This window comes from Pleurodeles waltl, chromosome 3_1 (genome assembly GCF_031143425.1).
Source record: "Pleurodeles waltl isolate 20211129_DDA chromosome 3_1, aPleWal1.hap1.20221129, whole genome shotgun sequence".
Lineage (NCBI taxonomy): Eukaryota > Metazoa > Chordata > Amphibia > Caudata > Salamandridae > Pleurodeles > Pleurodeles waltl.
Genome location: NC_090440.1, coordinates 1,173,577,183 through 1,173,649,271, shown reverse-complemented (window position 1 = coordinate 1,173,649,271; position 72,089 = coordinate 1,173,577,183).

Below are 72,089 nucleotides of genomic sequence, written 5' to 3'. Positions count from 1 at the left end.
GGTTCTCCAGTGAAAAATGGTGAAAGAATTAAGGAGTTGTTGCATGCGATTCAGTTACCTCTTGAAATTGCCGTGGTGAAATGCAATGCTCATGTGAAATCACAAGATTTTGTGTCAATGGGGAACAGGTATGCAGACCAAGTCGCAAGGTTTTGTGCATTGAACTGTATGTCGTTCATAGATCAGTGGGAATTGTTACCTGAAACCGAAAATGAGACATGCACAGGTTATGCATTAAGGGTGGCTGACACAATGGAAGAACTAAAATTATTACAGGGACGTGCCAGCAGAGAAGAGAAACGTTCTTGGCTTAAAATGCAATGTGTCCAAAGACCTGATGATTTGTGGGTTTCAGATGAGGGGAAAATGGTTTTGCCAAACAGTCTCTTGTCACAGTTTGCAAGGTTTTACCATGGTCAAGCACATGTTGGGAGAGATGCCATGATTAGGTTGTTCAAAATCGATTGGTTCAATCCGAAATTCCGACAAGCTGCAGAAGTAATCTGTCACAGGAGCATCATCTGACAGCAGATGAATGCGGGGAAAGGGACCATTTAGCAGAATGCAGATGGATTTTATTGAGATGCCTGTGTGCGGAGGTCTGAGGTATGTGTTGGTGACTGTGTGCATTTTTAGGCACTGGATTGAAGCTTACCCTACACGTGGGAATGACAGTCTCACTGTAGCGAAGTTGCTGCTTAGGGAGTTGATACCACATTTCGGGTTTCCGATCTCTTTAGAATTAGATAGAGGAAGTCACTTCAACAATGAAGTAGTTGAGCTCTTGTGTGCCGCACTGAATATTGAACAGAAGTTGCATTGTAGCTACTGTCCCAAAGCCTCAGGACTGGTAGAACAGATGAATGGCACCTTGAAGTCAATAATGGCGAACATGTGCGCAGCTACAAATTTGAAATGGCCAGATGCATTGCCCTTAGTACTAATGTCAATGAGAAATACACCCAACAAGAAAACAGGACTGTCTCCACAACATGAAATTCTTATGGGCAGAGCTATGAGATTGCCCGCAGTGCCTGCAAATGCTCTTGTGAATATCACGGATGATATGGTGTTGGACTACTGCAAGGGTCTGGCTGACGTGGTCCGCTCTTTCTCTCACCAGGTGGAAGCAACCACACTGCCACCGATAAATGATCCAGGTCACAATCTGAAAGCTGGTGACTGGGTTGTTGTCAAGAAACACGTGAGGAAGTCATGTTTGGAGCCACGTTGAAAGGGGCCGTATCAAGTGATACTGACAACTACTACTGCTGTGAAGTGTGCGGGAGTTCCAAACTGGATACATGCCAGTCACGCAAAGAAGGTGACGTGTCCAACTGATGAGGAACTTGAGTTGTCGAAAAAACCAGCTGCAGAAAAGGAAGTCTCAGGGACGGAGAGTAATCAAAGGGGAACTGAGACTGAAGGAGAGCCCGTTGAGGATGGCTTGGTCACTCAAACAGCAAACGAGACCCAGCAGGGTGACAGTGAGCCTATCTCAACTGAGGCACCAGGGGAACCGACCGAAAGAGAGGTTCTTCCAGAAGCAGACGGATACAGCTTTGATGTTGACCCCTGACAGACCCAGAAGGCGAAGGAGGTGAAACGGAGGAAAATCAAAGTTTTCAGACTCCTCCGGAGCCTCTTGCAGAGCCATCAAGAGAAAACACCATAGCACAAGAGGAGGGCAGTGAACAGCAACCTGAAAAATCAAAAAGTAAAAAGACGCTCAAGGAAGATAAGTGGCCAGAGTCACAAGCTGCAAAAGGGAAGGTGGTCATTGACAAAACAATAGAGGAAGAGGTCAATACCACAAGAAAGGAAGATCTTAGCAAAGAGAATAGCAAATAGAAGGTACGCAGGTCCTGAATGGGCTTATGCAACGACAGCTGAGTGGCAGCAAGAGTTCTTGGCGTTCTGTTTTGATCGTGAAGTTCCAGGTCACTATTATGGTACTTGAAGTTGCCCACAAAGAGAGACTATGTTTAGCTGAAATTGAAGAAAGGGAAACCTGAGAAAAGAGACTAATGAAAATTATCAGATGTGGCACTGTTAACCTGAATTGACTTTGAAAACTGACTTTGACAAGCTGCTAACCTGATTTGACAAGGATCCTGGGAGTGAATGTGAACGCTATAAATATTTGCTGAAGAGAGACTTTGCTTAACTTTGCAGAGAAAAAAGAAAAAAAAGTTATTAACCATCCTCAAATGAATTGTTTATATTTATAGTACTTTGCTTTCTGATTCTTTACCGATCATGATTAACACTAGAGATGATAATAAGGGGAATAGGATTTGTAGATGGTTAGGTATTATTTTGTGTGTTGTGTGTGCGATAATAATCATAGCTGTGATAGTGGGAATGCCATTGGTGGATAAGACTGAGACTAACAATGCTACAATTCCTGAGACTGCTACACTAACACCATGGGAGAGATTTGAGCAGGATACAAAATATTTGCATGAGGGAACTAACACAAGAAGGGAACTATCTACTAATGTTTTCTATTGCTTGTTGAATGAGTATGTTGAAACGATGGATCCGAAGAATTGTTATGTGTGCACAAAAATTCCTTCGTCAGTACAAGAAGGGGTTACCTATCATAGTTTGCCGCTAACATACGGGATAAGTTGTAGTTTGTTACTAACAAGGTTTTATGATCAAGAATATATTCAGTATTTCTATTCTAATCTAGATGTAGTGTTTTCCTTTGTGCCTATAATTGAATATTTGAGTAAGATAGCTAAAAATCATAGTATAAAAATAGTTAGGGGTTTCTTTGAGCCCACACTGACATTTGGTACTGCTTATGCGCATCGCAATAATCTCACATGCTTACTAACGCCTGTAGAGAAGAGCTTCTTAGATCACACTGATGATAGAAGAAAAGCGTTAAAAGAAAAGCTAGAAAAGGGATTAGAGAAACTAACGTTTGCAAATGATTATGCTTATAGCTCAATAAAGACACAAGGCAAATTAGCTTTAGATGCATTACACATAGGAAAGCTTTGTATATATAGGCCAAAATCTGACCATGACACTTTATTTGTGGAAACGAGTGAATGCAGACATGTGTTTTTGTTTCAGAGTAAGTGGACGTTCATGCTAAATGGACAGGATCCAGCGATCCCGGGGATCTACTACATATGTGGACTTAATGCTTATTACCGTCTTCCAAAGGGATGGTATGGGACATGTTATTTGGGAATAGTTTTTCCAAAGATTTACCAATTTGATGACTTAAGGAAGTTTCCTAAAATGTCTGCAAATGATTATGCTTATAGCTCAATAAAGACACAAGGCAAATTAGCTTTAGATGCATTACACATAGGAAAGCTTTGTATATATAGGCCAAAATCTGACCATGACACTTTATTTGTGGAAACGAGTGAATGCAGACATGTGTTTTTGTTTCAGAGTAAGTGGACGTTCATGCTAAATGGACAGGATCCAGCGATCCCGGGGATCTACTACATATGTGGACTTAATGCTTATTACCGTCTTCCAAAGGGATGGTATGGGACATGTTATTTGGGAATAGTTTTTCCAAAGATTTACCAATTTGACGACTTAAGGAAGTTTCCTAAAATTTCTGAATTACATCATACCAGACAGAAAAGAGAATCAGCTGCTGCTGTCGTGGGTGATATATTTGGAGCAATAATTCCTCAGTGGGAGTTATCCTGAATTCCATAAAGATTCGAAAGTTTTCTACTATCGTGGATAACATGCTGACAAATTTCACAGGGGCTATACTCCTGATGGATACTGAACTTGCTGCGGAGAGGGCTATGACTCTTCAAAATAGGCTTGCTTTAGACATTCTTTGAGCGAAAAGTGGGGGAGTCTGCAAGATGCTTAATGAGCGCCACTGTTGTGCCTATATTCCAGAAAATAGTAATGAGATTAGAAGTATGCTTACTAACCTAACAAGAGATAGTGCAGATTTAAAGGAATTGAAGGAACCAGGAGTTTGGGAAAAGGTTGGAAAAGGACTTGCTAAAGTGGGAAGATGGTTTAGTAATATTTGGCATGGGATATTAAGAAAAATAATACAGGGAATAGTAATAATTTTGGCTTGCTTATTCGGACTATGGTTATTGAGTAAATGCAGTGCAAGAATCAAAACAAAATGGACAAAATATTAAGAGAGGAGGGAAGACAAGAAAAGGGAGAAAATGTACTAAACAAGATATGAAAAGACGAAAAGAAAGGAGGAGATTGAGATGAAGGAATTGAACACATGAAAGAAATGTTAAAGAATGGATTTGTGTGATGGCCGTGTCATCAGAGGAGGGATTGTTGGGGTGTAGCTTTTATAATTAAAATGAACATGAAATGTTTGCGTATTAATGTATAATATTGCTGCATAGAAAATGTATTAATGTGCTTTTACTAGACGTGCGTGTTAAATGTGCCCACGGGGAGTGGCCACCAATGTATACGATGATTAATTAAATTGACTAATAATGAAATATTAATGTACTAATGTATGATTTTGTATTAGTATTAAGGATTATGTGTTAAGGTTTTGCTAATTAATCACTAGGCCTTAGTTAGCATGAGTCGGGCCTAGCTTCCCGGTTCCATATTAATGTGTTTTTCTAACGTGCATTGTGCTGACTTGCTGAAGGACATGAAGCCGTACTTTTCCAGAAGCTAGAAGATGTGTGTAACCGTGGTAAATCCTTTCTCATGAGACTCGACTTGCTCAAGGAGACATTTTTGCCGAACGCAACAGTGTAAACTTGCAACAGGTACAAGGTCGACTGACCTGGTATAGACAATGGAGCCTGAGAAACTAAAAGTTTTCACCTGATATTCTACCCTTTGGAGACGTCAATCACAGGAGCCAATAAACTACATGAGAACTGTTATGGGATGACAATCTTAATAAGGCGACAAGTGGACCATTGAATGGAGATAATGATGCACCAAAACTTGTCCAAGTGGAAATTAGGGGACTGTACAACAAGTTTGATATAATCATGAGACACGAGGAGAAATTATCCATTAGAAGCCATTCTTGCCGTTACCTAGACACTTTGTCACTCTGTCTTAAAGACTTTGCTGTTTGATTCTTCGAACTATCCTTATCCTACTTTGTTTAGCCGTTCTATACTTTTCCTCCTTATGAGGGAAGTTTCCCTATTGCCCGTCTTGCTGAACTTTGCTGAGTTTCCTGGCAGATGGTGAATCAACTGATGTCCTGAGGACGAAGACTGACTCTGTATGCTGACCCGTTACGGAGGGTAACTACATGATGATGAAATTGTAATTGTCTGCTTGCCTTTTCTTCTAGCTACCAACTGCTCTTTTGATAGAGACCATAGTTAGATGTTTTCTAAATTTGTGTTGCTAAATTGTTTTGCATGAAGCCCAACATGCCAATGCTAATTTGAGGTTAGTTAAGGAGTTCACTGAACGGACACAAATAGGCAAATGACTGAATCTATGCTTTGTTGAATAATGCGATAATGATACTCTGCTAAGGATTAATCCATGTTGACGTCGTGCTATGTTTTAATGTTTATGTTCTTTGCTTTGATGAAATCTTATTCGAGTTGCCATATTATGACATTGTTGATGAGTTTTCTGGTATTGAGACTAATAAATTTACTGCTAGAATTGTAATCAATAGGGAATAAATATCATAACCTTGCTAAATCTGGTGTGGTTATTCATGACCGAAAGGTCATGGTGTGTTTCAATTCTTCTTAAATGTCATTGATTAATTTGATTGATTTGCTATTGTGATTATTGATGAGGTTATTGGTCTATTGATTGACATGTTGAGTAGTAATCTCGTCCTAAGGAGACTTCAATCAGGGTCAAAAGATTCATTGGCCTAAAACGAGTCCCAGAGTGAATAAATTATCTAGATTGGGACGCGTTATCAGTTCTGGTAGCAGAGGACGGTTTAGGCCCTTTGGGGCCCTAGGACGAGGAACCATTGTTTTAAGATTGTTTTTTAAATAATGCAAATTGAAGATATGATGTGCCCCTAAGTCCCAAATGACTTTCCCGGAATCTCAGAGCTTGCCTAAGGGAGTTGAGTATGTTCTCGGCGTTCTAGTGATAGTATGTGTGACGTAGAATTTGCGCTTGCTCAGCTTATGCATATGCACTACAATGTCAAGGTTGCGGGAGGAATTGGATCAGCTGGGAAGGCAGTAAAAGGGGGAAAAAGGCTGGAAAAGCTGTATGATTGCTGCCTTGAGACAGGTCAAAGTGAGTCAATGCCACATAATTGTGTGAAGATTAAGGGGGTCATTCCGACCCCGGCGGGCGGCGTGCGCCGCCCGCCAGGCGGAAACCGGCAAAAGACCGCACCGCTGTCAAATGACCGCGGCGGTCATTCTAACTTTCCCGCCGGGCCGGCGGGCGATCTCCAAAAGATCGCCCGCCGGCCCAGCGGGAAAGCCCCTGCAAAGAGGAAGCCGGCTCCGAATGGAGCCGGCGGATTTGCAGGGGTGCGACGGGTGCAGTGGCACCGTCGCGATTTTCAGTGTCTGCAAAGCAGACACTGAAAATCTTTGTGGGGCCCTGTTAGGGGGCCCCTGCACTGCCCATGCCAGTGGCATGGGCAGTGCAGGGGCCCCCAGGGGCCCCACGACACCCGTTCCCGCCAGCCTGGTTCTGGCAGTGTAAACCGCCAGAAACAGGCTAGCGGGAAGGGGGTCGATATCCCCATGGCTGAGATTCCCTGGGCCAGGGGTATACCGGCGGGAAACCGCTGGTTCCCCTTTTCTGACCGCGGCTTTACCGCCGCGGTCAGAATGGCCCGAGAAGCACCGCGAGCCTGTTGGCGGTGCTTCCTCTGCCCTCCACCCTGGCGGTTTCAAACCGCCAGGGTCAGAATGAGGGACTAAATCTACAAACAAGCATAGGCTTTGCCAGTAGGTCTGAATTATAAATGAAAGTGCCTTTTTTGTCATTGTATAGTCGCTCAGTAGGTTATCATATGCGTGCCTTTCACTCATCCCTATTCATCCATCAACTCACTCATTCTTGCATTCACCCAGTTACACAACCACAATTAAACACACAAACATTACAACATAGGCAAGAAAAAAGAAAATATGCTGCCACCTAAACAGTTCCAGAATGGCCTCCACGTTTAGAACCATCTTGTTGGCTGTCAGAACCCTTTTCAAAGGGCCACTGGGCAAAATGGAGCTGCTGGGCACACCAGTGGAGATTGAGGTATTTTATTCCTGATGCCTGAGGCCCTACGGCCAATAGGTCCTCATCATTACATACAACAATGCCCTACCGGGGAAAGATCGACAAATTAATTATATATCATAAAACAAAATAGGTTCTGAGCAAATGAGCCAACTACCCCTTCAGAACTTGACTATCAAGAATAGAGTGTATCAATCAGTCCAAGGCTTCTTAGGGGGAGGTAGATGCAGGGGAAATAATCAAAATAGGTTCAATGGCATCAGTAAGTGATTGTCCAGCCAAATACTTGCATTAGGAAACAAGCATTTGCAATGCAATAGGTCTCGCATTTGTGAGAGTTAGAGCTTTTGGCGTTGTAAATTACAATGTCTTTTATTTATGTATTTTGGTTTGGAGTGTAGGGGATGTATGTGGTGGGGAGTGGAAATTAGTGGTTTGTATTTTAATTATTACTTGTGGAATTGTGCAGTGTGGAATTGTGTGGTACAGAGTGTATTTGTGTAGTGGAATTATGTGGCATGGTGAATATATATGTGTGAGAGCTGCATAGAATAGATAGAAATGAAGATAAAGAGGGATAGGTAGCTTATTTAGGAACTAGTGCAAGCATGCCTCATACACGGAGAAGGTACAGTGCCAGCTTCTCTTACAGAGAAGGTACAATGCAAGCTTCTCTCACAAGAAGGTGCAACGCAAGCTTCCCTCATCCAGAAAGTACAATTCAAGTTTCCCTCACACAGAAGGTATAGTGGAAGCTTCCCTCACACAGTAGGCACAATGCAAACTTACCTCACACAGAAAGTACACTGCACGTTTCCCTCACACAGAAGGAACAATTCAAGTTCCCTCATACAGAAGGTATAATGCAAGCTTCCATCACAGCAGATACACCACAGACACAGTGTGAGCTTCCCTCACTCACAGAGCTGATACCGCACATGCAGCAGCAGTACAAGCTTCCCCCACACACAGCAGACACAGAAGCAGCAGTGCAAGCTTCCATCCCCGCTCCGCCTCCGGGCCACCTCCTTTCCCGATTCCTTCTGCCTATTTCCCCGCCGCTGCGTCCCCTGTGGCCCCTCCCGCCTCCCCCCTCCTTCTCGCCGCTCCATTAGCCAGTTTTCCCGCTGCTGCGTCCCCTGCGGCCCCTCCCGCCTCCCCCCTCCTTCTCGCCGTTCCATTAGCCAGTTTCCCACCGCTGTGTCGCCTGCGGCCCCTCCCGCCTTCCCCCCTCCTTCTCCAGCTCCATTAGCCAGTTTTCCCACTGCTGCGTCCCCTGCGGCCCCTCCCGCCTCCCCCCTCCTTCTCACCGCTCCATTAGCCAGTTTTCCCGCCGCTGCGTCCCCTGCGGCCCCTCCCGCCTCCCCCCTCCTTCTCACCGCTCCATTAGCCAGTTTTTCCGCCGCTGCGTCCCCTGCAGCCCCTCCCCCCTCCTTCTCACCGCTCCATTAGCCAGTTTCCCGCCGCTGCGTCCCCTGCGGCCCCGCCCCCAGCCCTCCCAATCGACAGGCCCTCCCGCCTCCCAGCTGCCACTCCCACACTCCCCTCCTCTTATGGCAGCCGTGGCGCGGCCCGTCTGTGCCCGTCCGCACCTGGACCGCGCCCAGCGCCACTCCCCTGGTCCGTGAGATCCCTGCACCTCGCGACGCCGCTACACGGCCGACCAACTCAACGCCCTCAACCCCGGCCGCATCACAGCATGCTCCCAGCCCTCACCAAGGAACACCCACGGACCCTTCGCATGCCGCACCTGCAGATTCACCTGCGACAGAACAACGAAACCAACAAGGACCGAGACTAACCACCTCCACTGCATACTCCTCAACACCCGCACTGCACGCAAGCATGCCATCGAGCTCTGGGACCTGCTCGATTCCACCGCCCCGACGTAGCCTTCCTGACCAAAACCTGGTGGAACGACTCCTCGGCGCCTGACATCACAATAGCCATCCCGGACGGCTACAAGATCATCCGTAGGGACCGCAACAACGGAATCGGAGGAAGCATAGCCATCGCCCACAAATCCTCCCTCAAGGTCGATGCCCACACTGACGACTCCTTAAAGACTGCCAAACACCTACACTTCCACATCCACACCGACCCCAACACCACTCTCCGAGGAACGCTCATCTACAGACCCCCCGGACGATGAGCACCATTCAGCGAATCCCTTGCCGACCTCACCAGCACCCACGCACTCACCTCAATGGATTACATCCTCCTTGGGGACCTAAATTTCCACCTGGAGAACAACAACAACACCAACTCTACTACCCTGATCGACAACCTCACCAACCACGGCCTCAGACAACTCGTCAACACACCAACCCACATCGCCGGCCAAACGCTTGTATCCCATCTTCTCCTCAAGCGCCCATGTCACCTTCAACCATACCACCGTACTCCACTGGACCGACCACCACTGCATCCACCTCACCTACAAGAAACATACAGAGCACCATCACACCCAACAACCACCCCGCCGATGCTGGAGCAAAGTTACGGAAGACCAGCTTACCAACGCCCTCGCCCAGAACCCACCCCCCGACTCCACTGACCCAGACACCGTCGCCAACAACCTCACCCTGTGGATCAACGACTGCGCCAACACTCTCGCGCCACTCAAAAAACCCACCGACAACCAAGCCAGAAGAAAAGCCGCCTGGTTCACCGACGAGCTCCTAAATTCCAAACGCGACTGTCGGAAGCTAAAAAAGGAATGGTTCCTCAAACGCACACCTGACAGCCTCACAGCCCACAAGGACGCCACCCGCAAGCACCACCAACTCATCAGACAAGCCAAACGATCCCCCTTCAAAGACCGCCTGGACAACAACGCACACGACAGCAAAGAGCTCTTCAGCATTGTGAAAGAACTCTCCAACCCCAGCGCCAACATCAACGACATCCCTCCATCCCAAGAACTCTGCAACGCACTGTCCACCTTCTTCGACCGGAAGATCACCGACATCCACAACAGCTTTGATGCCACTCCCACGCCAGACCCCACCCCCGAACACTCCACCTGTGCAAACCACCTGACCTCCTGGACCAACGTGAACGACACAGAGACACGCAAGATCATGAACTCCATCCACTAAGGATCTCCGTCAGACCCCTGCCCCCACCACGTATACAACAAAGCCGACTCCACCATCGCCCCCCAACTACGGAAGGTCATCTACATCTCCTTCGAAACAGCGACATTCCCTGAAAAATTGAAACACGCCGAAATCCACGCCCTCCTCAAGAAGCCCAAAGCAGACGCCAACGACCTCAAGAACTTCTGACCCATCTCCCTGCTCCCTTTCCCAGCAAAGGTGATTGAAAAAATCGTCAATACACATCTAACCAGCCACCTCGAAGACAACGGCATCCTAGACCCCTCCCAGTCCGGCTTCAGACGAAACCACAGCACCGAAACCGGCCTTCTCGCCGCCACAGACGACATCAGACGCCAAATGGACAACGGCGAAACTTCAGCCCTCATCCTCCTGGACCTATCTGCCGCCTTCGACACAGTCTGCGACCGCACCCTGAAATCACGACTCCATGAAACTGGAATTCAAGGAAAAGCCCTTGACTGGATCGTCTCATTCCTCTCCGGCAGAACCCAGAGAGTCCGCCTCCCCCCCTTCCGCTCCAAAGCCACCGACATCATCTGCGGCGTCCACCAAGGCTCATCCCTCAGCCCAACGCTGTTCAACATCTACATGGCCCCCCTCGTTCAAGTGGCCCGACAACACAACCTCAACATTCTCACCTACGACGACGACACCCAGCTCATCCTCTCACTCACCAAAGACCCCCACACCGCCAAAACCAACCTCCACAAGGGAATGAAATCCATCGCCGAATGGATGAGAAACAGCCGTCTGAAACTGAACTCGGACAAGATGGAGGTCCTCATCCTCGGACCCACCCCCTCCGCCTGGGACGACTCCTGGTGGCCCACCGCACTAGGAACCCCGCCGACACCGTCCGACCACGCTCGCAACCTACGCTTCATCCTTGACTCCTCCCTCACCTTGTCTAAACAGGTCAATGCAGTTTCCTCCTCCTGCTACAACACACTCTGCATGCTCCGCAGAATCTACAAGTGGATCCTGACAGAAACAAGAAGAACAGTGACACAGGCCCTCATCAGCAGCAGGCTGGACTACGGCAACGCACTCTACACAGGCATCCCAGCAAAAGACATACTACGCCTCCAACGTATCCAAAACGCCTCCGCCCGGCTGATCCTCAACGTACCCGCCACAGCCACATCTCCCACCACCTGCGAAACCTTCACTGGCTCCCTGTGGACAAAAGGATCACTTTCAAGCTTCTTACCCACGCTCACAAAGCGCTCCATGACACCGGACCAGCCTACCTAAACAACAGACTCGGCTTCTACACCCCCACCAGTCAGCTCCGCTCCACTAACCTCGCCCTCGCCGTCGTCCCCCGCATCCGAAGAAAGACCTCCGGCTGCAGATACTTCTCATACCTCGCTGCCAAAACCTGGAACACCCTCCCCACCAACCTGCAACAGACTCAAGACCTACTCACCTTCAGAAGACTCCTCAACACCTGGCTCTTCGACCAGTAACACCAGCTATCCCCCCCCAGCGCCTTGAAACCCTCACGGGTATGTAGCACGCTTTATAATTTCAATGATTGATTGATCACACAGAGCACAGATACAGCACAGCAGAAGTGAAAGTGTCCCTCACACACAGCAGATACAGCACAGGCAGCAGCAGTACAAGCTTCCCTCACACACAAATACAGCACATCAACAATGCAAGCTTCCCTCAAACACAGAGCAGATACAGCTCAGAAAGCAGCAGTGCATGCTTCCCTCACACACAGCGTATATACAGAACACAAGCAGTGCAAGCTTCCCTCTCAGAGAATGTACAATGCAAGTTTCCCTTACACAAGGAACATATACAATGCAGGCAGCAGTGCAAGCTTTCCTCACACACACAGTAGATACAAATGAAAAAAAGTTGCTTTGATATTAAAATTAGAAGGACATACGTCATTAACAGATTTGCCAACTCACACTTTGCTTTTCACACAGACAGTGAACAAAGGCCGAGCTGGAAACCTTTCCACAGAGTGTGGGTTCTCCAGCTCCTTTGTGAAGGCGCTGCACAGACACGATCCATTATGGCTTCTGATGCAGCCACCCATGTGCTTGGGGTATGCAAGGCTGCCTCGAAAGCGTTTGTTTTTTATGGCAGTGGGTAGGAATAGGTGTTAAGGCAGTGCCTGCCAAAACCTTATTCCCTTCTCTCTGCCCCCATCTGTATAAAGCTGCTTAGGCAGTGACTGGCTTCAGCCTTTCACTAGGGCCTGCTCCTGCATGGCAGCTCACTCTCTCTCACACAGTGGCATCTTTTTAAAGGTTGGCAGGTCTGCATCCAATTGAAATAATGGTAAAGAAGCTATCCCCCAGGGATGGGTCAAAATCACAAAAAGGAGGAAGATCATCAATTCAATCACACTGAACTGAAATAGACATTAAAGCCTCTCGATTATGAGCAAGTGGCTGACAAATCCGACAATATATTGCAGTGTAGCCAATAGATCTTGAACAGCAGACAATTAAAACAGCAATATAAAAAAATACAGCAAAGGGGCTGAATCAGTTCTTAATTTGAACCAGTGGTTTCCGGTGCAGGGCATTGGTACTTACTTTTGAGCGCCGGCACTTATTTTTCTGTCTCAAGCATTTAATGCGAGCAAAAGACACATATGGAAAAGACGGAAGAAGAGAAAACTAAAAAGCGTAACAAATGGAGAAAGCAGAAAGCTGCAGGAGTGAGCTGAAGGGGCAGAGAGTGGCTTTAAATGGATTGAAGAGGCCCGAGATGGCTTCAGGATTATGCTGCCTCAGTATCCTGTGCTCGCAAATTTAATTGCAGCAGCCGCATGTTTCAGATGAGTGATTTGGGCGCCCGCACGTTTTTATTTACCAATTAGGCACTGGGCTGAATGGGCATGGGACTGTGCGGTATCTTTTAAAGAGCAGGATCCAGTGCTAAAAAAAAAAAATGGGGGGCTGCTTTTACAAATAATAATATAAATAACGATAAGTGTTTTGCATACCATTTCAGAATGTACGTCTTGCATCTTTTAGGCCAGTAGGTAAAAGATGGTACTATTACCCTAGCTTAACTAGGAGACACAGGACCCATTTATCCAAAACCATAGAGGGAACCATGAAGTTAGACAGTTTTTCATGCTACTGCCTTCTCGATAGCTTGGATTCTAGCAAAAGGGAGCCTCAAGTTAAATTTTATATTGATATATTTGCAGATCTGGAATGTGCCTTTACATCACGCTTAATACCGACAGGGAGCTGTCTGATGCTGAAAGGGAAGGGGGAGGGGATCCTCAGTATTGGGAAGCGAGAGAAGTGACAGACACCTAGCATTCTGCCACAGGAGTGGCCTGACCTGCCCCCTACTGCTAACACAGCTTTCTATGAAGCCTCTGAAGGAAGGGGGAGTGTGAAGGGCCAGGGTGTGGCCTGGGTGAACGCAGCCTGGCCTTCCTAGGGACAGAACTGAAATGGAACGAGGTGAATGACTGCTAATAATGGGGCCAGTGAATAATTATTCTATAAACATATGCCCATTCTGACCTATTTGGCTAAGAACATGGCGAATACTGAAACGAACATGCATTTTTTTTCAGCCCAGGAAAGCACAATATAGTAAAGACATTATACAGCAAAAATGTCTGCACCCCAACTAGTTTCCTCACTCACAAACCTTCACAATCCACCTGCGATCTGCATGAACTGAGCAAGCGCAAATTCTACGTCACGCATACCTATCACTAGAACGCCGAGAACATACCCAACTCACTTCGGCAAGCTCCGAGATTCCGGGAAAGTCATTTGGGACTCAGGGGTACATCATCTCTCCAATTTGCATTATTTCGAAAACACTTCTAAAACAATGGTCCCTCGTCCTAGGGCCCCAAAGGGCCTAAACCGTCCTCTGCTACCAGAACTGATAACGCGCCCCGTTTTAGGTAATTTACTTAATCTGGGACTCGTTTTAGGCCAATGAATCTTTTGACCCTGATTGGAGACACCTTAAGACGAGATAACTAATCAGCATATCAATCAATGGATCAATAACCTCATCGATATTCACAATAGTAAATCAATCAAATAGGTTATGAAAACCGAAACACCCCATGACCTTTCAGTCATAAATAACCACACAAAATTTGGTAAGATTTATGATATTTATTCCCTATTGATTACACTCTACACCAGAAAACACATCAGCAATGTCACAATATGGCAACTCGAATAAGATTTCATCAAAGCAAAGATCATAAATATTAGAACAAAGAACGACGTCAACATGGATTTAATCTTAGCAGAGTATTATTTGCGCATTATTCAACAAAGCATAGATTCAGTCATTTGTCTATTTGCGTTTGTCTTGGTGAACCCCTCATCTAACCTCGAATTAGCATTGGCATGTTGGGCTTCATGCAAAACAATTTAGCAACGCAAATTTAGAAAACTCCTAACTATGGTCTCTATCAAAGGGAAACAGTTGGTACCTAGAAAGAAAAGGCAAACAGACAATTACAATTTCATCATCATATAGTTACCCTCCGTAATAGGTCAGCATACAGAGTTAGTCTTCGTCCTCAGGACATCAGTTGATTCACCATCAGCCAGGAAATGCAGCAAAGTTCACCAAGACAGGTAATAAGGAACACTTCCCTCATAAGGAGGAAAAGTATAAAGCGGGTAAGGCAAGGGTAAGGATGGTTTGAAGATTCAACAGCAAAGTCTTTAAGACAGAGTGACAAAGTGGATAGGTGCTAGCGAAGAATGGCACGTAATGGCTGATTTCTCCTTGTGACACAGGGTTATAATACTCTTGCTGTACAGTCTCTTAATTTCCAATTGGGTAAATTTTGGTGCATCATTATCTCCAACCAATAATTGACTTGTCGCCTCACTAGGATTTTCACTTCAGTGCAGTTCTCACATAGTTCATTGGCTCCTGTAATTGACATCCCCAACGGGTAGACTGTCAGGTACAAACTTTTATTCTCGCAGGCTCAGCCAGTAGTCCCATTGTCTTTACCAGTTCAGGCGACCTTGTACCTGGTGCAAGTTTACACTGTTGCATTCAGCAAGAATGTCTCTGTGAGCAAGTCGAGTCTCATGAGAAAGAATTTACTAAGGTTAGACACATCTTCTAGCTTCTGGAAAAGTACAGCTACATGTCCTTCAGCAAGTCAGCACATTGCACGTTAGAAAAACACATTTAATATGAGACCGGCAGCTAGGCCCCAACTCATGCTAACTAAGGCCTAGTAATTAATTTTAGCAAAATCTTAACATATAACTCTTAACGCTAATACAAAACCACACATTAGTACATCAATAATTCATTATTAGTCAACTTCATTCATCATCATATACATTGATGGCCACTCCCTGTGGGCACATTTCAAGCGCGTATGTTAAAAGCACATTAATACATTTTCTATGCAACATCATTATACATTAATTTGTAAGCATTTCATGTTAATTTTTGATTATAATAACTACACTCCAACAAATGCACAGGAAAAGAATACACATTTCTGGAACTACACTGAAAAAGTCTAAAACCAAAAAGGAACTCTGTTTAACAAGTGTGGAAACAATGCTAGAGGGAACACTGAGAAGCTGATGCAGTGGGACAAGGGGACCCGCTCTACGACCCAAATTCAATCAATTAGTACAAGTGAGAAGAGGTGCTAGGAATAGGAATACAAATGCCAGAAAATAATGGTCTTATGAACAAACGATTGCAAGAACTCGCCAGTTCGCCAGTTGTAAAGAAAAAAAACGGAGCATGATCGCACTATGTAAAATGCAGCGCGATCGCGCTGCGTGGAAATTAATATGATAAAGTAGTCCGGACACCAGGCTGAAAACATCGAGGGTCGTATGTTTTTAGTAGTTTACTGGTGCTGTGTAGGTGGGCTAAACACCGGAAAAGGCATGACGTATGCATGCTTTTCACAAATGAAAGCAAGCGGATTTTAAAAGGCAAGCCCACGAACCAATGTAAGTGACTGACGTGACATGGGCGTGGTTTGAAGCCCAAAGAGAGATTATATAATGGACGGAGCGCTTTGCACTCGCCCATACAAAGGAGTATATACTGTATATACCACCGCAAAGTAAAATACAGCATACACAAACAACAAACAGTCCCCTATGGTCAGGACTTTAGTGTTCAAAAGGCAGGTCCCTGAGTCCCACTTCCCTCTCACTAACGGTAGTGCTTATTTCCCATTCACTATCGGTGACATTGAGGTTAAGCCCCACTAGTAGCCAAATCTCAGAAGTCTCACTCCAACTCTTTCAGAAGTGTTCCAGCACCAGAAGTGGTGTGCATCAGAACAATTTCCACCAGGCCTTCCAGCCTGGCGTTCAGGCTTACCCTGTACTGCTGGGTTGTGCCACCATACTCCTCACTTGCATTTCACTCTCAGGCATCGCGGAAGGCTACAGCGGTTGCTGATGGTGAGTAGAACTTGTGACACTGCAGCGGCTGAGCATCCTTGGCACTTTCCCCAGTGAGGTGGTAAGTTCCTCTAATTCTTCTCACAGCTGGGGTGATCACTCAGTTTCCAATCCCCAGTCAGAGGTCTGGCACACCCAGGTCACCACAGTGTCCTTCCAATTGATGACGGCTGAACCAGGAAATATTCATTGCTCTTCACTGTGGCCCCCTCTGGCAGACGTGGTCACTGACCTTACACCACACACAGGTGACAGCCTGATCTCCATAGCAGTAACCTCCTCTTCATTGCACCCCCTCTGGCCTTCAGGGTCACCAGCTTCACTCTGCACATGGGCTACGGCCTGATCGGCATGAGAGTAATCTTCAGTTTGGTCCATTCTGGAATACAGAGTAGCCAATTTCACTCCACACATGGGCTATGGCCCGATCGATACAGAAATAATCTTTCTAGATGCCCCCTCTGGTATACAGAGTCTCTGACTTACTTTGCACTTGGGCTGCGCCCCCATTGGTGTTACCATGGCTAACTTCATAGTCCCCCCATCTGGCATAAAGGGTCACATACTTGAACTGGCACACGGGTGACAACCCAATCAGTGCAGCAGCTGTCTCTTCATACTTTGCTACAGGGATCCACTTGCTAGGATCCCATACTTGACTTCACTCCCTCAAAGCGCTCTCCTCTTCTGCACAGGGCACACTGGTCATGGCAAGTAGGCAGGCACTGGGGCTGGTGGTCTTGAATTTTCCTGGCAGGCCTTTGCCCCCAGTCCTGGTCACATGCAGAAGTCTTGCAGAACTTATCCTCGTTGCACAGCCCAACTTGCTTATTGGAAGTTGACAATTTTGGTGTCCATTTCCAGACACCAAATGTGAGTTAGGGTCTGAGTCTTTGAGGTTTGTTATGGGGTCTGCTTCCTTTTGAAGCACCCAGTCCTCTGTCTTGTCTTTCCTCCAAAAAGCAACATGTCACAGGAGGACCATTGCAAATCTGTTAGCCTCACAACACAGGCCATTGGAGTGACTAGAGGTTCACACCTGGATGTCAGCCACAGCCATCTGTGCATCAGAAGATTACCCAAGGACTCCAGCCCCATTCTTTATGATTGTCTTATCAGCCCCATCTCCTTTCATGAAATGTGTCAAGGCCCCTATCAAGTGACCTCTCCGTGAATCAAAGAGCACTCCAAGTTTACTGAAGAGACTTGTTTTTCTTTCTGGAGTGTGTGTCCCACCCAGCTCTCAGGAATGCAGCAATCCATAAATCTGACTGGGGGAGTGGATTCTGCTACCTGCATGTGCTCTTCTAGTCAGCTCTGGGTCTCCCAAAAAGGAAACCCAGAGTCTCTCATGTATTGTAGCATTCACAGGCACACATACACCCAGCACATGCATACAACAACACACAGGCTACGTACTATATTGATATAGGCCAAGAGTAAGTTAAGCACACAATAGTGGAACTTTACATGAGTGAACCTGTAAGCCTCACTCCAGTGACACAGGTAAAAATACATATTCACTTCTAGTAATCACTACATGGTATGCTGGCACCAATGTGCTTGTGCTACCTAACCCCTGACAATGACAGTAGCCTTTCACCACTCTTGAGAATAGCACTTTTGCAACAATACCACAATGCATGTGACAGGCTTGTGGCATGGCGCACAGGCATGATCTGTGTTTGCCCATAACAACAAAAATCAGCACCGAGGATCCAGAAATCGTTGCAGCTGGGGCACCTAGGACAGGTAGGTTGGGTGTCAGTCAAAATACAAGGGACTTGTCCATCCCATCATGGGCCATGTTGGAATGATATAACAATGTTACACTATGGACAACCTTTCCACAATAGTCACCTGCTTTAGGTGAATTGGCTTCTAGGATGTAGTGCACTCCAGATAAAATGAGGAGCAAGAAAGGCTCATTAGCAGTGTCTGGTGACCTGTAGTATTCTCTGGAAATGAAAATAGGAGAAGGGAAGAAAAGAAAGGTGACCCATAAAGAGAAAATGGAAAACTGAAAGTCTGGCCCACAAGCCCTGGAACATAAGCATACTGATTTTCAGGTGGATGTGTATATGTAATCAGACAAATAGACAAATGCTGACACTCACTGGGCAAGAGAGCAAACCGCTGAAGTGGCATGACCCATGGTGTACGGTGTCAAAGATGGAGGCAGAGTGTAAAGAACACACATACAGACCAATAGCAGAAAAAGACAAACCCCTCTATTTGTCAATATATATATATATATATATATATATATATATAAAATTATAATGAATATTGTTTTTTACAAGATCCTAGCAGACAACAAAGCCTACCAGGCCTTTAAAAGAGATTGGAACACAAATTGTTACTTTGCAAATCTTCCACTTCTACAGTTTGTCGAAGTGGGTAATTAATACCAAAATCCTTATCTACCAAGGTAATTTGTGAGGTTCATATATTCATGTCTGCAGGCTTTACCATGGTGCAAAAACAACCAACTCTTAAAGGCTTATTGGTGGTCATTACAACCCTGGCGGACGGTGTTAAAGCGGCAGTAAGACCGCCAACAGGCTGGCGGTAAAAAAATTGGAATTACGACCGTGGCGGAAACCGCCACCAAAGACAGCCACTTTAACACTCCGATCGCCAAGGCGGTACAAACAAACAGCGCAGTGGTCACCGCCAACAGACAAGCAGAAGACAAAGTACCGCCCACAGTATCACAACCTACCAATCCGCCACCTTTTCCAGGGCGGATTCACCGCGGACAAGAACACGGCGGAAACAGGACTTCAAAGTGAAAGCGCTCACCTCTACACACCCCACGAGGAATCCGGACGCCATGGAACCAGAGCTCCCCATCCTGCCAGCCCTTATCTTCTTGCTCCTCTACCAGGAGTACGAACGCCGGCGGCGAAGACAACTCAGGGGAGGAGAGAGGGAAAAAAAAGGGAAACACACACGCAACTTGCAACACCCCCACCCCTCCCCAACCCTCACCCACTACAACACACACACCAATACAGCATGATACATTACAGTTACACCCCCCCAACCCCCCCAGAAGAATGCAAAGACATAAGAAAATGAGTGTAACCATTGTAATATATTAAAATCAAGTACGCAAAAATATATATATACACTATAACACTATAAATAAAATATACACCAAGCTTAGTAGTCCAGGTAGTGCTCTAATGAAGTCCGTGGAACACTGGGCCCACACGGTATGGGCGAGGCCCACACAAGATCCCTGACCATGACGGAGAGAACACTGCAGGGGCATCAGAGAGCAAGAAAACAGGCACCTCAGGGGGAGGGAAAGGGGGTTCACCTCAGCCGGTTGAGTGCACAACGCCAAATCCACGAGAGGGCCACATGCCCACTGTTCCATCCTGGGGAGTGCAAAGCCACAGTCTCTCAAGTCTCTCCAGTGGGTGGGTTGCCCACTGTTCCATCCTGGGGAGTGCAAAGCCACAGTCTCTCAAGTCTCTACAGTGGGTGGGTTGCCCACTGCTATATCCTGGGGAGTGCAAAGCCACAGTCTCTCAAGTCTCTACAGTGGGTGGGATGCCCACTGTTCCATCCTGGGGAGTGCAAAGCCACAGTCTCTCAAGTGGATAACAGTCTCCACTGGTTTTGGAGGGGGCGTTGTGCCCAGAGTGCTTCATCCTGCTAAGGACAGAGGTAGTGGATGACAGTCTCCACTGGTTCTGGAGGGGGCATTGTGCCCCATGAGTGATTCCCCCCTGCTCATGACGGACTCAGTAGCGTCAGTGCCCTTGGCGCTCATGGGCCAGCGGTGCTTGTGGCGGCGGTGCCCTCTTAAACGGTGCTTGTAGCGGCGGTGCCCAGTTCAGTGGTCCTTGTAGCGGCAGTGCCCTGTTCAGCGGTGCTTGAGGTGGCGGTGCCCTGTTCAGCGGTGCTTGAGGCGGCGGTGCCCTGTTAAGCGGTGCTTGTAGTGGCGGTGCCCTGTTCAGCAGTGCTTGAGGCGGCAGTGCCCTGTTCAGCGGTGCTTGTGGCGGCGGGTTCCTCTGCAATGACTCATCTGCTGGCGGTCCTCTCTAGCCCAGCGGGGCTTGTGCTGGCGGTCCTCTCTAGTCCAGCGGGCTTGTGCTGGCGGTCCTCTCTAGCTCAGCGGGGCTTGTGCTGGCGGTCCTCTCTAGTCCAGCGGGCTTGTGCTGGCGGTCCTCTCTAGCTCAGCGGGGCTTGTGCTGGCGCTCCTCGCTAGCCCAGCGGGACTTGTGCTGGGGGTCCTCTCTAGCCCAGCGGGGCTTGTGCTGGCGGTGGCCTCTCTAGCCCAGTGGGGCTTGTGCTGGCGGTGGCCTCTTGGGCAGCGGGGATGATGGCGGTGGCCTCCTGGGCAGCAGGGATGATGACGGTCTTCTCCGCCGTGCTGCTCTTCCCAGTCTTTCCGGGTTTCTTGTGGCCCTTCCCCACCTTGGAAGGTGTCGCAGCTGACTCCACACTCCCACCGGGACCCCTGGGAGCGGCTTTGGTGGCTGGAGTCTTCCCCCTCTCCCGCCGGGCATTGGCCAACTTCTGATGCTTGACAGGTGGGGGACTGTCCGTGCTGTAGCTCCATGCCACACTGGCTGCCCTGGTGGCCGATGCACTCCATATACCGGTGACTACAGGCACCACTGGTCCCGGAGATGTTGTGGCTGAGGTGCTAGGTTGGGACCTGGAGAGTCGGGACCTAGGAGACGGACAGGGTGGGGGAGGTGTGGGAAAGGAAAAGTTTTTTAGAGACACTGGGACAGGTAGCTGGAGGGGGTTTGGGAGTGGAGGAAGAGGTTGTGGTTGTAGGAGGTGTTCGCTTGGTGACTCTGGGTGAAGGTGCATGCGCTGGAGGCTGTCGTGAGGTGGATGGCTGTTGGGTGGGTATGTGCCTGCGTTTGTGTATCTTGGGAGGTGGCGTCACAGACACACTGGGAGAGGCCACAGGGGACGTGTGAATGGTAGTGGGGGTGGTGACTGCACGTGAGCGGGGTGTAGTGGTGTGTGTGCTGGTGATGGCAGTAGTGGCTGTAGATGTAGTGCATGCAGGTGTGAGTGGAGACGATACTGGGAGGGAGGAGGGAGATGAGGAGGAGGGGGAAACAGTGGAGGCAGTGGATGATGGTGTGTCTGCCTGTGTGTGATGCTTGCGTGAGTGCCTGTGGGATGTGTGGTGCTTATGTTTGCCTGAGCTTCCCTTGTATGTTGACGTGTGTGCATGCTGGTCAGGAGGTGTGCTTGGGATAGGCTGGGGTACAGGGGATTGGGTCTGGGTGGAGGAAGTTGGAGGGGGGAGGCTAGAGACGGGGACAATGGCTGCCATCAGTGCTGAGGCCAGAGTCTGAATCGCTGAAAGGGCCGCCTGACCAGAATGAATGCCCTCCAGGAATGCATTTGTTTGTTGCAACTGCCTTTCTACACCCTGGATGGCATTCCAAATGGTAGACTGCCCAACAGTAAGGGACCTGAGGAGGTCAATGGCCTCCACACTGAGGGCACAGGGGTGACTGGGGCAGGGCCTGAGGTGCCTGGGGCGAAGGTGATGCCCACCCTCCTGGTTGAGCGGGCACGGGGCAAAGGCTGAGCGGCTGCTGGGAGGGCGGTGCTGGTACGGGGGTGGGGGCTGTACCTGTAGATGTGGGGGGCACAGATGGTGCCGCCACCACAAGGGAGCTCCCATCAGAGGACAAGTCTGTGTCACTGGTGTCAGCTCCTGTCCCCGCCGTGGAGCTCCCCTCGCCCTCCATCCCACTGGTGAACTCCGTAGTCTCGCCCTCCAGGGCCGTGTGGGATGCAGCTCCCTTCTGCTCCGGTGCCACTGCTCCTCCGCCTGATGATGCTAATGCACACAAGAACAGGGAGACCACAAAAAGGGGGGGGGGGGACAGAAGAAAGACATGTTGAGTGCATGCATTACCGCTACCGTTGGCGGACACGACAGACACAGAAGCCCCCTGCACTACGCCGCGCTCTTGGTCTCCACTGTTCAGTCCCTGGGACATGGCCTACAAGGCTATGGACGACATCTGCACACATGGATGGCACAGGGGCATGACTAGGTGTACTTGGCACTCTACAGAGGTGGGGTGCCACATGGCCTGCCTTACGGAGGGACCTTGCCTACTAAACTCGCCCTGGCCTAGGGAAACCCACCGCCCACCTCCCCCACCCAGACACCTCCACTGCGCGCAAAATCAGCAGGATGAGAGTGTACTCACCCCCTTGTGGCTGCTGTGATGCCCTCAAGCACCCATCCAACTCTGGGTACGCCACCGCCAGGATCCTGAACATCAGGGGGTCATGGTGCGACGGGCACCCCTCCCACATTGGGAGGCCATCCCCAGCTGAGCGTCCGGCGTCTTCTTGCTCCAGCAGCTAATGTCCTGCCATCTTTTCCGGCAGTGGGTGCTCCGTCTGTGGTGGACCCCCAGGGTCCGGACGTCCTTGGCGATGGCACACCAAATATCTTTTTTCTGGTGGGCGCTGACCTACATGAATTGTACAGGGGGAAGAGAAATGTTATTACCAATTGCACCGTCACAGTCATTGGCCCCCATCCCTACCCTTGCCATGTGGCACATGCATTCATCGTCGTTTCATGCACGCCTCAATCTCTCCCCCCCCATCTTTCATCCACCCCACTCCACACAGGCATAGCCCATACAGCATGCTCCCAGTGTACTTACCTGTTTGTCTGGAGGACCGTAGAGTAGCGTGTAGTGGGGGAGGACCTCATCCACGAGTTTCTCCAACTCCTCTGATGTGAAGGAAGGGGCCCTTTCCCCAGACACTCGAGCCATTGTCTCTTCCAGACCGAGGTCACAGCAGCACTTGCAGTGTAGGTCCTCTCCTGTCGAAGATCAGGTATCGAGTGATTGAACAGATAGAAAATGGTGGTCACGTCCGCAGCGGTGCGTACCGTCACCGCCGGCGTACATCGTCATGGGCTCCTGGGACCCATAGGGTCCAATGTTAACCAATGCAGCACTGCGCCGCGGTCTTTGACCGCCTACTGCGACGGTGTACAACGCCAGCGCAGTTACCTCACATCCCATTGTCCCACTTTAGAGGTCAGGCAGCCGCCATTTCAGGGGCCCACATGGCTTAATTTTTAACTGCGTCACACATACCTAGGCCTAGCTTCAACCCACATACAGGCCACTTTTCGGATTAAGATTTGTGTTCTGTGTAAGCTGTGGGTACGTACCTCTAAGTTGGTTGACTCTGTGCTCGCTGTTGTCATTCATAGGCACCCTCCGCTGGGACATGTGAGGAGACGGCGGCATCCTCCGGTATACAGACCGCTGGTGGACCTGTCGACAATGGAGGAAAGACATGTGATCATCACCTACAGGCTTGACCGTGCCACAATCCATAAACTGTGTACACAGCTGGAGCCAGACCTGATGTCAGCTATCCGCCATTCCACAGGAATCCCCTCTCAAGTGCAGGTGCTGTCAGTACTCCATTTCCCTGCAAGTGGGTCATTTCAAACAACAGTGGCCATAGCATCAGGGATGTCCAACGTTTTCCAACGTGTTGTCCAGAGTGTTGTCTGCCCTGCTGAAACACATGCGGAGCTACATCGTTTTCCCTCAGGTGGAGTATTTGCCTACAGTGAAAGGTGATTTCTATGCCCTGGGACATATCCCCAACATCATAGGTGCCATTGATGGGACACATGTGGCTTTGGTCCCCCCCGCAGGAGTGAACAGGTGTACAGAAACCGGAAGAGTTATCATTCCATGAATGTGCAGATGGTGTGTTTGGCAGACCAGTACATCTCCCATGTGAATGCCAAATTCCCTGGCTCAGTGCATGATGCCTACATCCTGTGGAATAGCAACATCCCTTATGTGATGAGTCAACTCCAGAGGCACCGGGTGTGGCTATTAGGTGAGCATCTGGAAGCAAGACAGTGGGAATGATTGCCTGGGTCTCTGGATATCCCTACAGGTTAGTGTGTGTCTAAGAGTTGTCCCTCGCCATTTGCAGGTGACATTGGTTACCCCAACCTGTCATGGCTACTGACCCCAGTGAGGAATCCCAGGACAAGGGCAGAGGAACGCTACAATGAGGCCCATGGGCGAACTCGGCGGATTATAGAACGGACCTTTGGCCTCCTGAAGGCCAGGTTCCGGTGCCTCCATATAACAGGTAGATCCCTATTCTACTCACCAGAGAAGGTGTGCCAGATCATCGTGGCCTGCTGTATGCTTCACAACTTAGCTTTGCGACGACAGGAGCCTTTTCTGCAGGAGGATGGTCCAGATGGCGGTGTTGTTGCAGATGGGAATCCTGTGGACAGTGAAGACGAGGAAGCAGAAGAAGAGGACATGGACAACAGGAACTCTGTGATCCTGCAATATTTCCAGTGAGACACAGATAAGAGTACAGACCTGCCTACTACATGTACTTTAACGCTACTACCTCACTACTGTCTGTCCTTTTCACCCAGTGTATGGTGACTGAGTTGTCAGTTTCCCTTACGATTTCACAGATGTGGGTCCCACTGTGTGACATCTGCTTTGTTTCCTCATGGACTAGAGCTGTGTGACATAGGTATGTTGACATTACAATTGAAAGAGCATTTTGTCACTGTATTTGCTAATACACAATTTCGAAATCACAGACTGACTCCAGATTGTTTTTTACTTCAAGGGTGTTTATTTAAGTGCTCAATATTGGAGGGGGTTGTAAAATGGTGAGGGGGGATGGTGAAGGAATGTCCATGGCAGAGTCCAGTCTATTAGTCTCACAGGTGCATTGCCCAAATGGGCATAGGAAGTGGAGCTGGGGCAGTTTGAGAATGGACAGGGTGACAAAGTGGGACAGAAAGATTACATTCAGGGTGGTCTAATTTCTTGGCGGGGGTCTTGGCATCGTTCTCTGTCTTTGTCCTGGATCTCAGGGACCGTTTGCGGGTTGCTCTCCCTCTGCAGGCGGTGGGGTGCTGGTGTGGTGGTCCTGTGGCGGGGCGTCATGTCCACTAGCGCCGGCGGAGGTGGTGGGCAGTTCATCATCCTTGCTAGTGTCAGGGGACCCTTGTGCCACAGTGTCCCTCCTGGTGTTGAGGACTTCCTTCAGCACCACTACGATGGTGCCCAGGGTGGAATTGATGGTTCTGAGTTCCTCCCTGAAGCCCAAATACTGTTCCTCCAGCAGGCGCAGGGTCTCCTGAAACTTGGCCAATACCATTGCCATCGTCTCCTGGGAGTGGTGGTAGGCTCCCATGATGGAGGAGAGTGCCTTGTGGAGAGTGGGTTCCCTAGGCCTGTCCTCCCCCTGTAGCACAGCAGCCCTCCCAGTTCCCCTGTGTTCCTGGGCCTCCATCCCCTGGACCGTGTGCCCACTACCACTGCCCCAGGTCCCTGTTGTTGTTGGGGTGGTGGGTTAGCCTGGGTTCCCTGTAGTGGTGGACACACTGCTGCTTGACGTGTCCTGGGGACAGAGGTATGGGCCCGCTGGGTGGGTGCTGTGCTGGTGTGTCCAGACGGAGGAAGCTCTGTAGTGGCCTGTGACTGTGTGGCCGGATTCCGTGCTGTGGATCATAATAGCTGTGGCGGATTTCCGCGTCCGCTGCAGTGTGTTGGTGGTCTTCTGCACGGCGGTAAGCGGCTTTTACCGTCAATGTTGTAATGACCGCCATTGTCTTTAACATTTGCATTTTGTAATAAATACATCAGGCCTAATACCTTTGTTGTAACTTTTCAAAACAATTTAAAATTACTCCTATCATAGTGCAAATTTTCTATTCCCATGTTTTTTATTAGGTCACCAGCACCAAAAACCCTTCCTTACAATGATAATCTGTTAGATTCCAAGTAATAAAATACAGGAAAACAGGCCTTAGCACAGTTTAATTACAATCCACCCATAAAAGCCTATTGTGTTTAACACATGCTTCTCACAGTGAGTAAGCTGAGCCTACTGGCTTTTTCATATCTTTTCATAATAAACAGATCAAACCAATGGGTCCTGGTATCTCTTTTCCCTATTAACCAATAAGGATGATCACCTTTACCATTGGCTTGATACCATAACCAAACACACGCCAGCTGAAGTGACATAAACTGGCTACCACCACGCACAAACTTCTAAAGTAACAGATAGGTACAAAACTACAGTTGGAAAAACAATATAGAGCCCCTCTCAAAGGGATAGAAAAAAGGGTACAAAACTACAGTTGGCAAAACAACATGCTTCACTCTCTAAAGGGCCTAGCAAGAACCATCACAGTGAAAATCGTCTACCCCCTGGGTTTGTCAGAGTGGGTGACTAACAGTAAAACTCTTGCCTACTTTGAGTACTATCTGCAATTACATGTAACAAGTACCCATCTACAGCCTGTAACACAGTGTGATAATAATCCTCAATTAAAGGCCTACAGACTTTAACATATGTTTTTCACAATAAATTAGTCTTTTGTCATAACGTGTAATCATAAACAGATCTAGCTATTGAACATAACTTTTACCTGTTGACCAATCAGGCCTATTGCATTTATCACTGGCTTGTCACCGTCACCAATTCAAGCCTACTGTATTGAGTGTACATTTTCCCAAAGGCAACTGGACGATTTAAATTCATAAACTACAAATGTGTTCAAAATTTTAGCTGAGAAAACAAAATACTATCCTTTCTATGAGAACCTACTATTAAAGACACTACTGTCTTTAGCATATGTTTTTCACAATAAATATGGAGGCCTACTGCCTTTTTCCACAATAAACAAATCAGGTCTATAGCCCTAATTAATAGGTTATTTAATTACTGTATTGAGCAGAAGCTTTGAATAAGTCAAAAAGTGTAATACAAGTACTCTTTAAATGGAAGCACACAGCTGCAGCCCTATCAAATGCTGTACTAAATAAAAGCAGCTTTAGGAGGAGCCTAATCCTCTCTCCTAGTAGTAGTTCTGAAAGCTCCTTTTTTTTGTGATCACGTGTTTGGAGACACCTTTTACTGTGAACAGAGTCAGCCCTTGTTATCTAGGTGAGTTTCAATTGTTGATGGGTTTTCAGGTTTTCATGAGTGGGCATGATTGTGAGCTCTGGAGCTGAAGCTGGAGGCAATGTGAGTTTCTCACAATGCCTGTCAGTTGGTCATAAAGTGTTCAAACTATGTGCATATCCAGTCCTTGGCCTCTCTTCCAAGTGCCGAAATTAAAATGCTATGTTTACAGGTGTGAAGGAGAGAGAGAGAGGCATTGTGGCAGGTGATGTAAGGAAGTAAAAAATCCTGAAGAGGAAGATGATGATTTGTGACATATGCAGATAGAAGATTTCAGAAAGATGGGGGGATACAAAAGGGTAAGTGACTTACAGAGTAAGAAACTGCTGAGGAAAGTCGTGTGAATGAAAGACCGGGAGTGACTAAGACACTCCAGTGACCACTGCCCCTCCAATTGGCTTTAGCAATGTTTAGTTCACTGTTTAATTTTCGGAACTGAAACATTCCAGTTCACATCAGAATCATTGTTGTTACTAATTTATCTTAACAATCACTGTCATGGTCAATAGGTATGGCTTGTTTCAGGCACATTTTTGCTGTGTGATATGCCTGGATGTGATAACAAAATTCACAGAGAGGCATCTAAATACCGGTTAGTTGGCATGCTGTGTGAAGAACATGTTGAAGTGTTTTATAAATTAGAAAAATAATGTCTAATGTAGGTTTGCTTAAGTTGGTATGACTAGAGCCAAGACGTCTTGTATAGAGACCGGTTCTTGTTTGCAGAAAGAAATGTGCACTTTTATTTGATGTGAACAAGCTTTCGCCACAAGTATGTGCTTTGGATGTCTTTCCATTTTAGAAAATCAACAAAATGGAAGCCTATTTTACAGTCTCTTTATTATTAGATTATTTTAACTTGTGTTCCTCTCGAGAAAGCCATGTCTAGAATGCTTCTTTATTTATAACTTATAATGTCATTTGTCTTAGTCTTTCCTAGAGTTCTTGCATTAGTTGAACTGTTCATTGTATTTCTGTAATATATAAATGTCATGTCATTACCTTCATTTCTTATGTAATCCTCATTTGTTACTAGGCAGTAGAAGCAGGTGTTTTAGATGTATCCTCTTGAACATATCTTATGCATTACAATATTGATTGGTCATTGTTTTGTTACTCTGCTAGTCCCACTCTAATAGATCATTAGAAGTAACTAAATGTTTGTGGCTTTTCTGACTAGAACCTAAAAACGATGATGTTTTGGGATATGTGCCAAACTTTCCTAAGCTTTTAGATTCAGTAGACTCTGCACTAGTGTGTTCATTCATTTTATACTTGAGACTCTCTCTGTCTTTCTAACTGAGTAGACTGTCATTCTGTTTAGTTGTGTTATATTTGGATCTGGCAATTGATTTGCCTCAAACCTTATGTTAGTCCCTTCGCAGATTATGACTTTAACTATATTATTTGAATTAATTGCTAAATGATTGGCTAATTATTTTTTGCCTTCTGTAATCATCTTAATTGTCAATAAACCTATAAAGTTTACCTCGAATTCTGTCTCGTCTAAGTTTACTTCACTGGCTGGGACTCAGTCTTATGAAGATTCAGCTATTCCTGATCCTATGCATCGATCCTCTTAATTATTTTAATTAGAACGTCAACACGCAGGACTTTAGTTCATGTGTTTTAAGACACACCCTTAATTACACAGGCCACTCCTCTTGGAAAGGATTCCTCATTCCACTTCTTTGGCCACGACTATCTTACAGACGCCACACCTTTTTTGTCTGACTTAAACCACAGAGTGTAAGGAGGCTTGAGTGAACCAAGTGGGGAAACAAGTAGGGTGTAGTGCCTTCTGATACTGAGGAACAGGTATGACATGTTTAATGGTGTATTTAATTTTAACTGAAAAACCAAAATACCTTACGCACCAATGTTGCTTCACAGTGTGCAGACACAAGGGGCACTCAAAGGTGTAGGAGTGTAGGAGCCATAAAACCATAGTGACCATTGACTGTGATAGAAAATTTGGAAAAAAGGTCTCTAAGAAGGGACAGTTCTTATATTTTATGCAGAAGTGTTTAGCAGCGTCTGGTAAATCAAGTATGGCTATGATTGGTGCAGTCGGTGCAGTGGCACAGGGGCCTGAGCCAAGGGGGCATCACTACAATGGCCGTTCCTACCTCTGCTGCGTGAACCACCTCAAACAGACCTGCCGAAAAAATAACTTGAGAAGGAATGGAAGTGGCAACACTGCAGTAGCTGATCAAGTGATGAACACTGTAGCGGCAGGATGGCAATCTATGTTTCCATTAAGGCTTTGTTTCAGTACTTCCAGTGAATGACTCCAGAGATATGTCTAACATAGCATGACTGTGTGCATTAATCCGGAAACCCAACAGTGCCAACATGTAACCTTCTGGAAAAATGCTCTATGCAGGAGCTGTGAATGGCTTTTGTAAGAATTTGGGTTATTGGTTGAGGAGGGTGTCAACCCTTTGCAAACAACAACCACAGTCCTTGTCTGTATGAACCACAAAAGTTACTGAATTAACTTGAGCTTAACCTGCTGGTAGCTTGACATAAAAGCAGTCAAGCTTAAAGTAGAGGCATTGTGTTAAGAATTTATTTGCAGACAAACAGTAATAAAGTGAAGATACAACACAAGAGATATTCCACGCCAATTTAGAAAATAGAAAACGAATTAGTAAATAAAATGAGCCCAAAACAACAAAACACGAATCTGGAGAACCAAAGATATGCAATCGTAAAGGTTTAAATAAAAAAAGCACCAAGAAGCGGAGAGCACTAAGGGCCACATGTACAAATATTTGGATTTGTGATTTCCTAATTGCGATTCCAAGCAAATTGCAATTAGGGAATCGCAATTCCAAATGTAAGAAACTCCATTGAGTTTCTTTTGCGATTCCCGTGGGTCGCAAATAGACCCGCATCATTAATATTAATGAGGTAGGTCGCAATTTGTGACTCACTGGGAATCACAAGATCACAGGGATGGCACCTGTTGGTGTAAGCAGACCATCATGTCTGCAATTGCTTTTAAATAAAGCAATCTTTTTTTTTTAAACGCAGTCCGCTGTCCTTAAAGGAAAACAAGCTGCGTTTCAAAAGAATGAAAATGAAAATGAAACGTTTCAATTTCACTTTTGAAGAGTAGGCAGTGGTCCGTGGGACCACTGCCTGCTCTTCAAAAACGTTCTTGCATGCATTCACAAACGAGAAGGGGTCCCTTTAGGGACCCCTTCCCATTTGCGAATGGGTTAGCACCAATTTGAAATTGTTGCTATTGCCATTGTTTTGTGACCGCATTCACGGTCACAAAACAATCATACATACCATTTAGATTCAGTATTAGGAAGGGACGCCCTGAACACGCCTCTTCCTAATACCGAATCGCAAAGCCCAAATTGCGATTCGGTAACAAGTTACTGAATTGCAGTTTGGGCTTTCTACATCGCAAACAGCATTTTTCTAGTCGAAAATGGGCCAATTCTGCAAATCGAAAAATGCTTTGTACATGTGGCCCTGACTGTGGAACTCTGTGTGTGCTAGACCAGGACAAAGTGACAAGTTCATGCAGACTGTGATGGAGTATAAGCCAGGTACAGGGACCAGGTTGGTCCCACTGAAATAGTTAATTTCTCAAAGTCTGGTGTGCAGAATTCAAAGCTTCAGAATTTGACAGAAGGATCTCAACTGATGCCAGGCAAGGGTCCAGGACCGGTGGAGACACCACTTGGGAATCAGGAACTCATTCCAGCAGAGGCTAAAAGGGCTTAGGCAGATCCAGCTGCAGGATCAGGCAGGTCCAGGCAGGGTAGTTTGCAGCCTTTCAGCTGGGCAGCTGCATGGAGGCCTCAGGAGCTTGTTGTTTTCCTGTAGCTCAGAACAGGAGGCCGGCCAACTGACCCTTAGAATCACTCAGGTTAGTCTGGGATGAAGGGAGCAAGTCCTGTCTTCCTTCTTGACAGCAGGGCAGGCCACAAGCAGCAGGGCAGCTCTGAAGGACAAGGCAGGCCTCAATCATCTGGGCAGTTCTCTGGGCATCAAGCCAGGCCTCAAGCAGCAGGGCAGTGCTCTGGACAATTAGGCAGTCATCCTTCTGTAATGTCCACAGGTGCGGCAGTGTATTGGTGTGTACTGGTGAGTGGCTCAGGAGATCCAATATTTATACCTGATGCCACCCTTTGAAGTGGGAGAAACTTCTAGTCCATCCCCACATCTGGTTCTGGAAAGTTCCTTCCTTCCACTTTCTTCCCTTGACAGAGTCCAAGAGGTCTAGGGTCACAAAACACTGGTGTCAAGTTCCCTTGTGAGTGTGCTGGAGGCAGCCTTGTGAAACGTAGGTGGGGCAGGGAACAACTTTGACCCCTCCCATCCTGGCAGGATGGCCCTCCTCCAGCTACACTCTGGTACTATTGTACACTATCTGGGCCTAATACACATTCCTGAGGGGGGAGAAATGAACAGGCCCAGTCACCTGGAAACTCCAGCTGGAACATCTGTGAATGCCTTAGAACCTTTATGGCAAGAAATGCCAACTTTTAAAAAAGTGGCATTTTCAAAATTGTAATCTGTTTTTTCATTTATATTTTTATTAGGAGAGGATTAACAAAGATGACAAACAAAAAAAACTAGCATTACATAAAACTTCCATATTTAGCCATGCTTCCCATATCCTTGTACAATGCTTGCTTATACAACATTTGATTACTTACAGTTAACTTATTCTCAAATACTGGCATCACCTTCCATTGGGCTCCAAAATGATTTGCTCTAAATTTATCTTGAGCTTTCTTGCTCTTATACTCGGTCAAGGCAGCTTCTAGCTTGTAAAAGTTTCATAGCTTTTCCTACCATTCTCTACCCCGGGTGTTTTTTTTCTCCTTCTAATAGCATGCAATGCAGAGTCAGACAATCCCCACAGTGATATATACAAATTCTGTGTGATATCCGAAATGGTTTTATCTGATCCAAGCATGACACATTGCACAATCAGTTTTATACTGTAATCGAGCATCCTATATAATTCACTTTCAATTTTCAACCAATATTCCCCTAACCTCAGACCGACAGTGACCATATGCATTTCATCTGTATATCATGAATCGCAGCTAGGGCATTTTGAGTGAAATAACGTTTTGTAAGTGTATAACCTATTGAGAATGTAATTCAATCGATTAAAGACCTTACATTGTTGCAACTGCAAAGTTGAGGATTTAAATATCTTATGTCCTCTATTTATGGCCTTCTCAATTTCTCTTACATCCATATTTATGCCCAATTTCACAGACCATTTGCCAGTAATACTGTCTAACTCACCTTCAAATGCAGCTATAAAAAAATTGGTATGTATTTTCCTATGGTCGGTAACCCCTTTGCTGCTCAAAGCTCTTCTAGTAGCTGTACGGAATCAGTCCATGATTCTGATATTCCAACCTTGTAAAAGTAATCTCTGATTTGTAAGTACTTACAGAAACATTGCCTAGCTATAAGGAACGTCTCCCACAACTCGCTAAATGAGCGTATAGAACCACTAGTTATGATATGTCCTACATGCGTGATTCTGCTGCGAACCCATACCATACAGAATTAGCCCACATAAGGGTGTAAGCATTAATTTCAGGGATCAGGAACAGATTCTTAAGAGCTTTCCAGATAGCTTGTGCAGTCAGCGTAATCTTGAATTTAACTTTTTTAAAGTACCCAGGATCAAAGTACCTTAAAAAATGTCATTTGCATCAATACCATAGCACATTTGGTACATATGCCTATAACTAATTTCAGGGTGATCGTGATTCAACAGGGCATTTTTGAAGCATAGCAACCCAGTAATATGATTTGAAATCTGGGAGTGCCCAAACCCACATGGTTGGAAAGCTTCAGGAACTGAACTGCTTTCCCGGGCCTCAGATAGATGATTCCGTGTGAAATGTCTAATTGTGCCATCTAATTTCTTAAAGAATGAGCTTGGGGTCGTTTTCATTATGTTTCACCTCCCAAGCAATGAAAGACAAAGGGAGTCATTCTAAGTTTGGCGGGCGGCAGTCACCGCCCGCTAAACTTACGCCGCCAAATGACCGCTCCGCGGTCAAAAGACCGCGGGGCCATTCAGACTTTCCCGCTGGGCCGGCGGGCGCCCACCAAGAGAGCGCCCGCCGGCCCAGCGGGAAAGGCCCTGAAACACAGAAGCCGGCTCCGAATGGAGCCGGCGGTGTTGCAGGGGTGCGACGGGTGCAGTTGCACCCGTCGCGATTTTCACTGTCTGCTATGCAGACAGTGAAAATCATGCTGGGGCCCTGTTAGGGGGCCCTGCACTGCCCATGCCAGTGGTATGGGCAGTGCAGGGGGCCCCAGGACACCCGTTCCCGCCATCCTGTTTCTGGCAGTGAAAACCGCCAGAAACAGCCTGGCGGGAAGGGGGTCGGCATCCCCATGGCGGCGCTGCTTGCAGCGCCGCCATGGAGGATTCTCCCAGCCGGGGTTAATCCGGCGGGAAACCGCCGGACCTGGCTGGGCCGCGGTCGGAATACCACATGAAGCACCGCCAGCCTGTTGGCAGTGCTTCCGTGGACAGCCAGCCTGGCGGTCTATGACCGCCAGGGTTGGAATGAGGGCCAAAGTGTTTTCCAAAATTGGAAGTGCTGTACATATCCCTCAATAGGTACTCATAATTTTGCAGCTAAGGTTTTCTATACTTCGCTATTTATTTTGATCCTGAATATGTTGCTTCTTCTGTACATGTATAAATGTACATGTATCTTTCTGGTCTTCTTTATAATTGATAATCATTTACGTTTTAGCCCTACTGAATTTATACCCAAACATAAATCCAAAGTGCACTGCAATGACGTGAATCATTTTAATAGTCTCTGATACTGTGGATATGTAAATTGCCACATCACCCACATATGCAGAAATCTTAAATTGTATTCCATTGAGTATAACAGGGTGTAGTTTATCATTCATGTGTATATGTCTTATAAGGTTCCAGATAAATCGCAAACAATAGAGAAATTGGGCAGCCTTGCTGAGTACCCCTAGTGATAAACCCCTTAGCAGTTATTCTAGCCTTTGGTGCATTATATAAAGCTTGTATTTGTTCTGTAAATTTTATTTGGAAATGCATTTTCCTTGAAACTGCTTAGAGTAACTGACAAGAAATCTAATAAGATCATACCAGCAGGAACATGCAGTGTATTGGCCACGTCAAACATGACAATAGCTCAGAAGTATCTCAATCAGAAATAAACCCATGTTGTTTGTTGCTTACGACTTGTTTGATTATCCTTGAAATTCGAATAACTAATGACTAAGAGTAGGTTTTGGCATCAGCATTTATCAAGGACATTGGCCGATATGATCCACACTCATTGGCCACTTTACAGTTCTTTAAAACAAATAGCAATATTAACAAGATTCCATGATGATAGTATCTCACTGCCTTCTTCAATCCCAGTTGCTATGTGCACTAAAAAGAGGTCAATAAACCAGAAAAGGTCTTGTAAAATGTTATGGGTAATCCATCTTCACCAGCTGTTTTGCCAGATGATAATGACTTTATTGCATACAGGATCTCAGCCAAGGTCAACTCGTTATATAATATAGTCTGCATCTCCTCATGTAACCTGGGCAGGTTACCCTCCTGGACATATGCGTCAATAGCATTCTGTCAAATCCTGGCCATACTTAGGGGGTCATTCTGACCTTGGCGGTCTTTTCGCAAGACCGCCGAGTTACCGCCGCGGTGAAGACCGCCGACCGCGGCGGTATGCCGCTGTGCGCATTCTGACCGCTGGGAGCGTTCCGCCGGAAAAACCGCCAGCAGCCACACTGGCGGTCGGCGGGAAAGTGGAGACTGGTCAACCTCCACCGCCACGCCAGCAGAACACCGCCCACAGAATTACGACCCACATTTCTGTGTGGCGGTCTTCTGTTGGCGGTCTTCTGTTGGCGGTCACCTCCCCATGGCTCCTGTCACCTCCCGGAGGACCAACGCACAAGGTAAGTTGATCGTCCGTGAGGGGAGGGGGTGGGGGGGTGTTGTGTGATGTGTGCGTGCATTGGGGTGTGCGTGTGAGTGTGTAGAGGGGGTGTGTGAGTGCGTGCATGCGGGCGGGGAGTGCTGCTGTGCCTATGGGCAATGTGTGTAGTTCGGCGGGTGCGCATGTCGGCATGTATGTGTGCGGGTATGTGTCCCCGTTGTGTATGTGTGTGTGTAGGGGGTGTGTATATGTGCATGTTGGGGGTGTGTGCATGTCGGGGTGGGGAGGGGGTTCGTACCACCTCTGGGGGGTGGCAGGGGGGTGGAGGGTGTGGGGGGAGGACTCGGGGGGGCAGTGGGGGGTGGGGGAGACCCCTATCAGTGCCAGGGAAGGAATTCCCTGGCCCCGATAGTGCCTACCGCCATGGTTCGCATGGCGGTTCCCGAACGCCAGAAACCGCGGCGGTGAGCAGGGTCATGATACCGTTGGCGGTCTTGGGTCGACCGCCGGACCGGAGTGCGCAGACTCCAGCCCGTCGGTCATGACCGCCGTGGCTGTCGGAGTGGGGAAGTGGCGGTCGGTCGCGGCGGTGACCGCCGCGGTCAGAATGCCATTTTTAATACCGCCGGTCTGTTCGCGGTCCGACCGCCGCCTCTCCGCCGACCGCCAAGGTCAGAATGAGGGCCTTAGTCTATAATTTCTCATAAAAAGTACTGAATTGAGCAGTCTCCCTATTTACTCCCCATACTCCATTTCTTTACCTTTACGACACAAGAATTGAGCATCAGCTTTTTCTCTTATCTCATCCCCAATTTTTGCCTTTAAAGCAATCAATTTCTGATATATCTTGCCTTTATTATCTGCAGAGTTCTGTATTGGAGTTGCGTGAGCTCTCTCCATTGGTAATGCTCTATTCAATTTATCTTCCTCACCTTGTTGCACCAAGTGGCCTCTTCTAGCTACATATTGCACCTCCTAATGCTTTAAAAGTGTTCCACATAATATTTAAAGTATGTGGTACCTATGTTGTTATCTGCAAAATCTGATATAGCTTGACTCATGAACTCTTTATACACTAGGGGCCTGATTTAGAGTTTAGTGGAGGGGTTACTCCGTCAAAACGGTAATGGATATACGATCCACCGCAATACGAATCCCATTATATCCTATGGGATTTATATATCGGCGGACAGGACTGCCAAACTCTAAATCAGGCCCTTAGTCTTTCAATAGAGAGCGATCAAACGTCCATGAACGAGACCTCATATTATGGTAAATTATCTATTTTAATCTTAGCAAACATTAAATTATGATCAGAGATAGTCTTTGGGTCTATCTGAACCTGAATGTCAGAAATACATTTTCTGTGTAGTCAAGATCATATCTATATTCAAATTTTGCTTATGAATTCAAGAATAAAACATATACCCAGGCTCTTTAAAATAACCATTCCTTCAAACATCCAGAAGTCCTAGTGTTTCAAGCTTTATTTTAATAAACCTTCTAACTTCCACCATTCCTTAAGATGCCTTACTCTCTGTTGGTTTTACGTTAGAGTCTACTATGCAATTAAAATCACCCAGTAATATTATTATTATTGAGTTCTCTCAAAAGGGTCTTCCCAAACACAAATTATCTTTATTAGGCCCACACATGCCACACGTGTATAATTGTTTGTTGTAAATACATCCATACTATAACAAACCGTTGGTATGCATCTGCTTTTGTCTTACATAAAACGGTGACAACCTTTTTAGAAGCTTGTTTCGTTGTACATGCCAGAGGAACATACCCCAGTTGCTTTAGCCAGGCCCTATCGTTGTACAAAATATATGTTTCTGCAAGACATATAACATCAGCTTTATAAACCTATAGATATTGTTGGCTTGTGCTGCACTCTTCCTATATAGCCTTGCAATCTGTCACTGGAGGCCATATCATCATTTTTCTTCCCGTCTGTGGATCAGGGAACAAACACTGATGGATTCAACTTAATCAGTGCTGTTTGCTGTTCCTGATGTGATTGAGGTACTATTTTCCTCTTTTAACTTCTAGTGTTCTCCAAACAGAAGGTACAGGGCAAACACAATTGCAAAGTTGTATTTTCTATAGTTAACTTTTATTTTGCCAAGTCTTCTTTTCTCACTTTCAACTCATGTTTTACCTTTTTAATTTCTAGTGTCCTGCAAACTGAAGGCGCTTGACTGTCAAAAACATGTCTAGCAGGACAAAAAGAAAGGAAAAGTTGTATTTTCTGTAGTTGACTTTTTGTTTATTTGGCCAAGGCTTCTTTTCTCAGTTTGCACTTATGTTTTGTTTTTGCTGGTGGGTGCTGTTCTCAAACGAGGGCTATTATCTTCTTCTAAATATTGCAAAGCAAAATAGTTTCTTTCTTATGTGTAATTTTCTAAATTATACTTTAACAGAAACCATGCAGTACGTCCCAGTCCACCCCACTCTAATCCAATCTGCCCCACTACAATCCAAACCTCTGACCCCAATACACTCCAGTCTATCACACTCCAATCCTTCCAAATCACCACACTCCAATCTGCCCACTACAGTCTAGAAAGATCTGCCCCACTTCAATCCAAAACAATCTGCCCCACTCCAAAACAATCTGCTCACTCTAATCAGCAACACTCCAGTCCAATCTGTCACACTGTAGTCCAATTTGCAACACTCCAGTCTAGTCAGCCTCATTCCAGTCCAATCCACCACACTCCATTACTCACAACCCACTCACTCCAATCTGCCCTACTCCAATCCGAAACAACCTGCCCCACTCTAATCTGAAACAATCTGCCCCACTCCAATCCAAAACAATCTACCCTACTCCAATCCAAAACAATCTGCCTGACTCCAATTTGAAACAATCTGCCCCACTACAATTTCCCCACTACAATCCAATCTACCTCACTCCAATCCAGGACACATCACTCCAATCCGACCCACTCCAATCCAGTACACATCACTCCAATCCACCCCACTCCAATCCAGTACACATCACTCAAACCACTCCAATCTGCCCTATGAAACTTGCCCCACTACAATCCGCTCCACTCCAACACAAAACAATCTGCCCACTCCAATCCAAAGTATAGTGCCGCAGTCCAATATGCCCCACTCCAGTCCAAAACAATCATCCCCACTCCAGTCCAGAACAATCTGCCCCACTCAAATCCAAAACAACCTGTCCCACTATTATTCAAAACAACCTGCCACACTCCAATGTGCCCCAGTCCAAAAGAATCTACTCACTCCAATCCAATCCTCCCCACTCAACCCACCTCACCTCACCCCACCCTAATCCAGCCCACTTCACCACCATCCACCCCACTCCAATCTGACCCAAGCCAATCCACCCTACTCCAATCCACCACACTCCAATCTGCCCCACTCAAATCCAAAACAATCTGCCCCACTCCCATACAAACAATGTGCCCTCCCCAATCAGTCCCAGTCCAATCCAAAACAACCTGTCTACTCCATTCCAAAACATTTTGTGCTACTTCAGTCCAAAACAATCTGCCCACTCCAATCTAAAACAATATGCCCTACTCCAGTCTACCCCCACTACAATGCAAAACAGTCTGCCCCAATCCAATCCAAAACAATCTGCCCCACTCCAATCCATAACAATCTGCCCAACTACAATGCAAAACAATCTGTTCCACTACAATCCAAAAATATCTACCCGACTACAATCTGTCCCAGTGCAAACCAAAACAATCTGCCTCAATCCAATCTGCCCCACTCTGATCCAAAGGAATCTGTCCTACTCCATTCCAAAACAGCCTCCCCCACTTCAGTCCAAAACAGTCTGCCGCATTCTAATCCAAAACAATATTCCCCACTTCAATCTGAACCATTACAAACCAAAACAATCTGCCCCACTCCAATCCAAAATAATATGTCCACTCCAGTCCACAACAATCTGCCCCACTCTAATCTAAAACTATCTGCCCAACTCTAATTCCCCACACCAATTCAATCCTCCCCACTCCAATCCAGTCCACCTCACTCCAATCTGCCCCACTTCAGTCTCCTCAACTCCACTCTGCCCCACTCCGATCCAAAACAATCTGCTCAATTCCAATCTACCCCACTCCAATCCAAAACCAATCTGCTTAATTCCAATCTGCCCCACTCCGATCCAAAACAATCTACTCAACTCCAATCCACCCCACTCCAATCCAAAACAGTCTGCCCCACTCCAGTCCAAAACAGTGCCACACTCCGATCTAAAACAGTTTGTTTGCCCCACTCCAATCTAAAAAAAGTCTGCTCGCTCCAATTCCCCCACTCCAATCCACCCCACTCCAACTCAATCCACCCCACTCCAATCCAATTTGCCCCACTCCATTTCCCCCACTCCAACCCAACTGCCCCACTCTAACCCAATCTGCGCCGCTCCATCCAAATACTTCTCGCTCCAACCCAATCTCCCCCCTCCAATCCAATCCACCCCGCTCCAATCCAATCTCCCCACTTTAATTCAATCCGCTCGACTCCACTCCAATCTGCTTCGCTCCACTCCAATTCACGCCACTACACTCCACTCCACCCCACTACAAGCCAACACAATCTGCCCTGCTCCATTCCAAAACAGTCTGCCCCTCTTTAATCCAAAACAATATGCCCTATTCCAGTCTCACTACAATTCAAAAAATCGGCATCACTACAATCCAAAACAATATGCCCCACTACAATCTGTCCCAGTACAAACCAAAACAATCTGCCCCACTCCAACCTGCCCCACTCCAAACCAAAACAATTTGCCACTGCAATCCACCACAATCTTCCCCACTCCAGTCCAAAACAACCATCCCCAATCCAATCCCAAAAAAAAATCTGCCCACTTCAATCCAAAACAATCATCCATACTCTCACCCAAAACAACCTGCCCCACTCCAATCCAAAACAATATGCCCCACTCCAATCCCAAAAAATCTGCTCCACTTCAGTCCACCACAATCTGAACCACTCTAATCCACAACAGTCTGCCCCACTCCAACACACATCAATCGGCCCCATTCCAATCCAAACCAATCTGCCCCTCTTCAATCCATAATAATATGCCTCACTCCAGTTTGCCCCTCTCCAATCCAAAACAATCTGCCTTAAACCAATCTGCACCCACTCCAATCCAAAACAATCTGCTCCACTCCAATCTGCCCCACTGCAAACCAAAACAATCTGCCCCACTCCAATCCAACACAGTCTACCCCACGTCAAACGCCTAAGCTGATTGCAGCGAACAGCACAGCAGGCACCCGACTCGGCCAGCGGGACAAAGCAACAGCAGTGGTTTCTCGAGCCTGGGAGCAGAGGACCAGGAGGCAGAAAATCCAACAATCTGGCCACGCTCTGGGGAGAGCTCGGCCCTGGCAGGTACGGTCCCACAGTGAACAGCCCTACCTTTTGTACGGAATTAGGCAGGAGGTGGAATTATCGGTTGTTGGGAACCCTAGAGAAGCGAAAGAAAGAGAGAGAGAAGGGGCTGCGGAAAACCGTTTATACATATTGAAATAATACGCAAAGGTACAAGCTACAAAAGAAGAATAAAACGCAAGACCACAGAGTGTTCAATTGTGCATTTTTATTGGCACCAAAACTAGCGGGAAAAACAAAACCAAGTCGGTTGAAAGATTTTTTTATTTTTTATTTCTCTTTTGGTATATGTTTGCGTGCCCACAATGCAAGTACCAGTAACTAAAAAGAACAGGAACAGAGACAGGAAAAGAGAGAAGAATTCCTCTGAAGAGTCAAAAGAGAGCCAGGAAGAAAACAAGAGAAGATAGATCTAGAAGGAAGAGCAAGGAGAGAAAAGTCTTATGACAGTAGAAGACAGCCGCAAACCAAAACTACCTCAGATGAGTTAGGATCCAGAGCAGGGGAACAGGAGACAAAGAACTGTAGACAAGAGAAGACAGAAGAATAGAGAAACTAGTATAGAGAAAAAAACAATAAAAGAAAAAGAAAACCAGAGAATCTTACCATTTCACCAACAGTTGTGTTTCTCTTCTTTTCCCACATGCGCCTCCTGAGAGTCCACCTGGGAAGAAGAAAAAGAGAGAAGAGGAACACCTTGTGAATACCAAACAGCAGACCAAAGAAGCACATAAGATTATACCCTATGCTCCATTGATACCATCCAATAAACAGACATTTTCATAGTATACCGCTGCCTACGAGTCATCCTCACGGTATCCCCTGTCACACTGCACCACTCCATTTACCCAACTCCAACCCAATCGCCCCAGTCCAACCCAATCCGCACTGCTCCAACCCAATCTGCTCCGCTCCAAACCAATCAACCCTGCTTCAATTCAATCCGCCCACTCCAATCCAATCTGCCCGACTCCACTCCAATCTGCCTCGCTCCACTCAAATCCACCCCACTACACTCCAATTTACCCCAATCCAATTTGCCCCACTCCAATGCAAAACAATCTGCCCTACTCCATTCTAAAACAGTTTGCCCCACTTAAATCCAAAAGAGTATGCCCTACTCCAGTCTGCCCCACTACAATCCATAAATGTCCACCACTACAATCCAAAACAATATGCCACACTCCAATCTGTCCCAGTACAAACTAAGGCAATCCGACCCACTTCAACCTGCCCCACTCCAATCAAAAACTATTTGCCACTGCAATCCACAGCAATCTTCCCCACTCCAATCCAAAACAATCATCCCCACTCCAATCCAAAAAATCTGTCCCACTCCAATCCAAAACAATCATCTATACTCTAATCCAAAACAACCTGCCCCACTCCAATTCAAAACAGTATGCTCCACTCCAGTCCCAAACAATCTGCCCCACTCCAATCCACAACAATCTGAACCACTCTAATCCACAACAATCTGCCTCACTCCAACACACAACAATCAGCCCCATTCCAATCCCAAACAACTATTCCCCCTCTCCAATCCATAGTAATATGCATCGCTCCCGTCTGACCCACTCAAATCCAAAACAATCTGCTCCCCTCCAATCTGCCCGCTGCAAACCAAAACAATCTGCCCCACTCCAATCCAACAGTCTGCTACACTCCAATACAATATACCCCACTCCAATCCACAACAATCTGCCCCACTCCAATCACAATCTATCTCACTCAAATCACAATTTGCCCCACTCCAGTCCAAAATAATCTGCCCTACTCCAGTCCAACCCCACTCAAGGTGGTCACACTCCAATCCAGTCCACCCCACTCCATCCCTATTCACCCCACTCTAATTGACTGCAGTCTCCCGCTCCAATCCAAAACAATCTGCCCCACTCTAGTCTGTCCCACTCCACTCTTCCCCACTCCAGTCCAAAACAATCTGCCCCACTCCAGTCCAAAACAATATGCTCCACACCAGTCTGCACCACTCCAATCTCAAACAATATGCCCACTCCAATCTAAAACAACATGCCCACTCCAATCCAAAACAAAGGCCCACCTTTATCCAAAACAATATGCCCACTCCAATTCAAAACAACATGCGCCACTCCAGTCTGACCCAGTGTGACCCACTCCAATCTGACCCACTCAAATCCAAAACAATCTGCCCCACTCCAATCCCCCCACTCCAATCCCCCACTCCAATCCAATCCACCTCACCCAAATCCGCCCCACTCCAATTCCTCCACTCCGACCCAATCCACCCCACTCCATCTCCCCCTTCCAATCTAATCTGCACCACTTCAATCCACCCCACCCCAATCTAATCTAACCCAGTCCACCCACTCCATTCCACTCATCTCACCCATTCCATCCCCCTCCAATCCAATCCACCTTAATCCACCACAGTCTAATCAAGTTCACCTTAATCCACTCCATACCAATCCACCCCATTCCACCCCAATCTCACCTATCCCACTCCAATCCACTTCAGTCCACTCTAGTCCAATCCACCCCAATCCAATCCACACCACCCCAGTTCAGTCCATCCCACTCCAGTCCAATCCACTGCAGGCAATCCTACTCCAATCCAATTCACCTTAACCTACCCCACTTCAATCCAATCCACCTTAATCCACCCCACTCCTGTTCAATCCACCAACTCCAAACCACATTAGTTCAACCAACACCAATCCAATCCACCTCACACCTATCTAATCCACCCCACACCAGTCAAATCCACCCCAATCCAATGAAATCCACCCCAATTCAACCCACCCCACTCAATTGAATCCACCCACTCCGTTCCAATCTCCCAACTTTAATACCCCACTGCAATCCGCCACACTCCAATCCAAAACAATCTGTCCCATTCGAATTCCCCCACTCCAATTCCAAACAATCTGCCCTATTCCAATTCAAAACAATCTGCCCCACTCCAATTTCCCCACCCCAATCCAAAATAATATGCCCCACTCCATTCTGCCCCACTCCAATCCAAAAAATCTGTCCTAAACCAATCTGCACAGACTGCAAACCAAAACAATTTGCTGCACTCCAATCCAAAGCAATCTGCCCCACTCCAATCCAAAACAATCTGCCCGCTCCACTCACAATTTGCCCAAGTCCAAAACAATCTGCTCCACTCTAGTCCACCCCACTCCAGACTGCCCCGCTCCATTCCAGTACACCTCACCCCAATCCAATCCGCCCCATCCCTTTTCACCCCACTTCATCCCAATTCACCCCACTCAATCCACCATAATCCACCCCACAACAATCCAATTCACTCCAAACCATTCCAATCTATTCCACTCCAATTCACCACAGTCCAACCCACTCCAGACCAACCCACCCCACTACAGTCTAACCCACCTTACTCGAGTCCAACCTACCTTAATCCAGTATAACCTATCCCACTCCAAACAACCACGTTCCAATCCAACCCACCCACTCCAGTCCAAACACCTGCACTCCAACCCAACCCACTCCAATCCAATCTAACCCAATCCACCCACTCCAATCCACTCACTTCACCCCAGTCCTTCCCACTGCAATCCAATCTACCTTAATCCACCCCATTCCAATCCAATTCACCTTAATCCACACCAATCCACCGCACTCCACACTAATCTCACGCACCCCACTCCAATCCAGTTCATTCGACTCCAGTCCAATCCACCCCAAGCCAATCGACACCACCCCACTCCAATCCACTGCAGTCCATCAAACTCCAATCCAATTCACCTTAACCTCCCCCACTCCACTCCAATCAACCTTAATCCACCCCACTCCTGTCCAATACACCCCACTCCAAACCTCATTAATCCAACCTACACCAAACCAATCCATGCCACACCTATCTAATTAACCCCCACACCAGTCACATCCACCCCAATTCAATAAAATCCATCTCAATTCAGTCCAACCCACTCAATCCAATATATCTCGCTCCATTCCAATCCTCCCACTCCAATAGCCCCACTGCAATCCAACCCACTCAAATCCAGTGCACATGACTCTAGTTCAATCCACTACAATCCACCCTACTCAGATTCAGTCCACTCTAATCCACCTCACTCCAACTTAATTTTGGGTTGAGGACAAATCAAAAGCAATGCCTTGATAATTGACCACAATGTAACCACAGCATAGCGTGCTGCCGAGTAACACTGGTAGATTAGAAATGATGGCGGTATAACAGCGGGCATGCCAAGCTTAAGTCTCTTTCATAGAAGCTAGATGTCTCCATGCTATGTGGATCACATTTTATCAGTCTTACTTTAACCAACAGATCGTTGTGTTCTGGGTTGTGTAGTTTCAAGTAGTTTTTCTTTCAAATCTTACTGGAGGTGTCATATGACATGGAGCTGCTTAGCAGTGATGATTTTTAATGCCTCATATTTCCACTGGCAGCACTCAATGTACAGTAGGAACTACAAGTTCAGTTGTTTTACTGGGAAGAACAAACATGGTTATCTCCTCGCCCCTTCAAAAAAACCAAGATTGCAATTATTTTCATAACATCCCGAGCTGCTTTGTGGTCCCATGATATTTGTGACATAGCCAGCCACTCCTAGAACTTTAACAGCACTTTGCATTTTGGAAAATGTAGTATTATTTTAAGACTCAGTAGTATGAGCTTAAAAATCCAAGCATGCAAAGTGTTGTCAGTTATGAAGCCAAAGGTTGCCTGATGATATTTCCATGAAAAAGGCTGTTAATATGACAACCTGCAGGCAGGGGTTTATATAGAGAAGTGATCTTGCACCCATCACACGCACTTTGATTAACAATTAGCTATAGCATGCCTGTCTGTATCTTTGCAGTGCAGTATTGTCATCTTCTATATGTGAATTCTTCTTATTCTAGAGCCCTCTGAAGCATCCCAGAGGTGGCATATTGGCACACCAGGAAACATAGAAAAAAATCTAAAGACTGGGAAAGATTGACTAATGATGGATTTTCATTGGAGAAGGTTGTACAACTCGCTAATTTCCCCATGTCAGGTGTGAGTAGATCATTTGCTTTGATTTTTGGCACTTGTAGTTCTACATTTACAGTGAGCAAAACAAAGTACAAGAGCCAGAAAGCAAAGTAAAAGTTGTTAGATCCAGACTTAAAAGAAACATCAAAGGTACATGTCAAAGAAGGCGAAGTGTTGTTGTCTAAAAAACACAATATTACCTGAATGTCTGGCACATAAAATTGAACCACTTGAGAGCCTGCCATTTCTAAAGACATAACTGCTTTTCTTTCAACATAATATTCCCAGCAAGCGTTAAGGTATGGTCTGTGAGTGATAGAAACCCTGGGAGGTCTCGCCGTTGTGGGTGTGACAGATCTTATTTTATTTTATATTATTGTGATAAGGTGTCACGTATAGAGTAAGTCATCTATTACCCAAAGAGGTCAACTCGGATCTTTGAACTCAGACAGGAGTGAAAGAACATCCAATAAAACAATCGAACCAATGAACATCAAATAAATCATTCGATAATCAAAATATTAAATTTAGAGTCAGTAGTTGAAACACACCATGACCTATGTGGCCATGAATCACCACATGAATCGCCCTCAAATTAACAATGCTAAAGTTACATAAATCATGCGCAATACCAAATGATAGAAATACAGAAATGACACAGGCTGTCCAAATCGTCTAAAGAGTCTCAATCTAACCAAAGCATTTATCATTAAACACTCAAAAAACCCAACACTGAATAACAACAGAATTAAGTGAATAACAGGAACAATATATATTTAGTTTGTGCAGTTGAATCAATCACAATTAATTAATATACATTCAAAATCAGATATTAGGTCAGGCATCACTAACTAACACTCTAATGAAAAAAAACATGTGTGGGCTTCATGCGAAAATAAAAATAAGACAAGAATTAATTTGGAAAACATCAAACTATGACGCTAACCAAAATAAGCGGTGGATTTTCTAAGGAGAAAACCTGCAAAGGAAAACAAATGCACTCAGGTTATACTTCTCGTAAATGGATCAACAGCTTGTAGAACCTTCATCAGCAGAGCACAGGAACATCAGGTCTTCATTAGTCAGCATTAGGACATGAAAGGGAAACAGTTCAGTAAAATTGGTCCTAATACAACTGAACTGTTAGAATCATAGGCAAGAACTAAACAGCATCTGAACAGGATCACTTAAAATGCAGAACTAACTTACATCATCTAAAACTTTGCTATATTAAAGTCAGTGCTTAATTTGTAAATAAAAATGTGCCGGTGCCCAAAACCCTCCTCTTAAACACGCGGCTGCTGTAATTAAATATGTGAACATGGAATACTGAGGCAGCATAATCCTGAAGCCATCTCGGGCCTCTTCTGTCCATTTAAAGCCACTCCCTGCCCCTTCAGCTTGCTCATGCAGCTTTCTGCTTTCTCCCATTGTGACGCTTTTTCGTTTTTTTCTTCCTTTTTCTGTCCCATATGTGTCTTTTGGTCGCAGTAAATGCTTGAGGCAGAAAAATAAGTACCGGCACTCAAAAATAAGTGCCAGTGCTCCGCACCGGAAACAACAAGCACAAATTAAGCACTGACTAAAGTCCCAAAAAGTTACTAGCTAAGCTTCTATTGGACAAGAGTATGAGGTGGTTTAGTCTGCAGCCAATAAAACATAATCTGCTCTTCAGATGTATCTCTTCTTCTCCCAGTACATTTCGGATTGGTTTACTCTGTCACTAATCTCTCATCTCCGGTCAGCTGATTCTGTGATTAAATACATTTTACACTATACAGAAACATGACATATTCTTCCTGACAAAAACCTAAAGCCCATTGTTCGATGTAACAACTATTAACTAGAGCAAAATACAAAACGTGAGTAAGACAGAATTTTCTACTGTGCAAGTCACATGGGATGTTCAAGAAACATTATTTTGCAAAGTTAGAACACATTTAAATATCGTGTTTCGGGAAACTTTCTAAAACTTCAGACCTTTTAATTAATGCTAAACATGAAGAATAAGACATTTCATAATAAATTTAAACCATTAACCTTTTTAGTATATATTATTAATCTTCTTTTGTCAGTACATTTAATTATGATTAAACAAAATACATTTCCATTAGTATTTATAAAGTTCATTGTCGAACTTCATAGTGGCTGACACCAGGGCAATCACATTTCAGAGCACACGTTTATTTTTCAAGCACACGTTTTTCAGTTAGGCCTTCAAATACATGTTATTACATAATGTTTGCTCTTTAACACCTTTGAGACTATTGGCTCTGCCATTCAGGGGCGGGTCCTCCGCAAAGACAAAAGAGCTTTGCTCCACTGGCTAAGAGTCAGCATCTGAAAAATAATATGATATTTCATTATTGGTTTTATTTTTCAGCTGCTGGCTGAGGCAGCATGTGCAGGGAGGGGAGGGGTTGGGCCATGGGAGGGGAGAGAAGGCGTGGAGTGAACTTAGGTTCACCTGTCAGTGTGGACTGCCATCTTTGGCTTGGTATAGCATGAGAGCAGCACCAGGATTGCATGGGAAGCCTGTGCTGGTGTCTCCAGGACTGCTGGGACACCATCAGGAGAGAAGAGGAGCGAGGCGTCCGCTGGTGGCGGCAGCAGGACAGGTACTTTAAAAAATAAAAAAAAAACATTTATTATTATTTCTCCCGTCCCTGACCATCTACCCCTGCTTTGAGACTTGCAGCAGCTGTCACTGCTGTCATTGCCTTTTGTTCATGCTGTACAGCATGAGTATTCCCAACTTTGGAAATTATTTGTAGTCATGCTTTATAGCAGCAAGGCAGCTGTGTAGCATGATTAAGAATAAAACATTAAAAAAAAATATGATGATGCGTCCGGAGCTAGTGCATGCATCATAGTGCTTTTTTAAATTAGTATGAGCCACGCTGCAAAGCATCTCAACTGCTGTACAGCATGGCTACAAAACATGGCCAAAGCCAATAGCTCTCATAGACAAGGTTTATTGACTTTTCTAATGCAATTTCCAGGGCCTTTTAATCCTAAATTGTAATTTTCTGCAGATCATATTTATTTATTTTTATTTTTGAAATGGATTAAGTACAGTGATTTGGTGAGTCCATAACGCCCTCTTTATCAAGGTGCTGGTTACCATTGCGATGACCAAACAGGGAGAACAAAACGTTCTTGAAAGCTGCTGAGCTGTGATCCGTCAACAGGTTGAAGCTGATAATGAATGCCTAATTCTTGCTTTAATTGACCTATGGTATCACTTTTTTAAATAAGGATGGCAGTGGATTGATAGTATGTGTTTACTCATCCAGGTGGGAAGTAAAAAGAGACAGACCTCTTTTGCACTGGCTTACAAGTGAATGTAACTGGCATGCATCCACTGCTAAATATTAAGCATACATTGATTACATTTAATCTGTTTGTGCCCCACTTTACGAAGACTTGGGGAGTGTATGTGAAGGAGTGATATGGACCTTGTTGAACTAGCCGATGATTGTATAACAAGTGGAGGAGAAGTTTCAATGCAATAGAATTGGTTTCAAAGAACATTTGCAAACAGCACTGAACGACTTAATTTCTCTTGCCGCTCTTTTGTCTAACACTTCCTGACTGGAAGAGAAACACAAGAACAGGCACCCTTTGAGCGGATCTTTGAATACAGAAAGTAGGTTCTGTGAACATGAAGTTTCACACATGATGTGTATTGCCACAAAATCAGTGAGGGGTTCCCTTGGGTAACATACCATCCTGCTATACCTTAGATTATGTACTTTACCAATTTGAGGAACCCTCTCTCCTAGTATAAAGTTTTCATTGATTCAAAAGTTCCTAGTAGCAGAATTAAGCAGCAGGACTACAGTCTCAACAATCAAACAGTAGGAACGGTGCAGCAGAAGTAGAAAAGGATTAAAGAAGCAAAACTGGAGCTGAAGGAATGCAAAACCGATTAGCTAAAATGGCCAATTGGAAGAGAATGTCAAACAAAAGTCTAAGAACTAAACGGCCTTGCACCATTTCGAGATGCCCAGAGGTCACATCACCCCACTTTTCAGTAGCTTCATCACTGGTACGTTTATCTGTGAGAAGAGAGAATATTCTGCTCCAATATATTTGTCCTGTATTACCAGAGGACACGGGTTAGAAATACTATTATGTGTAATGGTTGTAGGCAAGCTACCTACTCTTTGACAAGGTCTTTACAGATAAAATTTGAATTTTCACCTAGTGCAAGTGGCAATTGTACTGCGCTGAAACATGAATTAGGTATACAAGCAATGCATGTTTTAGAGTGCATCCTACTGAATACTTAAAATATGAAAGCCTTTCAAAACACCAAATAATCTATTTTTTCTGAAATTGCATTGTGGTGTATTTTCAGAGCCTAATGTGTGCAGTAGGCTAAGGGTCCAGGGATGGTGAGAATCAAAGTGCACAAGATACAACCGCGAGGTTGATGTTATTTATGGATGGACACTGCCATATAGGCCTCATAAGTAAGGGTAACCACAGCAGAACAGAAGGTGCAGGCATCATTAAGACATCACTAATGGGATTTCACAACAAAATAACACTAAGTTTTCACTCTTAGAACCTACCTACCCTAATTATCTCTAGTTGACTGTATCTTTTTCTCTTCACTCTGTACAGCACTCTCCTCTATTTCGGTTAGATTCATGCTGCACAAACTCTGCATATACACAAACAGTAGAATAGTAGTTGGCACAGTGTCGTGAAAGACCTGAATGTGATCTCTGAAAGGTAAACGCTCATAGGGAATTATGAATACCTACTTAAGATCCTACTGTTACTCTACCTGTGATAGCAATACCTTGTTTGTAAATCTCAAGATAATACTGAGAGGACTGAGTGATTGGGAGTATCTGTGGTAGAACTGAATGCATAGTCAAATAAGACCCCACTAGCTTTTATTTGGTCCAGTATAGTGGTAGGGTGATTTGCAGCATTACTGGACTGATAACGCTTTCTTTTATGATCTGTTTATCAACTGAAACGTGGTTTGTTTGCCTCCACTACAGGCTGAGTAGGGTCGCATTGCCAAGTAGTAAAAGTTTTTCCAACATATTAAACAATACCAAATAACAATATTTGGTTTAGAGAACGGGCTATATAGTCATTGCGTGGCTGATCGTTTGTGATGTTTGAGTTGTGCATTTGTAATGTTTCTTAAGAATTGTATTACATGAAAGCGTTCTAGGTAATAATCTACCAAATGCGTTTCTTGTCCAGTACTCTAACCGTACACAGTTAAGGTCTCTATTCTGTCAATAAGAAAATTCAAGTGATCCCCATTGGTGGAAATCCACGCTGCGTATATCTAACCTTCAACACTCAGACAACCATACACCACAGGAAATAGTCTTCACACCACCTAACCTCACAGTGGTAGTTGTTCTCTAGCACCTCCACAAAACTTGAAAGAGTTTAGATGAAGAATGATCAATAAAGGGGTCAGTGAAATCTTCTTCTTCTGGCAACATTTGTTAAGCTCCACAACTGCCACAAACCCACAATGCCGTCAGTAACGCGAAGTTACTGGCCAGCGCACCCACTTCCAATTGTTCCAACAACACTGTAGTTGTTCAACTTTTAAACAAGGCCTGGTGTAGGCACTTAGGCTAAATAACAAATAAGTGACACCGATGTCTAGGGGAGAGAGTAGTATCTGATTTTAATACGGTGCGAAATGATGCATTTTACAAGCGAAAAACTGTTTTACAGGCCTGAGGAGGTGCCCAGGTATTCCAGGTTGATTACTGGAGGTAAGGATACAATACAGCATGTTGTTTGTGTTTCTTAAAACCGTACAAATGTATTGTTTACCACGCAACATAGCAAAAGCAGGATTCGAGCGCGCGGAGCATTCTCGTGCTCTTAATAGGCCTTAATGGGGTGAATAGCTATCAACAAATCCTAGCAATTAGGTTGGGGCAAATAGTATAACGAGTTGCGGAATCAAGACACCGATAATAAGGATTCCGATAGGCCAAATGGCACACAGATATATGGGGCGATAAATGACTGCTAATATTATGCTACGCTAAGATGTCAATTTATGAGCAAACCACATATAATACAGCTATGAAATTATACTAAGATGTTAGGAAGGTTTGATTCAGCTGAACAGTGTTTGTGGGTGTTTGTGTCTATCTCCCTTATTTCATTTTTCGTTGCTGGAATGTTATACTTATGATCCATGTTCGCTTGATTTATCCAAGAATAGCTTATAGTATATTCTAATATATTATGAAATATAATTATTTGTGTGTGTACTAATTCTATGGCTCTGGGCGAGGCTATACATACAATATCACCTACAGAGGTAAGAGATTCTCAGGCATGGTAGTTTGATTCTAAACAAGCCTACTTCATACCAGGGGAGACTCCTCCGTTAGGGCAGAGGAGCGCCATCGCCCCCCCCCCACCAGCGGCGACAGCTGCAAAACCTTTAAAAGAAAACGATAATAAACTTAATTTATTATCATTTTTTTATTAAAGAGGCAGGGCCACAGGGGTGACGAACAGTGAGGAGCGCATGTGTGTTTGGTTGTCCGTCTCGGGCCAGCTAAACACACATGAACAATAGGCTCTCTCCAGCTCAGCAACTCTGTTCTTGGGCTGGAGAGAGCCTGCACAGGCTCCCACTGTGCCTGGGAGCGCCCTGGCAACCCTAAAAATCTCAGCATACTGCGCATTTTATTGCACAGTTCAAACAACTGGGTAATGCAGTTCATATAACTTGCTTATACAATATGACACGCCATTCCATTTGTTTTCAAAATTTATAAAACATCTCCTTTCATGTCTACCTTACTTTCTTTCATTTTCCTATTCTATCTTTTTCAAGTCCCTTATCAGTGATATAATATGCCCTCATCTCTAAATGCAAGGGATAGCAAGATGGGAAAATAGAAGGGTACAAAATCTCAGGCCTTAGACATCACAGTTTCAGTTTTCATTTACACTAGAGAGAGTATGCAGGCTGAAAAAGCAGACGTATGGTTTAAGAGACATTTTAGGTTCAGACAGATGCCAAACCCCTTAGAGTACTCCATTTGTAGAGGCCTCAGACATCAGTTACAAAACAAATATAACAATGACATAGTAAATATTAGAAAGTGGGTTTCTAGTTGCCACAGTATGCACACTGTACAAGCAAGGACCACATCTTAGTCAGGGTAAGACCGATACACACTAAAAGATTACCTGTGCTCACCTGCTGGTAGCTTGGGCACAGAGCTCTCAGGCTAAGCCAAAGAGGCAATCTGTAAAATATTATTGCAACACAGCACACAGTAACACAATAAAAACACCACAAAAGACTACACACCAGGTTAGAGATAAAGATAAAAATTTATAAATAAATCGTGACCAAAATGGCAAAAATCCAATAAGTAGAAGTCAAGTTAAAGAATAAAAAGAGTTCTAGCACTTAAACTTTTCAGTATTCACAAAGGTAAGTTACCAGTAGTATCTTTATGACTGCACTAAGTGTATAATCTCTGCACGTAGAGCGAATCCCACTCTGGGTGAGGAGAGTACACTCTGGGTGTGGAGATTACCCTTTGGGTGTGAAGTGGAATCTCCGCACTCGAGGTGGAGATTCCGCCGAGTGCAGATATTACACCCCAAGTGCAGACGGAGAATACTACTTGCAACTGACCTATGTGAATATTGAAAAGTTGTAAACTTAGGCTTTTGATCTAAACTTAAAACAAAAGTCTAAGTTTACCTTTGTGAATTAGGCCCAATAGGCGTCAGTCGGGGTGATCTGGTCATGTTGGACTGGAGCAAAGTCAACAGTTCAGCCCTGCGATAGGGCACAGGTTGGGGACAAGATTCATTCAGGCTCATTAAACAGAGTACATACATCCTGGTCACAACAGCGAGGTGCGGGGTGCAGATAAGTGATGTGTCGAGAGATGCGTTGATGTCAGGCTCACGATCGAGGTGTTGTGTTGATTTTCTTCACACAGTGATGGCGATGCATCGGTTCTGAAGACAAAGCGCCAAGTTGAGTTTCATTGGTTCCGAAGTGCCATGCACCGGGGTTCTCCTTGCAATCGCTGAAGCAGGTTTCTTGACTAGAAATTATTAATGAGTGTTTATGTATTTTGAGTAATTGAATTATGTAGAAAATGAATAATGTAGAGAAATAATGTATGCTGTTGGGAAAATGTGACCTCGAAGAATGGCCACCAGTGTTCACGAAATGTACTAATTGATGATTAATACTTAAGAAATATTGAAAATGTATTAGATTAATGTAGTAATATGTCATACTAAGGATTATGAAGTATGCTCCAGCTTATTGATTGTAGGCCTTAACTTAGCGAGTGTCTTGGCCTAGTTTTCCAAGGCCTCATGCAGAATCTCTATTTCTTAACGGTTAATAAAATGCTGACAGAGTGACTTAAACTGTGAATTGTCCATTGTCTTGTTATAAGTGCTTAACAGAAGCTTTTCGTGAGAACAGACTAACAGGAGATGATGTTCCTAGCAGTGTAACAAATTGTGTGTAATGTGTGTGGGATGTACATTCCCAGGACGCGAACAATAAAAACACTGACTGGAGCTGAAGATGCAACAATATTGTTACCTGACGAGCCGGATGATGAGGACATCGTAAAGTTGGCCAATCAACTTTATGAGAAGAGTGAAATATTAGAATTCATAGATTTGCTATAGAAATATTATTGGGTAGAGTATAAACGTACGATTAACTGACCAATAGGGAATTAGGGGATAGTTTAGGTGTCTTTGATATAACAACGCAACAGGGGAGAATTGTTCAGACCAGACCAGATTTTGGGAATTACTGTGATTTTGTGAGAAGAAGATACTTTAGAAGAGATTTGAGATTCATTCTGTCATTGGGCTCATACTCTCTGACTGAGAGCCTGATGCTTTGCTGATCGATTTGATGACCTGAGAACAAAGACTGATTCTGTTTGCTGACCCATACCGTGGATAGGCAGATATGACAATGTGACTGTAATGCATTTCTATGCCTTTTCTTTCTAGGTACCAACTGAGCTGTTTTGACCAGTTCCATAGCTAGATGTTTTGCCAAATTTGTGTTTTAAATTGTTTTGCATGAAGACCAACATGCTGATGCTAATCTGAAGTGATTTGAGGGAATTCACATAATGACTGACAAATTATAGGGACTAATGTTTGACGAGTTATCTTGCTGAAATCTATGTACGTCATTACATCGTTGCAGCTGACTCTGCTACTGATATGTACCATAACTTTAGAATGTGTTGTGATTCAAGCTTTGATTAGATTGCGTTTCTTCTGTCCTTTTGGACAACCACTTTTGTTCTTATATGTGTTTCATTTGATTTTGAGATTAATTTACATGACTTTAGCATTGTTATTATAAGAGAAATAAACTTACTGAAACTTTACTAAAGGTGTGGTTATTCATGACTGAAAGGTCATGGTGAGTGACTCTTACTGACTCCATTGATTATTGGTTTATTAATTGCTAATGGTTGTGATTATTGATCATTGAGTTAAATGATTTCTGCTCTAGAGCTATAGCGAGAACATCTTAAACGAGTCAAAAGGTTCATCAACCTATTTGCGTCCCCTTGTAAGTTTACTTATTAAGGTCCGACCCGCTAACACAGTTGAGGGAATGTGGCAATCTCTCCAAGCTGCTGCAATGACGATATGCAGTTCTGAGCACTAAGCTCTCAAGGCGATGCACTGGCTCCAAGAGCGATGCACCGGTTCTACTTCTGCAACAGGGTCCATGCACTGGTTCTGCTCCAAGCAGACTGGAGATGCATTTTTTGGTGCAAGTATTTAGATCCACTTCTAGTGAACCAGGCTCAGAAGCAGGGGTCAAGACTTTGGTGTCTCTGAGTCTCAAGCCTCAGGAGGCAAGCCTACAAGCCCTTGGAGATCACTTGGATTGAGGGCAAAATCCAGCTCTCCCTCAGCAGGGCCTGAGAGCAGCAGGCAGCAAGGCAGCACAGCAGAAAAGCAGTCCTTCCAGGTCAGCAGTCCAGCAGATAACAGTTCTTGATGCAGCACCACAGTTCTTCTGACAGAGGCCAGGTGTAGATCCAGAAGTGCCTGGTTTGGTGGGCCCAGAGACTCAGTACCATTACCCAATTGTGCCTTTGAAGTGGGGGTGACTTCAAAGAAGTGTCTTTGAAGTGCATAGAGGCCCTTTCTTCCAAGCATTGGCTCCAGACTATCAGTAGGTGTCTAGAGGAAATGTACAAAGTGTGGCTGTCACCCGCCCCAAATGTGTACTGGAGACAGGATGCAGGCACACGGCACTGTAAGAACAGAGACTTGTCCACTTTCTAAAAGTGGTATTTCTAAACTAGTAATGTTAAATCCAATTTGACAGTAAAGAGTATTTATCATCACCATTCCAATTATATGAAACATGACATAGCTACTCCTTCTTTATGTTAACCTAAATTGTTTATTGTGTTTTGCAACATATTGTTATGGTTTTAAATAACTACAAACAATAAAATGTTACTTTACCTTACCTGTGGGAGGAGTAGGCCTCACAGTAATGAGAAGAATTTAGGAGTTTTTCACTACCGGGACATGCAAAACTTAAAAGTACATGCCCTACCTTTTACTTACACAGCACCCTGCCCTTGGCTACCTAGGGCTCACCAAAGGGCTGGCTTAGCAAAGGGGCGAGTCGAAATGGCAGTAAAACTGCTCACCTAGGCTCTGCAGTGGCAGGCCTGAGACATGTTCAAAGGGCTACTTGTATGGATGCACAATCAGTGCTGCGGGCCCACTAGTAGCATTTAATTTACAGGCCCTGGGCACATGGAATAATACACTGTACAAGGGACTTACAGGTACATTAAGGTCTATTGGGTATGAGACAAGTTTACTATTTTTAAAGGACACAGCTATTTTTAAAGGACACAGCAAATGCACTTGACAAGTTTACCATTATTAAAGGAGAACGCAAATGCACTTTAGCACAGATTAGCAGTGGTAAAGTGCTCAGAGTCCTAAAGCTAACATAAACAAGGTCAGAAAAAGAAGAGGAGGAAAGCAAAAAGTTTGGGGCTGCCCTTCAGAGATGGCCATTTGCTAACAGTAAGCTATTAATATGTATGATGAAATGCATCTGGTAAGACATGAAATCACAGCAAGTGCCCTGTGGCTCCAAATGATGTAAAAATATCACCAATAAATGCCATCAAGTCACCATGAATGATCCCTCAAATTACTTTGAGATTATCACATTTTGTCTGCAGACATTACTTAAAAAGCCTGTTCAGAACCACTGATTACATTAGATGGTCCACTTAGGCAGAGTCTCTTCAGTTATGCGATTTCAGTCTATTTTCTGTGTATAGATTTGAGGCATGTGCCACATATTCCACAAACTGTTGCTTAGAATTTAGATTTCATCAGACGAAACATAGATCTACAATGCATACATTTTTTTAATTCAGCTCCTCACATTTTTCAATGGTTAACTGGTGTCCTTTCACCTACTGATTTTTCACCATGTGAAAAACTGTGCATGTGCAAATCCTTTCACTGGTGTGACGTCAAAGTTTGAGAGTTCCAAACGTGGTTTTGCACTTACATGCTTATCAACATTTTCAATCTCTAAGGAGGGTGGGGTTGAGTTGTTTTGTAATGTGAGTACATTGAAATCAACGGAGATTAAACCGTTTTCATAGATGGGAGAGGGGGTTGAAGTGGGAGATCAAAGTGTGTGTTAGGCACTTACTTTTTGGAGTGCAAAGATGCTTGCAATGCGGTTGACAACGGCCAAACGAGTATGAGTTGATTGGTATGTACTTACTAAAAAGGCCATTGCTTGTGGAAGCCAAACTTATACATGCAAGTAGCTTTCACAACCGCTATGCTGACAGATGCAATGTAGAAAACAGGTAAGAAGTGTGAATCAGCCCGCATCATACCATCAAAGAAGAGATGTAAAGGAAGCCCAGTAAAATAAGGTTATCTTATGGCATTTAGGCTGGAAATGGCAAATACAGCAGACATCAAGATAAACCAAATGGCTTACGACATAGCAAATCTACATATCACAAATATTTTGCAAGTCACTTTAATACAGAGCAGAGATTTTAAAAACATCATATACTGGCTTGGTTTCAGATCATAGGTGGACATGATCTGATACTACCTCAAAATCTGAGATCAATTAAATGATTTTCAGGTTGGGGACACCATGTCCTAAATTGAAAAGGAATTGGGGCCACGGAAAATAGTAGGGCAACAGATCTCTCCAAGCACACTAGTTGCAAAGAGGTACCATTACCAACAGAGGCACACAACATAACATCTCTGCCTAACCTTTGCAATGAATACGTATCTACGTTTACAATGTATAACGTAGAATTGTTGAACAGCCCTACTAAGCAGCAAGGGGCCCTACGAAAGCTTAAGAGACGTGAAGCAGATGTAGATTTCAAATTTCAATCAGGAGACACACTTTATTCCAGGAGATTTCAAACGCCTTAGATCGCACATATTTCCACAATAATACTCAAGAGCGCGCAAGAAATCACGAGGAGCAGAAATTGATAAGATTCTTATATGAGGTAACACGAACCATTAAAGACACACAGGGCAGGTGGTTATTGCTTAACAGGGAATATAAGTGTTTTTTAGCTGTCACTGGTGGTAACATATGCTCCCATTTGAGGTCAGGAGGGGTTTCGTAAGCAAACAGTACAAACGCGAACAGCAAAAGCTACACGACCATTAATTAGAGAAGGGGCTATTATGCGGAGATGAACAAAACGTTCCACACATGAGGACACGCAGGTTATCACAACAAATGGCGACATAGACACCCAGACTTTTTGCACTACTCACATGCACATAAGATCTATGCCTACATTGACTCGCTATCAGTAGATAAGGGGTTACTGTCAAACATCATAGAAATAGACCAAGATGGCAGCCGCCATATACACATTGAGGTTGCTAGTCTCTGAGGCACAACGAGGATTCCAAACACAGCGAAGCTTATCCCACCCCCACACCTGGGGAGACAATAGTGAAGGCTGCAAGCACAGAGGTGATGATCCTCCTCTAAAGAGACTTGTTCCAAAGGATCAAGGAGGAGCTGGAAAAGATTCCACTGGGCTAAATTGTCCCAAGATCACACTCAGGGTGGACATTAAACAACTACCTATTAAGAGACAAACAAGTGGTTAAAAACATAAGAAAGGTGTTATAAATGGGGTCTTTGGTTGGCAGTCGGGGTACCCCCTGTCCAAGCAAAGACCCTCACTCTAGTCAGGGTAAAGGAGAATCACCCTCCACTAGTCCCCGCTCACCCCCTGGGTACCTTGGCACGAGCAGGCAGGCTTAACTTCAGAAGCAATGTGTGAAGTATTTGTACCAACACTCACAGTAACCCAGAGAAACCACAACAAAATAGCACAACACAGGTTTAGAAGAATAGGTAATATGTACCTAAACAAAACAAGACCAAAATGACAAAAATCCAACATACACATGTCAAGTTATGAATTTAAAAAAGAATAAGAGTCTTAATCCTTAGGAAACAGTGAGATTGCGTTTATCGCACAAAAATACCTGGGTAGCCTCAAAATAAAGCCACACGGGCGAGTGTGCATCAAAAAAGGCCAGCGATGCGTCTATTCCTCACTAGCAAGCAAGACCGTGCGTCATTCATCCTCAGCTCGGGTTGGCATGCGTTGTTTCTTCTCTCCCTCAAGCGAGCGATGCGTCAATCCCAGATGGGCACCTTGGGTTCGGGCAGGCTTTGCATTGATTTTCCTCGCCCAGCAATGTTTCATTGAAATACGGTCGCACAGTGTCAAGAAACTGCAATGCTTGGGGGCTTGCGTCATTAAAACCAGCCGTTGCAAATGTTGCGCATCATTTTTCTAGCCGCAATGCAGATGGACGTGATTTCAGCCGTGAGGCCGGTGGCACGTCGTTTATCAGCCGCAAGGTCCATCAAAAGTTTCCCCGTACGGCAGTTTTTGTGTGGATTTCTGTCCTTTTCCACAAGCTTCACCTTTCCGGGGCCCAGAGACAGATTAGGGCACCACTTGGCAGGCAGGACTCAGCAGAATGCAAAGGTGCTGGCAGAGAGAAGTCTTTGATGTCCCTGAGACTTCAACAACAGGAGGCAAACTCAGTTCAAGTTCTTTGGGATTTATTCACCAGTGGGAAGTCACACAAAAGTCAGTCTTTGTCCTTTGAGGCAGAAGCAGCTTCTGCCGGCAAACCCAGCAAAGCACCGACAGGAAATCCACAAACAAGCAGAGTCACAGAATGATTTAAGCAAGAAAATGCCTACTTTCTAAAAATGGCATTCTTAAACACACAATCTAAAGACCAACTTCACTAAAAGATGTCTCTTTAAATTGTGAGTTCAGAGACCACAAAATCCACGTCTATCTGCTCTCAAATGGAATTTGCACTTTAATAATATTTAAAGGCAGCCCCCATGTTAACCTATGAGAGGGATAGGCCTTGCAACAGTGGAAACCAAATTTGGCAGTATTTCACTGTCAGGATATGTTAGACACATAAGTACATGTCCCACCTTTGACATACACTGCACCCTGCCCATGGGGCTACCTAGGGCCTACCTGAGGGGTGCCTTACATGTACAAAAAGGGAAGGTTTAGATCTGGCAAGTGAGTACACTTGCCAAGTCGAATTGGCAGTTTAAAACTGCACACACAGACACTGCAATGGCAGGTCTGAGCCATGTTTACAGGGCTTCTAAGGTGGTTGGCACAACCAGTGCTGCAGGTCCACTAGTAGCATTTGATTTACAGGCCTGGGTACCTCTAGTGCACTTACTAGTAAATCAAATATGCCAATCATGGATAAGCTAATGTACACATACAATTTATACAGGGGACACTTACACTTTACCACTGGTCAGCAGTGGTAAAGTGCGGAGAGCAAACAAAAACATCAACAACAGAGTCCAGCACACAGATGCAACCCGGGAAGTACAGGCAAACGATATGGGAGGCCATGTAAATGATGCCAAGTCTAATACAAGGCCATTACATAATATCTTAAATGTAATGCACTAGAAGATACTATGATGGCAACTAGATGAGTTGCTCAAAAGGCTGTCTTGAGGGTTCATATTAAAAAAGAGGTAGCTTGATTACGATGGGAAAAGGAAACTCAGCTGAAAGACCTCAGACAGGAAATTCTGAAACTTGATGATCACACACAGGGTGGCAAAAAAAGCTGCTGAATTTAAAGTAAGCAGAATATTCATCCAACAGACTACTTAAAGTACTATGGCGGAATGAACAAAATGGGCACCGTATTGACTACAAGCTCAACGTCTCTGGAGTCACACTGGCGAAGTCCAAGATAAAGAGAAGACACACTGGAAAAACAGAAACAAAAGGTGTTCCACATCTATCAACAATTGTATGCACAAGACCACCATTCCCATAAATCCACCTCAAGATTACCTTTGGGGAGTAAAACTACCTAGGCTGTTGCAGAATGATAGGGAACTCAGAAGTTCTCCTATTACTAAAATAGAAATCTCAATTACTAGCCAACATCACAAAACAAACAAGTCACTGGGTCCAGATGGATACACAGCACAATTCATTATAATATTTCCCAGTCCTGTTGTTTTTTTTTTTTCCAAGAACTGTTTAACACATTTAAGGAAACGGGCACGTAAACTGCAGTGTTCAGGAGGCCACTATAGCATTTATTCTAAAGCTCAGAAAAGACTCCTACCTCTTACAGGACAATATCTTTGTTGAATATTGATTATAAATTGTTTACTTCTGTATTTGTGGCCTGGCTGAAACATATTATTCCAACGTGAGTCCACTTGGATCAGGCTGCCTCTGTTAAGGTGAGGGAAGACTAGCAACAAAACTAAAAAGGTTCTGCACTAAATTTATTTAACCTAGAAGTAGAGAAAAAAACTGTGTTCCTTTTCTTGATGCTGAGAAGGCATTTGACAGGATGGACTGGAGTTTCATGTTGACCACATTCCAATGCACAGGGCTTAGGGGCGATTTCTCAAAATGGTTGCTATCAGCACATGCACCACCATAAGTGGAGATGACAGTGAAAGGGGTTCTCAAGGATAGCTTACCCATTAAAAGGGACCCCAGACAAAGGTCTCATCCCTCTTATTTGCACTCTGTGAGCAAACAGATTATTAGTTGGGGTGGATTGTAGTCTACCACAAGTAATAATATCACTATTTGTTTAGGTCTAGTAACATTTTCAGTAATTTAAACTTGAGCTCAACCTCTCATAGCTATGGCACACAGCAGACAAGCTTTTAGAAGTTCCAAAACAGTTAAAAAGTTCAAACCACAAAACAATTAAAATCCCACTCCAATTTATACACCTAGAGAATAATTTAATTAACACAATTACACCAACACAACAAAACTTCAATAAGGGAAACCAGTGTTATGATTTTTTTAAAGTTTTAAATAAACATAGCACTATAAAATGCAAAGCGCCAACCTCTGGCAACTGGTCATGCGAGTCCAGGACAAGGGAAAGGTTTAAGGCCTACCCCAATGGAGCATCGGTCAAATACAATGATTCTTCATTTATGAAGAGCTCCTGTTCGAGGTGTGGCCAAGAAAATTGGCAACTCTTCCCCTGTGGTCACTGAAACCTAGTTCTGGTGGGAGCTCGTCTCACACTGGAATTGGACCCTCGATTGATAGGAAGACAACAGCGAGACAGGCCAACAACAGCGAGACAGGCCCAGGTGTGAGCTGCATCTGGCAGTGACTGTGTAGGCATCCGTTAATGTTAAGTTCCTGGGCACAGCCTAAATGGTCATCCTGTCCCAGGAATAAAACACCTCAAGAAACTCAAAGTCTTTGCTCTGCTCTAGGATCCAGTTCACACTTCATCAACAAGCTATTTAGCTCCTGAGCGAGAGTTGAAAGCTCATGCAAATGGGCATCTAGAGGCTTTAGGCAGGTCAAATGTGACTTTCTGAAAGTCCCTTTGTAAAATATTTGTTACAAGTCTGTCTTACTAATTAATTACATTTGTAGTAAATATTTTAAAAAGTCCAAGAATTAACTTTTTATCTGATTCCTAGAAGGAGATAAATATATTTAATTTTAACTTTAACTTCTAATGCTTAGCTATGGAACCAGTAACCCTGCTGCAGTGAAAATAGTTTTGGGGGCCCTTTCACTATGAGGATGTTTTACATTAAAATGTTACGTCGTACTTTTTCAATTTGATTCACATTTCCTTATTGGGCACTAAGGGCTACTTAGGGGTCACTTATTAATATTTAAAAGGAGGGTTTATGCTTCCAAGAGTGCAATCCTGGGGGTCTGGTTAAACTGTGTCTCTAGGACCCTAGACAGCTCCCGCTCAATATATTACCCATATGGCCCAATAATGGAGCATGCCCAGACCATATGATAATCGTCAGCTTTCTGTGCTGCTCAACAGAAGCAGTTAGGGGCCAAGAGGTTATCTACATGCAACACCTACTGTGGCATGTAGTGTGTGGTGGGTAATTCAATTGTATCAGTCATGATGAGATAGCAAGAGTTTGAAGGGCCTTTCGGACATTCCACCAGTCCGCAACATCTAGTGAGTCCACTCACTCCTCACATTTGTATTTAAGGTGAACTTTTATCAAGGGCATTAACAATTAAAGGTCCCTCCCTTCCCTCTAGGGGACTAAACTCTGGAAGATTATGAAGAAGTGGAGGGTGGGCTGCCAGAGCATGTCCAAGCTGAAGGTACTTGTGGAATTGTGTGATGGACAGAGAAAATTGGGCCTGCAGGTCTTGAAAGGACTTCATCACCAAGCATTGCCAGACATTGCTGCGATGTGTAATCCCAGTTCTATCCCACTTGGTGAACCCTTCCAAATGGGCAGAGTAAGCTATGGGAGTTTCTTGTACTAGCCCTTCAATTGGGTCACCCACCTTCTATTCTGGAAGACCATCCTGGTGGGGTGGGAAAATCATGCAAAATGGGCCTGCTATATAGCAGGTGAAGAACATTATCTAGACTGAATAGCTATAGTTCTGCCTCATTGGCCAGGTCTTCCCAGCCCCCATTCAACCAGTCATTAATCATCAATAGGTGAAATGCCCAATAGTAGAGCTTGATAGCAGCCATGCCAAGATCCCCATTGAACACTGGCAGGCAGCAATTCAGAGACGGTGACCAGCCCACATAAAGGAACATATTGCTTTGGTCAACTTTCATAACCATGCGGCTGGGATCAGTGTGGAAAAATTCTGTAGTTTATAAGGGAATCGGGGCAGTATTTTAATTTTAAAGAGGGCAATTCATGCAAGGATCTGGAGAGGGAAAGTCCCTCAACACTGAAAGTCCTTTTTCGTAAGTGCTGTCTGCGGTCTCAAGTTGAGATTTCAGGTCAAGTCCGGCTCAGGCATATAGATGCGCCCAGCTACTGGAAACTAAGCCGTCTCACAGGGATGGTAGCTCAGCACTTCTGCGTCACCACAGAATGGAATCAGAATAGAATTGGACCAAATGGGTCCTAGTGCTGAAGCTTCCCTGAAGAATTCAAGAATGTGGGGTTATAGGGCCTGAGTCTTGGGGGTGGGTGAGCTGTAGGAGTTCATAATTCACATATAAGGCTACATGATCCTCACTTCCCCCATCCCAATGCCAACCCTGGACCTGGGCATAGCAGGGAACAAGGCAGGCTAGGGGTTCTATGACTAAGGCAAAAAAGGAGGAGGATGGGGGCATCCTTGTCCAGTCCCTCTTTGCACACTCAAGGGATCTGACAGCACCCTATTAACACAGTCTCAACCCCATTTTGTCAAGCAATGCATCCAAGAATGACCAGTAGACAAATGCTTTCTCAAAATGGACTAAGAAGTGCTCTGGGCGCTTTGGAGTTTGTGTCAGTGGGCTAGCATCAGGTGTAGGGTCAAATGCAGCAGGGGGTGCTACAGGAGGGCATAAAACCACATTGGTTAAGGTGTGTCAGGGAGAGGAGCACTTGAAGCAACCGGCAGGAAAGGATTTTGGCAAAGATCTTCAGTCCAATATGAATTCAAAATATTGGTATGTAAAAAGGGCGCCGCTGCTGGGGCTTCCCTGTCTTGTGAATAAGCACTACGGTGGCCAGGTCCATGTCCAATGAGAGCCCACCCTGAGTTATCTTCTCTGTATAGAGATGGTGTAGATGGGGAGTCAGTAAGTCACATTTTTTGTGGTAGTATTAGACTGGGAAACTGTTGGGTCCAACGGGCATATTTAAGAGCCCCTAGCGCCACTGGAGCGTCACGGGTGCTATGCACTGCACTGCGTTTAGAAGGTGGCATTAAGTCACTTTTTGTGGCTTAACGCCACCTTGTAAATACGGCCCCATTCACATGCAGCCCTTTGAGTGAAACAGGCAAGCAATGGGTGTTGCTGTGGGTGTGCCACAGCAACACCCATTGCATTTTGATGCTGCCCCAGATTTATGAGTTTTCGTAAACCTGAGGCAGCGCCAAAATCTAAGGCCACCCCAGGGGTGGCATTAGCATGGCGCTATGAGGAGAAATGCTTTAATTTCTCCTTGTTGTTTGCTCTTTGTATGTGAGCTACATTCTGCAGCACACATAGAAAGAGCAAATCGCCATTTAAGATTGTTTTTGTGCAGTAAGGTGTTCCTTCCGGCACAAAAACAATCTCCCCCTCAACACGGCCATCCTTCCACTATGGTGCAAGGGTTGCTCCATTGGCGCATGGCGGCATATTTAGCGCCGGTGCAGGGGGAAACACAGGGGTGTCCCATATTCTAGTAAATACGATGAATCCTAGTGTTTCAAAAATGACAGTGCGCAATGCTGTCATTTTCTCTTAAATGTGGCCCCTAGTGTTTTCTTGGCACTCAAGTTAGAGTGGGCATTCGGCAGCCTCTCACAGGTGAGTGGGGCCTCTAGTTCAGTTCTTTTTGGTCCCTGACTGCGCAGGCCATGGGATACTCTTTCCCGCAGACGTGTGCCTTGGCCAGTCCTTGAACAGAGGCTTTACCATCCGCTCAGAATGTGCCCACAGATGCAACTGTTTCCTGGTTACATTTAAAGTCGATTTCTGAGGCCCGGAGGTTTGTACACTCTGGGTCTGTCATGTGCCATGCATTGAGATGCCACATTGGCTGTCTAGCAGCTTTTGAGGTCCCAACGTGGAGACAGACTGTTGAATGGTCCAAGATGCAGTGGGGAAGAATTTCTATGTTGGTGGTGTGGACAGAGTCAGGGTCTGAAGGAAGAAATAGGTTAATCTGAAATAGTGCTTTTTGTGCATATGATGTATGGGTATATTCTTGGGTATGTGGTTGCCAAATTCTCCATACATTGCAAAGGCCCAGGGCTGTGACCCAGGCCTAGAGCATTTATGTGTTTATTCTGTGGGGTGCAGGCACTGCAGTGGTGTATAAGTGAATATGAGGGGCTGCAATAAAGTAACCTATGACAATTGTAACTTCCTGAGGGAACCCCCACTGGTACCACCATGCGGTACACCTCTAGGGCAATCTTAGATGCCTGTGAGGGGATGTATACACTTAAAAGATTGAACTGTCCCCTCTAGGAGTCCTTCCAGCCCTGTGTACCTGCCAAGGGGATCTAGATGTACTTTCCTAACCACCAGTGGCATGTTTTTCCATGGAAGGAGCGCCACACCCCCTTGATCGCCTGGTCAAGTCAGCATGATAGTCTCTATCATAAATGTATCAGCCCAGAAATGCACACTTGGTGCCCAGTAGGTGGGTTTCCTACTGGAGCATACGCACTGACGGCATATTACGTTTGGTGAAGCGAAGGACTTCAGTTAGGTTAATACGGTCTAGGAGTCCATTCACATTCCAAGAAAGGAATGTGATCCAAGCCAAAGGGGGAAGTAATGGGGATCCGTGAAGAAACCTGAGCTCTGCAGTCCGGACTTGATCTGTGCCTGAAGCGTCAGAGGAGAGGGCAAAGCGCCCAGGTGTATAAGTGAATATGAGGGGCTGCAATAAAGTAACCTATGACAATTGTAACTTCCTGAGGGAACCCCCACTAGTACCACCATGCGGTACACCTCTAGGGCAATCTTAGATGCCTGTGAGGGGATGTATACGCTTAAAAGACTGAACTGTCCCCGCTAGGAGTCCTTCCAGCCCTGCGTACCTACCAAGGGGATCTAGATGTACTTTCATAACCACCAGTGGCATGTTTTTCCATGGAAGGAGAGCCACACACCCTTGATCACCTGGTCAAGTCAGCATGATAGTCTCTATCATAAATGTATCAGCCCAGAAATGCACACTTGGTGCCCAGTAGGTGGGTTTCCTACTGGAGCATACGCACTGTCGGCATATTACGTTTGGTGAAGCGAAGGACTTCAGTTAGGTTAATACGGTCTAGGAGTCCATTCTCATTACAAGAAAGGAATGTGATCCAAGCCAAAGGGGGAAGTAATGGGGATCCGTGAAGAAACCTGAGCTCTGCAGTCCGGACTTGATCTGTGCCTGAAGCGTCAGAGGAGAGGGCAAAGCGCCCAGGGTTTCTCCTGGTATGGGTTCTCGTACAGGGGTGGACTCTTGAGGGGGGATGCTCAGGCAGAGGACAACTGTCCTTTGGGAGAGGATCACCCAGTTGACATCAGGTGAGAATCCTTCTCCTTGCCCCCCACTCCTAAGCCTCCTCTGGAGATTCAAAGAAATATGATCCAGCATCATGTGACATTTCAGCATGGCCTGGAAGATCAGCATATAGTGTAGGTTCATTGCCTTGGGTTTCTGTTGACCTCATGAAAGTATTTGGGTTTAGTCTGTACCAGTTTTGTATAGTTTGGGAATATCGTAATCTATGGTGGGGGCCCAGGGAGCAGTTTCGGAGTCAGCAATCTGGTGGTGTGCTCCAGTAAGAAGCACTGGGAGAGAGCCCAGCCCACAATCATAATCTAACCCGGGTCTCTAAGAATTTCTCTGTGTCATTTGCCTTGACCCTCTCCGGGTACCCCACAAATCATATATTGTTGAATTGTAATCTATTTTCAGTGTCTTCTGCTTGCATCTCAAGTTGTTTGGTGATGGACAAAACCTTGCAACTCTGGGTTTGAGGACAGTAGCTTTATCCACCAGAGTAGAAACAAGAGTTTCCACTTTGGTGACCCAAATGGCCATGGTGCAGAGCTCCTGGTGTAGGAGGGTGACATCTATCTGCACTTCACCTATTCAGGTATTCACCACCTTGTCCGATGCCTTGATGGCTAGCTAGATCATGGTGAGTAGAGGGAGAGAGCACCTTGTTTCAACATCGGGGGTGTGCAGGTAGTCATCCCCACCCCAGCAGGACCAGCAGCATGAGTGGTAAATTTGTCCATTTTACTTTGGGGGGCCTGGCCCTTGTCCTTTGGCATTTTCCATCTGCTGATTCTGGACAAATGGTATGTATGATTGCGGCAAAGTGACCTCTCCTGGCCCACTTGACCCTCAATGCAGCATAGACAAAGCTAGGGAGAGAGCAGAAGGAGCAGCCAGCCAGGCCTTGGTGAGAGAAACAGTGGTCAAGGGTTCGAGGGTGTGGAGTCCTGACCAGGTGGATTGCACCCCCAATCTGCCCAGAAAGAAGACATTGAATACAGGGGAGGCAGTACAAGCAGCCATGGGCGAAAGCAGATGCCCCCAAGGTCAAACTCTACTGCACAATGGGCTCTTTAGTAGAGATTGAGCATTTGCGGGCCACACACAGTCTACTAGGCAGGAAGGGAGACTTGCGTACCCCAAAAGTCAAAGTTAATGCCGTGCCCCACCAGTAGGGCCAATCACTGCATAACCATGGGGGGGCTTGATCCATTTTCAGAAGTTGCCCCACCTTCAGAAATTTGCCCCACCTTCAGAAGTTGCCCTTCTCAGAGGGTATTGCTCCAATTGGCTGGTGTTGTATAGTGCAAGACGTGCAATTTGGGCATGCAGGGCTGCCTTCTCCAGCCCCAGAAACGTCTGCATGCTGCACTGGGGGCCTGTAAAGTCCACCACAACTCCACTGGTCATTCTCACCCGGAGGTCCCTGCACCAAGAAATGTCCAGTATATAACCTCCCAGGGGCTTCACCCGCACAACACAGCGACCGCGGTTCAGGATCCCGCTTCCATCAGCACTGCACCACAAGGGGAATCCAGACCCCCAAATGCCCTGGAAGCTTCACACAACAAGGCCGGCTTGCTCAATAACCACCAAGCCCGGTTGGTCACAAGTTGTGTGGCCACAGGAGGTTCAGAGGGTGCCACCGGGATCGAGAGCTTCAATCACAGCACCCACTGTGTGTCCAGCCTCGCAAGGCTCTAGAATGCAGGAGGCTTAGTTTGAGAGTTGACAGCTCAACTTAAGAGCCCCAGCCATCTTGGCCAACTTGGCCATGCCCCCTGCAGATTTGATTTTTAGGGATACACATCACCCCACAAGACAATAACGCAATACAATATAAATAAAGTTTGGACGTTTTGATAAGATACTTATGTCTCCACATGAAAAATGTGCATTAATATGGCATCAAAAAATATACTAGAGACATTTTATAGACCATATTATAGACAGGAGATACCACCCCTACATACATAAGTTAAATCAATGTTCTTGGTGATTCCTATGTGTGTCCTGGTAGATGAACAGGAGAATAATAAGATGTTAGAAGTTCACTTCCAAATTGTAAACAACCAGAAATCCTCTAATGAGACTCAGTTCGGAGTTTACTATAACTAAACATTCATGAATGCAGTAGTTGATGCATCTTCTGTGATCCAAATGCCACCGCTCTTAGTACCTTTTTATATGTATTTATTAGGACATGGAAGATAAGATTGAAAAAATAGCTGCTTAAAAAGAAACAGTCCTGCGGAGCTACAGAAAACAAAACAAAAAGTCTAGTTAATATTTTTTCCAGGACACCTAGATAATGCTCTAGTACCAGAAAGCGGACATAGGTCTACAAAAAACAAACCTGCGCTAAATTCCTACCTCAGCTGATTCTTAAATGCTTCCCATTAGCATTAAATGACCTTCGATACCCTCATCTGATTTCTTGATTGTTCAGTTGCCGGTAAATATGAAACCAACCAATGTGTGAAATGAGTCAACCCCACAACATTACAACACAACGCATGTCATGTGCTGGCTCATTAACTCTAAGCAATACCAGATTATACTCAAATGGAAACACAATGTATAAGGAAAACAAGTGAGCAAGATGCATGCTCATATGTTCAATCCAAGCCACCAACAGTCAAACCAAAACAACCAGTGATGATTCCTAAGCGTGGTCAGCATCTCAATCATACAGAGGTTATCAGAAGGAGAGAAAACGTGTGAATTTAATAGCGACTGTTATGCTATAATGTATTAATTGGAATTGACATTCACATCCTAACACCTAAGTAGCGCTGTATATGCAGCAAGTAATCAATGCTGGTCTGTCTAGCATGCGAAGGCTAGATAGGTGGCCGGTATGGAGTCACAATCTCCAGTGCACATTTTAAAACCATAATCGCATAACATGTATGGTAAAGACCGGTGCCAATTATCATAACAAATGGAAGGCCTAGTGCGGAATAACAGTCCCCTATATCTAGTACACCAGCAAACACCAACAATACATCCCCAAAGAAGGGGCCTCATTTCCCCCCACTTACAAACTATACACAATGTTACCTTATATGCAATAAATCATGTTCTTCACCTCCCCTTCACATAAGGGTATCAATTCCTGAGACACGTCTTTCGAACGCCATTTTATGGGAATCTGTAATATTATCAAAACTGAAATACAACAAACAGCAAAAACCTTACAATCCTCCAAGTTTAGCAAATCTAGAATTCAGAAGCTCCACACGTCCTCACATCATCAAATCCAGTGGCCTAGGGAGAAGGCGCTGGAGCCCAAGTTTGCCATGTGACACGTGTCACTCTGGCATGTGACATGTGCCACAACTCATGTGACATATGCCACAGTATGTCATAGATTTTTATCATGCTCTTTTATGATTAATTGCAGATAGTGATAGTGGGTGATATCCATAGGGCCCCCTTTCAATTCGATAAACTACATTTAAAAAAAAGAAAAACAATATAAAAAACAAATTTGTCCAGGTGGGGTTTGAACCCTTGTGAAAAATTATTGTGACAGATGGTATCAACCAATACAACAATCGTTCTACGGATGTTATTTAGTAGCTAAATGCTTTTTTATCATAGAGAAGGAGTAGACGTCCTTCTAGTTCCATGGTGATTTTCTTTGACATATCACCAATTCACAGTTGCTTGACATGCTCATAAACAAATAACTCTTCCACTCATTTACTCTGGCACTGCTCCCATGTATTTATTTTTATTCCACAATCTTCCTCTATCTCTCGTTCCACAATTTAGGAGATTTCTTACACACCAAACCTTTCTCCCTCCCCTCCCACATGTCACAGCATGTCACAAATTTCTGACATGCACTTGCATGACTAAATGGGCCACAAATCTCCAAGACACTTTTTTTTTTTTTTTTTTTTACATTTACATACATCAGAGCTTGATCCCGATCTTATGTTGACATACAATTTCGGTAACAGAAATAATTCAACGTGCATCAATACCTTCAGGTACACATATCCCAACAACATTTAGGCGAATAAGAAGGGGGCCTTGAATCTCGACCTCTCCTTCCCTATTCCTAACCTAATCCTTCTCACGATCATTCATCTTCCCCAATATACCCTGGTATCTTCGCAGAGCTCCAACCCTTCGAGCATACAGTTTTTTTTTCACCCGTGCTGCCTCCATCTTTGCCTCCCATGCTGCATAAGTAGGGGGTATTGGTGATTTCCACGCCTGGAGAATCAACAAGTTGGCTTTCGAAGTAGCCACAAATATAATTTGCTTAGAATAAGCCTGCATGTTGCAAAATGCCCCATAGTGCCGCCAGTGAATTTTGTACTAATTTGTGTGATATCATGACACTAATCCTTTGAAAAATCTTCTCCCAAT